This window comes from Gymnoscopelus braueri (assembly GCF_963280865.1).
Source record: "Gymnoscopelus braueri genome assembly, chromosome: 2".
In the NCBI taxonomy this organism is placed as follows: domain Eukaryota; kingdom Metazoa; phylum Chordata; class Actinopteri; order Myctophiformes; family Myctophidae; genus Gymnoscopelus; species Gymnoscopelus braueri.
In genome coordinates this window covers 32957100-33029188 of record NC_137604.1, presented here as the reverse complement: position 1 = coordinate 33029188, position 72089 = coordinate 32957100, and the positions used below count along the sequence as shown (strand labels likewise).

Below are 72089 nucleotides of genomic sequence, written 5' to 3'. Positions count from 1 at the left end.
TGACTTCATAAATGTTTTTTTAAATAAATATTGTTAGTCATAGAGTTCTAGTTACAGTCATGTGTGACATGGTAATGGGGGAAAGGTTGAGCAGGTTGACAGTTTCAGGTTCCTGGGATTGAGGGCCTGACTTGGAGCCTTAAATATTTTTTTTCTATCAATTACACACCTTGAATTCACAGAGATGTTTTAGTTTTTTGTTGCTTTCCTAAGCCAATAATTTGATGATTTTTTTTGGAGGTTTTTATGACCTCAATTACACCCAAAAAATCTGAACTTTGAACATTCAGTGGATTTTCTGTGGTCTGGGCTTTTCTGAATAATTAGGCTGAAAAGTAATCTGAGCTTGGCCCTTCGGCAGTGAGGTCACAGCCGATTAATCCCACCCACTCTCCTCCTCGCCCCTCCCCTCCCCTATCCTTTCCTTTGGGGGGGGGGGGGGGCGGAGCAGAGGCGATGATTGACAGGCAAAATCCCTCACCAGTGACACCCGCAGGCAAAGATTTATTTTTTCATTGCAGTTGAAAAGGCTTTAGAAATGTGAGAGAAAAACACGTTTGAAGGACCATGACAAAGACTTTTAATGTGTGGTAAAACTGAACGTCATGAAACCTTTAACACCTCCCACCTGGCCAAGAAGGCCCAGCAGAGCCATGTTTTCTGAGGACCCCCCGAGGCACAACAGACTTCCCCACAAACTGGTGATCAAATTCTATTGCTGCACTATTAAGAGCATCCTGGCGTAATACTAAAGTCTGTAACTGTGGTTGCACTACAGAAGTCAGGAAATAGTCAAGTAGCCAGTGGTGGAAAGTAAACACGTACATTTACTTACTGTAAGTACTGTACTTAAGTACAATGTTGTTACAATGTTACAATGTAGGTACTTTTACTTTACTGGAGTATTTCCAATTGTCTGTACTTTTACTTCTATTCCACTACATCTCATAAGCGAATATTGTACTTTTACTCCACTACAATTATTTGAAAACTTTGGTTACTAATTACTTTGTAGATTTTGATTATTATTACAAGACACATTAACCATTCAAGCCCTATATATATTTCGGCCATTTGAAAATAGCAGATCTACAAGCTCACAATGCGTCGCGAGCTTGTACTGTAGATCGACTTTTTTCAAAAGATTTTTTTATACATTTTGAACTTGTGAAATGGGACATTCTGCACAATGAGTACTTTTACTTTTGGTACTTTAAGTATATTTTTGATGCCGATACTTTTGTACTTTAACTCAAGTACATTTTGAATACGGGACTTCTACTTGTAACAAAGTATATCTACATTGCAGTATTGATACTTTTACTTAAGTAAAACACGTGAGTACTATATCCACCACTGCAAATAGCCTCAGTGGATTGTCGGCTCCCCACTCCAAAACCTGAGAGACAACCACTGAAGCTGTCAGACCACTCAACACCCCCTGGTCACCACCCTCCCCAGCCCCCCCCCCCCCCCCAGCAGGGTCAGATGAACTACTGTAGATGGACAAACAGGCTGAGAAAAAGCCTTTTTCTACAGAGCTGTAAATCTGCTGAACCCATAACCCGCCCTCCAAAATAACTACCTTGTCCCCAAGTGCAATATATAACTGCTGCTAATGCTAGTGTAATAACTGTCCATTTTTATGGTATTGTATCTACTGTGTGATGACTCATTATATCACTAGGACTATTATATTTGATACATTTTTCATAAATACATATTCTTTTACAAGGCTCCAGGCTAACTTTTTAGTTGGTTCCACAGGTTAAACTTTTTCATATAGGTGACCAGCGTATAATTTTACACACACATAGACAGACCTGCTAAATGTAGTTGCACTGGACAGGTTTTTGGGTGCATGTTCACCCAAAATGGATGCATTCTGGAGCTCTGTTTTGTGCTGCTAAATTAAGTGGACTGAGGAAATTGAAGTTCTGCCAAGTTATTTTTGCAATGACAATAATGCATCTATGCGCACGCGCGCACACACACACTTACAATACAATGTGTGTGCGTACACACACACACACACACACACACACACACACACACACACACACACACACACACACACACACACACACACACACACACACACACACACACACACACACACACACACACACACACACACACACACACACACACACACACACACACACACAGTGATTTATTGACCTTAATTATTGAAGTGATTCTGACACAGAAAGATCCATAATATCCAAGCCCTATCTTCACTCTGACGCTACAGAGGTATGGCTACTTGAACAAGTCATTAATACTCAACATAAAGAAGCAATCTGTAGTGCATCTGTTAGTTCATCTTCAACACTTTGCAGACTGCCTCTGTTACAGTGCCATCTAGTGACAAAGATTTGCAGGTACAGTTTGGATATGGCACATTAAATCAAAGCCTTGCCGATATTGAACAGTGACAGTGAGGATAGGAGCTTACATCAGCTATGTTAAATAACAGCTATATGAATATGCATGTGCAGGCTGCTGTTTACTGTGTGAACCGCAGTTGGCTGCTGTGGGTGTCGCTAAAACAATTATCTGAGGCCATATGAGGGGAATATAGCTGTAATTGATAGTGCTTGTTTAATCTTTTGGATTTTGCCTTTGGAATTGGAATGAGATTTTTCAGCATACCATGTCAAACTAGAGCATCACACAAATGCTAAAAGCCTTGAACCAAAGTGTCCCTATTCTGGGAATGCCTTAATAGGAGAACATTCTGTGAATATACGTATGCGTCACACCACTACTACACAAACAAACAAACACACACATGGTTGTGTTTGGTTTCTCAACTCTTAATCGATGAAACCGCATTACTTGCAAGCAAAGCAAATCAGGACAAGACAGGGCCATATATCAAAGTTAATGAGGTCAAATTAGCTGGGCAGCAAAATGTCCATGATCTCCCTGGAGATTGCTATAGGGTCACTGAACCACATTATCACTAGGTGGTGAAAACCACCTAGCGGGCACATAGAGTAATGGTTTAGCTGACTGATCAGAGGACGGCCTTAAAGGTAGGGTATTGATTTACTTTGGTTAAAATAAGTGTAAATTGCTTTATATTCTGATAGTACTCATTGCTATAGAGTGTTTGTTCAGTAAAAGGAGTCTCCCATGTCTCGCCAGCTCTTTATTAAACAGAAAATGCATTTTCAGTGATCTCTCCTGATTGGCTTAAAATGTGTCACCCACCTGAAAATGTACTATATTCTGTTTACTAAAGAGCTGGAGAGACCCCTGTGACCGAACACACGCTCTGTAGCAATGATTAATATCAGAATATAGTACTTTAACCTTAACAAAAACAAATATATATATATATATACAAAATATCACTTACCCTACCTTTAATCAACAAGTGAATTAAGTGATATTATTTAGTCAACTCCTTTGAGTATTTCTTGTCACCTGTTGTCTTGTCAGATATGTGACATTTGTACTCTGCATTTCCCATCCTAACCATTAGGAGCAGTGGGCACTATTTAGCCTAATACAGCGCCGGCCGGGGAGCAGTTAGGTTAAGTGTCTTGCTCAGGGACACTTAGACCGGGCGAGCAAGGGGAAGAAATCCACTCGAAAACTGTTATTAGAGCTGAAGTGAAGCTTCAGGGCTGTTCACGCTGAGCACTATAACTGTAACGATAACTATAACTATATCGTTCGCCGGTGTATTTTTTTTTATAGCTGCTGTGAACTCTGCCATCCACTTGACTTAGAACGATTTTTTTAAACTATATTTTTATAGTTATAGTAGTTATAGTGCTCAAGTGTGAAGTGAACTCTTGAGCTTGTTGAACTGTATGGTAAACCTGTGGCAGGTTGGATAGGTCGGTTTGTGTGTTGACAAATAGGTCAAATTTATTAGCAGAAACATTTCTTGAAAGTCAACTGAAAGTACCGGTACATGTTCCATGAAGCCACTGGTTACATGTAACCAGTTTCAAATATACAATTATATTTATTCAAAACCTTAATTCAAGAACGATTTATTCAGGACCTTTTGTCAGATCTGATGAAGCCTACATACTGGCTGAAGAGAGTAGAAAAAAGCAAAACTCAAAGCCATTTCTCCTTCTCTAGACTTGTCTCGACAGGGGACCCCAAAGAAACTGAAAGAATAGAAACACGGGAGGGAGAGTGGACGACGTGTGAGACTGCTCTGAGTTATGGAAAGCCATACAGGATGTTGTTGCTGTCAGGGGTGGATCCCCCAGCGGGCCTATAGTGGGCCCAGGCCCAGGCCCAGGGGCCCAATGGTCAGGGGGACCCTGTAGAATATTGGAGTGACTGATATCCACTGTTCTAGAACGGCCAAAGTATCGCAAGACTGTCCACCATTTCTAGCAGCACCTGTCTAGCAGCCAAATCTCGCAATACCGCCGAGACAGAAACGATACCTGCCGCTGTTTAGACGCCTCAATAAAATGATGTGCTTTGCGCATCGAAAAGCAAGTGATTAGAAAACAACCTGCGATACGTCTTCTTTTATATTCCTGATACCGATTATATGACAAAAGGTCGCAATCGTTCAGGAATGATGTTTGTTCGTGAGCTGGTCCAGCCGTCTCCATCCACTGCAATGCATTTCATCGAACTTCCAGAGCGAGGTTTGCCACCCATGAGTGTCATCATGTCGATATATCTAGAGAACGGACGGACTGCACGTCTTTTCCTTTCAAAAACCTTCCTTGGTCTGGGCCAGCATCGAATCAATGGATAGGACATAGAATGTGGGAGGGATGAGGGTCAGAGAGGAGAGGCAGAAAATACCAGACAATGGATTCTACACGTCTCCAGTGCATACTGGGGTCATAGAAAATAGTGTTTTTATCATATTTTTTTCTTTTCTTTGCCTTGACAGCGAAGATATAAAAATCTGTTTTACTCTTATGTGTCTGGCACACAAGATGTGACAAAAAAGAAGAACCTTTCATCGAGAAACACAGAAAGAAAGCATTGGATCGAGGTTTAGATTCTCTCTCTCTCTAGAGAAATTTCACTTCAAGTACCTAAAAGAGCATCTCTTAGCAACAACAAAGGTAGTTCAGGGCAGACAGTAATGAAGAGAATTTCAGTCATGGAGTATACAGTATGTGTGTTCATTTTACTGTGCAGACAAAACATTAATAACAAGCAAAAACTGGAAAGTGAACAAAGTTCGAGAGAAGAGAAAAAGAAAATTAAGAATGATGTGGGTCTGTGATCTCCTAACCTGCTCCGAAGCACAAATTGCCTCTCTGAGGAAATTTAACTTCTGCCAAGTTCTAACTTACTCTAGGAGAGGATCTCATGGGAGTGACGCTTTCCAAAAATGGACTGTGAACGTGTGTGTCTGTGTGTGTGAGTGAGTGTGTGTGTGCGTGTGTGTGCGTACGTGCGTTGTGAGCGAGCGTGTGTGGTGTTGCACCTGGGGAAGACAACTCTCTTCGAATGGAGGTAAGCTTCCCAACACCTCTGGATGTGGTCCCACAGAATGTAGTTGTTAGAACATATCCAAGAAACCCGTTGAGGGTGGGGGGGGGGGGAATAGCTTCTTGTGTTTGTGTGCATATCTGTGTATGTGCACTTAACTGTTATAACTGCCCATGGACACGTTTCTGACTGTTTGTCTTTACCTGCACATGTATACACATGTTCTTTTGCCTTTGATTGTCTCTCTGAATGTACATGTATCTGCCTGTCTCTGGAGGTGTGTTATCCCCTCCCTGGCTGTACAGACGTGCGTTTTTAACCACTTTAACCATATTTTATACTTTGCCTATTCTTGAAACTTGAAGATTTGTGCAAATCTTTGAATATAAATATATATTTTTATCTCAAATCTTTGCTTTTGAGGGTCCCTGGTATAAAATATTTTTGAGATGGGGGTCCGTGGCCAAATACATTATGTTGCTATATATCATTGGTTCTTAAACTTTTTCACGTCAAGGACCACCCAAAATGATATGGATTTGGCTGCAGACCCCCATCTCTAAAAAATATTTTGTTCCAGGGACCCCCCCAGAAGCAAAGATTTGAGTTAAAAAATATATACATTCAAAGATTTGCACAAATGTTCACGATTTTTCAAAAAAATTGCAGATCTACAAGATCATACATACAGTAGCGCTCGGTGCCGTGCTATGAGCTTGTATATATGCTATTTTTCATTAGCCAAAGAGATCTAAAATGACAGATGCGTTCCCAGATTTAATGGGTTAAATTAAAAACCCTCAAACAATCAATCAATAGCCCTTCCCTGGGTTGGGTGGATGTGCCATACCTCTTCCCTGGCTGGATGGCTCCTCTCTTCTTCCAGGACCCTGTCCCATTTAACTGGACATCTTGGCCTCTGCAGGAATCTGGCTCTGGATACGGGGGGCTGAGAACCATGATGCTCTCTTGGTGCGGTCAGTAATGCTGGCAAAGTCAACTAGCCTTCCTAGGAGGAGAGGGGATGGAAGGAGAGAAGCAGAGAGGAAAGTAAGCAAGAGCGGGAAGAGGGCGAGGTAAGAGAGAAAAAAGAGGGAGGCAAGGACATGAAAGGAGGACGGGGGGACAGACCTTTCACTACTTATAGTTGTATCGACACTTCATTGCTATTTAGACCAGTGGTTTTTTCATGTCAAGGACCCCCAGAATTATATGTATTTGGCTGCGGACCCCCCCCCCCCCCCCCCCCCCCCCCCCGCCCCCACCCAATTTTTCAGAAATAGCAGATCTACAGTGCTCACAAATGTCACTTTTGTACCTAGGCCTAATAGAATAGGATTGCGTATCGAGGTTATACAATGGTTGTGTTGGAATCTCGGATCGGAATGATTTAAATAATATATACAAACATTGTCCATTTAAGCAAGGGAATTGTATTTGTATAGCACATTTCAACAACAAGGCAATTCAATGTTCTTTATACAAGCAAAGGAAGGAAGCACAATTATACAATGAACATTAGGATACAATAAAACACATGGAGTAGGAATAACAAATAACAAATACAATTAGAGTGCAGAAGAAAAAGAAAAATAACTCACAAACAGAACTTTGCAAACTCAATTCAATTCAATTCAAAGGAGCTTTATTGGCATGAGAAAACATACTCAACTGCTCCACCTGGTGGTTGAATTCGGAACCAAACCACGCGCTGGCTGTGTGACGTGTGTGATGCCAACATGGTGATGCAAAGGTTTTTAAAGTGAAAAGGGTCAAAGTTACTGGCCAACCACTGTACAAGCTCATAGCGCGTCACTCGCTGGCGGTCATAATTTGATGACCAGCAGCGGTTCCGGTAGGAGACACAAAGAGTCTCCTTCGTGTCTCCTACCGGAACCATTGCCTACTGGTCATCAAATTATTGGCTTAGGAATGCGACAAAAACTAAAAAATGTCCATGAATTCAAGTCTCCATGGGGTGACTAATCCATAGAAAAATTTTTTTTTGTTGGGTGAACTATCCCTTTAATAGGTTGAGAGACTCTTTTCAAAGGGTACAGAGTGCTGGATTCATACGTCTGACTGCTAGATACTATGCAGGTGTTCTGCTTTGACAATGTGTTTGGCACAGGCACTAGGGAGAGCCAGTGTTCAACGTTTGAAGCCACGGCCGGTGAGGATCTGTATTTATCATGAGTCTCTGCACAGCAGTGTTGATACAGCACATAAATCATCAACCAGCTCATTTATAACAGAGAGGAGATTTTTTTCCCCACCTCAAAAAAAGTGCTGTGTTTATTGCAACTTCATGCTGCTTATGTGTGTGTGTGTGTGTGTGTGTGTGTGTGTGTGTGTGTGTGTGTGTGTGTGTGTGTGTGTGTGTGTGTGTGTGTGTGTGTGTGTGTGAGACACACACACAGTGTTTCTTATGTGACTGGGAGTCGTCTCACACCTTCAAACTGGCAGTGGTGGAAAAAGTACTCACATTTTTTACTTAAGTAAAAGTACCAATACTGCAGTATAGAAATACTCTGTTACAAGTAAAAGTCCGGAATTCAAAATGTACTTGAGTAAAAGTACAAAAGTGTTGGCATCAAAATGTACTTTAAGTACCAAAAGTAAAAGTACTCATTATGCATAATGTCCCATTTCAAGTTTTCACATGTATTAAAAATCTTTTGAAAATAGCAGATCTACAAGCTCACATTGTGAGCTTGTAGATCTGCTATTTTCAAATGGCCGAAATGTATCTAGGGCTGAAGTGGTTAATGTATGTTTTGTATTAATAAAAATCTACAAAGTAACTAGTAACTAAAGTTTTCAAATAATTGTAGTGAAGTAAAAGTACAATATTTGGATCAGAGATGTAGTGGTGTAGAAGTAAAAGTATTGGAAATTGGAAATACGCAAGTAAAGTACAAATACCTCAAAATTGTACAGTACTTAAGTAAATGTACTTAGTTACTTTCCACCACTGCAAACTGGGGGTCTTGCTCTACGTGTGTATTGCAACTGACCACAGATATAGAAAAGTATAGAACATACTGTGTATTTCCTTTCATGGATAACTCTGTACTTCTGTGTCAAGATCAATAAGTAATCGATCCATGTCTGAGACACACTTGTTCAATGCCGAATTTTTCATGACTTTCTACAAGTCATAATGCAGGGAGCTGTCTCCATGGCAATAAGTCACACGTATCATTGGGTCTTCCAACAAGTAACCTAGGTGGCTGTGAACACAGAAGTAGGGGGCTTATGACCTAACTGTACTATTTTACAGTATATCTATGCAACGGACTGCTGTCTCCCCCATGTTATTTTCTCCTAAGTGCCACCAGGCACGAGAAAACGTGCCAAGGTTCAAATGGCTCTCTGGCCAAAAGTACAATTCCAATGGCTTACATAATTACACTAGAGGAATTAGTGGAAAAAGCTGAACATTATGGTGTGGACTAAACTGTAGATGCTCTCAAAATGTGTGTGGAGCAGGATCTTTAAACATTATTCAAAAATTATAAATTGCATTAGCTATTCGCATGCAAGAGTTGCTGGTAAAAGCTGAATGTTTTTATGCATAATGGCATGTCCTTGCAAACTCACAAATGACCTGACGGGTTAGAAAAAAATGTTGAAAAGGGCAAAATGTTTAAGCCTGGCCCAATGTATGGGAATTGAAGGGAATATTATGGCAGTTATCAACAATAAAGGAAATATAGGGGCTATTAGACACCTGGGACCTCAAATAAAGATTTAAGGTGCGGTTCAACATGATATGTTAATCCTTTTCTATCCATTAATATGTAACAGACATTCTGTTTTGAACTGAAACATACACAATATATTCGCCCGAGTAATATAATGGAAGCTTTCCTGAAAGCCTGTAGACCCTTGGCTCAGACAGTGCAGTAGTAGATGAATTAATAGCCCTGCATTAGTGTGCAGGGGCTGAGAGTCATCTGCATATGCAGTGATAAGTTGCTATTCAAATGAATTTCCATTAAAACGTATTTTCTCCAAAAAAGCTGCAATCTGGCACTTAGTTGAATGAATAAAATAGTATTTTAACCAATCTGAATGGTAGAGTAAGTTAATATACTATGTATCTACTGTTGCACATCTGTGTGCAGTGGTGGGCAGGTTGGACACTTACTGGTTGACAAATAGTACTGCCTGGAACTCATATTCCTGCAGAGAAAATAATAGTGTATTTTCAAATTCAAAAATATCATATTTGAACGGGGGAACCCCACCCTGATAAGCACTTGGAATGTAGTAGTTGAGGCGTTACATTTAGTTTGACTCGGTTCCACAGATATTGTGAAAATAGCAGATCAACAAGTGAGCTTGTAGATCTGCTACGTTCCAAATGTTTGCCTCTTTCTTATATTGTTTGACAATTTGGCCAATGTTTGACCAGTTTTTATAGTATAGTTTGTTGATTACGTTTGATGCAGTAATGTTTTTTGTTCTTTTCTTTCTGTTTTTAGGCATTAACTCATTCACTACCATAGGACGACTTTGACGACTTTTTTCCAAAGGCCCAGACTGCGAAGGACGACTAAAACGACTTTTGGACGTTAAAAAAATATATGTATTTTTTTTTATTGTATTATTTATTTATTTATTTTTTATTGTATTATTATTATTTTTGTTTTCAAATTGGCCCACAGAACCAGGAGATAACGTGATCCAAAGATTTACTGCTCCATTCACTTCCTGGTTAAAGTATTTGGGAAACATTCTGTATCTCGGCTCTTGTGTTTTACTATGTATTTTGGGGCGAAGTATAACAAACGAACGGGAGGTCGCGATGAGATTTTTTTTTTCTTTTGCGGAAGCGCAGTGATTAGCAACCATCAGGGGATCGATCATACGAGTTAAAAGGGTCTTAAAAGTCCTTAAATTGTCACTTCACTGTCATCTGGGGACCCCCCCCCCAAATTTTTTTAAAAAAATCATGTGGGGACCCCCCTGGGGTCCCGACCCACAGGTTGAGAACCACTGGTCTACCTCCTGGTTCGGGGTCTGGTTCCCACTGGGACCACCCACACACACACACACACACACACACACACACACACACACACACAAAAATCCATACACTCACTGTACTATGACACTTCTGATAAAGGCATCAATCAAATGCCATAATTGGATGTAGTTAGTTAGAAATAAGGCATGCAAGGCTTGCATTGTGCAAATTCTGTCTTTTCACGTCCTGATTTCAAACAATAGGCCAACAAAAGGCCCAGGGGTTCCCCTCAATCGATATCACAGAGTTCCTCTTCAGCAATTTTGCAGCAGATGTTTTGCGCTAGTAAGCATTCTACTTTTTTTTTAGGTGGTGTAAGTGGGAGGGTGCTGTCCTGCCAGTATTACTGCAATATTACCAGCAGAGCTGCAGTGGTGGAAAAAGTACTCAACATTTTTACTTAAGTAAAAAGTATCAATACTGCAATATAGAAATACTCTGTTACAAGTGAAAGTCCTGAATGTACTTGAGTACAAAAGTGTTGGCATCAAAATGTACTTAAAGTACCAAAAGTAAAAGTTTGCAGAATGTCCAATTTCAAGTTTTCAAATGTATAAAAATCATTTGAAAATACTAGCCGATCTACAAGCTCACAATGCGTCGCATCGCGACGCATTGTGAGCTTGTAGATCGGCTATTTTAGATTCTAAATCTACAAAGTAACTAGTAATTAAAGTTTTCAAATAATTGTAGAGGAGTAAAAGTACAACATTTGGATCTGAGATGTAGTGGAGTAGAAGTAAAAGCATTGGAAATTGGAAAAACTCAAGTAAAGTACAAATACCTCAAAATTGTACTTAAGTACAGTACTTAAGTAAATGTACTTAGTTACTTTACACCACTGCAGAGCCACGTTTTGGTTTCTGCAGTTACCCAATGTTAGCTTGGATGAGAAAACCAGAAACCTTTATCTGTATTCTAAAAAGCTTGTATATTTGCAATTTTTTTATGGCCAATGTATAAAATATGGTTAAAGTGGTTAAAATGATTGTGACGCTAACTAATTCAGCTGGGGACCCCCTGGTACCCCCAGAAGGACCCCACTTGGAGAACCAATGGTGTGTAAGATATCAACAAGACTTGGGTGAAACAGCTCATCTCTCTCCCTATTTTCCAATTTGGGGGAAACACACATTTTAAATCTGGCCCACATGACACATACAGTAGGATTAACGTGTCAGCACTCAGCAGAGATGGACGTTAGTTAGATGTATTTAATGATGAGAAGCGTTTCACATTTGAGGAATTAAAGCCAAAGTATGATATTGCTAATACACTCTTTTTAAAACATGTCTATAAGTGAGTAGCCTGCAGAAATCATCCTGATATATTGCTACACAGTAAAATCCTCAGTGTTAACTAAAATAAATGTAACCAAATCCTCGCTGAGTTAACCCATTTAGACTGGGAATAAAACAAAATATATAATAATCTGTGTCGTTTTTAGATTTCATTTTTGAAAGTTCTTTCAAATATATATATATTTTTAAAGCGAACATTTTTAACTCAAATCTTTGCTTCTGGGGGTTCTACAAATGTCTTCTAAATCCTATTTTTTTTTAAAAACGTATGTTTCTATATCAGTGGTTCTCAAACTTTTTCATGTCAAGGACCCCCCAAATGATATGTATTTGGCCGCGGACCCCCATCTCAAAATATTTTGTAATAGGGACCCCCAGAGGCAAAGACTTGAGTCAAAAAGGTTCCCTTTAAAATATATATATTCAAATATTTGCACGAATGTTTTTTTTTTTTTTTTTTTAATAGCAGATCTACAAGGTCATATGTAGGTCACTCTGTGCCGCACTTTGAGCTTGTATATCTGCTATTTTTTAATAGCCAAAGAAATCTAAAATGACAGAGATGCGGCTCCCGGATATAATGGCTTAAATTAACGCTCAGGATTTTGCAAGGGTATGCAATACATTTATATGTTAATCCGGCTGGACCCCTCCAGGCTAAGAAGTGAGAAGCTTCATCTTCAAATCACAAAACAATTCTCTCATGAGAACCCCCCCCCCTTCCTCCCCCCCTATTCTCTCCCCTCGAAAACGTCATTACAGATCAGCTTGATGGAAGCGGCAGGCTTCCATTCTTTATCACCTACTGTTTGTGTGTGTGTGTGTGTGTGTGTGTGTGTGTTTTTGACTGGCTTTGGAGTCAGTCATCATAAATGAAGAAATAATAGAGGCAGATTGGAATGATGCATGTCTTAAAACTCAATCCCTCACCATAAATTCTAGATTGAAACTGTCACAGTACAAGTGGTTCATGAGAACCTGTGTATTACACCATCTGTTCTGCACCCATTTTGACCCATAAATCTCAGATTAGTGTTCTAAATGTGATGAAGATATGGGAACATTTCATCGTTTTACATGGGGAATGTTCATATATAAAAGGTATGTGTCTCATATTGTTTCAGTAAATCTTCCGCCACCGTCATCAAACTATGCTTACTTGGTATATTTGCTTTAGACTGCAAATTGTGGAATGATAGGATACGGTTTTGATATCTTTGTGTACTTCAAGCCAAGCATAGTAATTGTCATGCAATGGAAGACTCCTGGGTGCCCTAATGCATTGGTTCTCAAAGTGGGGTCCGGGGACCCCCAGGGATCCTTGGGGGGGGGGTTCCAGGGGGTCCCCAGCCAAATGTGTTAATATAGCATCACAATAATTTTGTGGAAAGACTTTAACCTTTTATACTTTGGCTATTCAAAAATAGCAGATATACAAGCTCATAACACGGCGCTATGAGCTGGTAGATCTGATATTTGTAACTAAAATCTTTGCTTCTGGGGGTCCCTGGAACAACATATTTGAGATGGGGGTCTGCGGCCAATTACATATCATTTTCGTGGGTCCTTGACATGAAAAAGTTTGAGAACCACTGCCCTCATGAATGTACACAAGAACTGTCTGTCTGCCTCCCTATCAGTGAAAAAAACATTACGTGTGCTATAGAAGGAAACCCCAAAGGATTTGAGGACATGTGGAGTGTATTCAGGCACCATTTGATGCATAATCCCCATGAAAATAATTCTATGACCTCATCTTAAGGACAACGATACAGCTCTACCCTGCGACACCTTTAAAAAAATATTATGTCATTTAATTGTTTTTTTTTCCTCCAATAAACTTAGGTTAAACAAGGGTATGAGGTAAAATAAGGGAATGGTGTCAACACAACCGTTTATATATAGAACACTGTGTGGCTCTGCCATCCTCCCAATTACCTCTCGTAATTTGTTTTCTAAGCTAACCTTTTGGAACTGTCTGTCTGTCTGTCTGTCTGTGTGTGTGTGTGTGTGTGTGCGTGTGTGTGTGTGTGTGTGTGTCAAATTCCACTGTGAGACTGGCCTCTAAAACAGCCTTCAGCATCTCTCCCAGTGGTTGGGGCTTGAGAAATGGGTTGGTTCAGATCTGTGATCACAGGCAGACGAGAGACGAGACACACAGGGGCAACACGTCCACAAAATATGTCCACAGTCAGACCTCATTGGATGACTGAATAACCTGTCCTTGTTTATCACAGATGTCCACATTTTGATAGATGATAGGCTGAATGGGTCATTCATCTATTCTCTCACACACTCTCTCACACACACACACACACACACACACACACACACTCCCTCATGCCCTCCACCTTGTGCATGGGGCAGGGCACCACATTGTTAGACGGCTATAGCTGGCTGGAGTACTTGTTGACCTAAACAACCGGTTTTCTCTGGTTTCAGCTACAAACAACATGCTCTGCAAACACAACGAGATGAGAGAGAAACAAGTCTTGCGGGACCAGAGACGTCATCATGTCACATGGTGACGTCGTCACGCCTGGCTCGGCCAGTGCCTTCTAACAATAGAGAGGATGATGGGGAAAATCCTGGAAAGCGAGGACATTGTAGTGGTGTAAAGTAACTACGTAAATGTACTCAAGTACTGTACTCAAGTACTTTTTTTTTTTTTTTACTGTAGTATTTCCAATTTTCTGTGTTTTTACTTCTAATACATCTCAGAGGCAAATATTGTACTTTTTTACTCCACTACAATTATATGAAAACTTTAGTAACTTTCTTTTTTAGATTTTTATTATTATTACAAAACACATTAACCACTTCAGCCCTACATATATTTCGGCCATTTTGAAAATAGCAGATCTACAAGCTCACAAGCTCGACGCATTGTGAGCTTGTAGATCGGCTATTTTCAAAGATTATTTATACATTTTGAACTTGTGAAATGGGACATTCTGCACAATGAGTACTTTTACTTTCGGAACTTTTAAGTACATTTTGATACCAATACTTTTGTACTTTTACTCAAGTACATTTTGAATTCCGGACTTTTACTTGTAACAGAGTATTTCTACATTGCAGTATTGATACTTTTACCTAAGTAAAACATGCAAGTTCTTTTACCACCACTGGCGAGGACATTGAAGTGGTCCTCACTTCCCAGGGGGCAATTTTTGGAGTTAGGCCTTAGGTTTTAGGGTTTGAATTATGGTTAGGTTAACGTCAGGGTAGAGGTTATGGTTAGGGGTGAAAGAATTAATGTGGTCAACAGAAATCAGTCAAATGCCCACACAAATGTATGTATGTATGTGTGTGTGTGTGTGTGTGTGTGTGTGTGTGTGTGTGTGTGTGTGTGTGTGTGTGTGTGTGTGTGTTTGTGAGAGGCTGCGCACATACGTATGCATTGTATTTGTGTGTGCACGCAGTGGTGTAAAGTAACTAAGTACATGTACTTAAGCACTATACTTAAGTAAAGTACCTCATCATTTTACTTGAGTATTTCCAGTTTCCAACTTTTACTTCTACTCCACTGCATCTCAGAGGCAAATATTGTACTTTTTACTCCACTACAATTGTTTGAAAACTTTAGTTACTAGTTACTTTTCAGATATGAATTATTATATTATAAAACACACATTAACCATATTTTATACCAAGGCTATTTTTCAAACATTCTAGTACTTTTACTTTTGGTACTTTAAGCATATTTTGACGCCAATACTTTTGTACTTTCACTCAAGTAACATTTCGAACACAGGCCTTTTACTTGTAACAGAGCATTTATACATTGTGGCTTTTCCTTAAGTAAAATACATAGTACTTTTCCCACCACTGGTGTGCATGATGCATGTGATAAGTTGGTGCAATCCTCAGTTTGCGTCCATCATCCATCATGGCATGGTCCCATTCCCTCCAGAGAGCCACACAGCAGCTGTTTTCAGCCTCACCTCATGCTCCTCACCTCCTCCAAAGCCTTGAACCCGGGTCCCCTCCACCTACGGTACGGAAAGTCGCACAGCTTGTTGGGTCACACAGGTAGCACAACAATAGTCTGCAGCTGGTGGGCAGCAACCGAAAAAAAAAGGAGAAAAAAAAGAAAAGCAGGCATGTTTAACATGAAGGTTGTCGGTTAGAATCCCTAGTTGGGAGAAATGTGAACAGGGAAGATGAATGAGTGAGTACTCTCTCTCCCCGACTTGGACCACTAGAGTAGAGGTGCCTTTGGTTGAGGCACTGAAACCCCCCCCAGCTAATCCAGTGGAGCAGTTTAACCCATTCAGACCTGAGGGCGATTATACAAATGTCTTCTAAATCCTAACAGTTTTTTGAAAAAAACATATGTTGCTATATCAGTGGTTCTCAAACTTTTTCATGCTATTTTTGAATAACCAAAGAAATCTAAAATGACACAGACGCGCATGTTCCCCGGTCTTAATGGGTTAAAAGTCACTTGTAGGGGAACAGCCAAAATGTGAATGGTAGAAACTATACCTCAGTCACAAAGCAAACCCTCTGGAGTCAAAGACAGAGCTGGTGCAAACTTCTGTGATGTGGTAGAAAGGGCTCCAACAGTATCAAAGGTATGCTAAAGTCATATTTTTTGGTTCAAACTAAAGGTTTTTGGGTAGAAGCTTAAAGCTCTATATTCTAATAGTAATAATTTGCTATATAGTGTTTGATCAGTAACATGGGTCTCCCCGTCTCTCCAGCACTTTAATAAACTGAAAATTCATTTTCAGGTGGGTTGCCAATTTCAGCCACTTTTTAGTGTTCCAGTTCCAATTTCCGTTTGTCATCACTTCTATTTGTACTTGTTTATCCTGTATCCTGTGCGAGTTCTCTCTCCTGATCGGATAAAACTGATATCCCGACCTGAAAATGCATTCCATTTAATAAAGCACTGGAGAGACATGGAGACCCCCGTTACTGAACAAACATACTATAGCAATGATTACTATCAGAATATAGAGCTATTTTACACTTATTTGAACAAAAGACAAATATCTCTTACCCTACCTTTAAATGGAGGGGGGAACACTATTCTGATGTGTTACATACTGTAGGAAACAATACGTTTGTTATATACATTAGGCATGTAAGGGGAAATATCTGGCCAGTTATGGCATTATTGTGCTAAACTTTTGAATTGAGTTAAAGTTATTATGACATTATGCGGTGGTCTAACAATACTGCCTAGTGTCCACTAAGAAACCTGACCATGTTACTCCTATCTTAGCTGCTCTCCACTGGTTACCTCACAATTGATTTTTACTTACTTTTAAAGCCCTACAAGGAGACTACATTTCAGATATGCCACCCACCTATGAGCCTGTACACAGCTTTAGGTTCGATCATGCAGGTGAGGTCCTCCTGGTTGCTACTAAAGCCTGCCTCACAACCCGGGGCTTTTTCAGGCTTTTGTGGCCCGGGGCGCCTAGGCTTTGGAACGCTCTTCTTTTAAATTACTTCTGAAAACATACTTTTATGTCAAGTCCTTTTATTAACACATTCCACGCCAGAGTTTAATATCATAATGTACTCACCGATGTGCCAGCGATGTATTGTTGTTTTTTTCACGTCGCCACAGACCTCGCTAAATACCTTAAGATCGCGTGTTAAACTGTTTGTAGACACACAGGGTAGCTGTGTGAGTGGCCCAGAGAAGACCGTTTCGATCGGCGATCGTCCATTTTGAAGTTGTCGCGGTTATGTTAAACAGCGATCAGCGAGGAGAAAAACAACAACCGAGAAAATGGAGGATTAGTGGGAGCTTTAGAGTGGAGGCGGGTGGGAACGAAAATCTCCGGATACGGATATTTCCGTTTCCGGTGGTGCTACAATGAAATGTGTCGTGGCGAGGGAGGCCTACAATGAAATGTGAACCTGCGAGAAAAATAAAAGACCACTTCGCGTAGATCTACGCGACTGGCACGCTGTGCAATTATTTAGGTTCGCGTAGATCTACGCGATTGGCACGCAATGTGTTAAGGCACTTGTATTAAGAACTCTTTGCCTGCCACCGACGAGATTTCTCGTCAGATTCTGCCAAGGCGCAGCCTGCCATTGACGAGTTTTCAGTGGTTTTCCACTAGATGGAGCCGTTATCAACCCTATGAATGATGCTTTCACTGCCTGATGATGACAGACCCGGAATTGACATAATAAAAAAAAAAGAAAAGCTTGTTTACTTCCCGTTTATTTCCTGAGGGGAAATGGCTATATCTCCGTTCCTCTTGCTTTACGGCAAAAACACGACACCCCTGTACGTGTAATGAGGTGATCTCCGCGAGGACGGAGGTCACGGAGAATATTCCATGATTTTTCAAAGGTACAGTAAAATCGCTCCTTTTCGCTGGCAGTAGTGGCACACTATTACTCTTGCAGTTAAAGAGTTAATAAAAACAGCTTTGATTCAATTATTATATTCTATGATTTACTTTAAAGTGTTATCTCTTCATGGTTATCTTGCTGCTCTTTTGAACCTTGTTCTGGTAAAGCACTTTGTAACCTTGTTTGGAAAAGTGCTATACAAATAAATTCATTATTATCATCTTCAAACACATGGACACCATTCAAACACAAGTAGAAGCTGATAGCAGCCTGTGTGTCTGTGTGTTTGTGTGACTGCATGTACTTGGTAGCTTCTGGTGGTGGTGGTGTGCGTGTGCCCAGCCACCATTTCCCTCGTTCCGCTCCCAGCAGTCTGTCTCTTGACCCTTTTAGTGTTGACGCAGGCTGCCAGCTCTGGTAGGAGAGGAGCGTAGTAGTCTGCTAGCCTGTGTGGCCTCTCATTCCACTAAGCGAGGACGAGGCAGGTGTCCAACCTGGAAGGACCAGGATCTCTACCCTGGCCTGCATGCAGATGAGGTTTGGAGGGAATTTGGAGGGAATTGTGTCAAGTAGTTAGACTTGACAAAGGCGTGCCTGCAGTAATGAAATGAATACACTCACACAATGCATTTAATATATGAATTAGTAAATTACTCAAAGACACAGAAGACCGCATTGTATTTACAAGTTTATTTGTTTTACACAAACATCATTAATTAAATACAGTACATCAGATCGATGCCCTTTCATTCAAAAGGCTGTCACATCATTATTTTTGGCCAATATAACAAAACGGTGGTCTAAGTGAAAAGCATTGAAGATTGACTCTTAAGCAAAATATATAATACAGTTCATTGGGGCAACTAGAACTTGCCACTTAATCAATACAGGAGTGTTGAGACAACACTTTGGCTTGGTTTTCCCTACAACACTGACCCCAAAAATTACCTAGTGCATCATCAAGGCCTGCCAAAAAAAAGAAACGAAGAAAAAAGAAAGACAGCCAATGTTATGAAAATTGCACAACGGACTTGACTTTTCCTGTAGTCAGCATGGTGACGGACGGTCACGGTCATTCAGTCTCCAGGTCCAATGTGGTAGGTGTTTTCCTTCTATGTGAAGCCATCATACTCAGCTAAAATACACAAATACATATTTATGGTTACATTGATTTGCTCAAATTTAGAACATATTCAAGGTTGGCACCACTTAAACCCGTTAAGCCAATTCTACAAATGTCTTCTAAATCCTAACAGTTTTCTGAAAAAACGTATGTTTCTGTAACCCATGTTACCATGCCTTAAAATATGATTTAAAAGCTACAAGGAATTAGCAATAAATAAAGATTTCAAAAGGCATATTTGTCATGAATATCAAAATAGAATCGAGTTGTGTGTCCAACAAAATAAGTCCCTGCTGTACAAATGTCCTCAATATAGAGAGAGGTCTCACATAAAATTCACTTAAGGTGAAGGTGTTTTATTTTGAGGTGTAAAGTTTTGGGTGACACTGGAACATAACAGACCTGAGGTCAGTGACACTTTTCACTGACCAATCAGAGCCCTGCTTAGTGCAGGAGTGGGTTAAAACAGAACATCATATTCGAGATACTCTTTGATCTTAAACCAGAGGAGAGGCACGTCGCATTTTCCGGAGATTGATTACACATTGAATAACGTTTTCAAAGATACACGTTGATTAAAGGGAGAAACTCCCATTGTGCAGTTGATTGATCTAAAACACAACGTTAGTGAGCTTTGATCCTGGAAGAAACTCACTGATGATCCATGCTGTGTGAACCATGCCCTTGCACAAAATAATATGAGAACTAAAGAAATGATCTGTTCTGGCTGGGTCTTTTAAAGAGTGGATTTCAACTGTTTCTGATCTACAACCATGGTGAAAGAGTTCTGCTGTTTGGAGAGCTAACCCATCTGAATCCAAAAGAACTGTTGCTTTGATCTGGAGAACTGGTAGGACTGACCATTGCAAAGAACACTGATATGAAGGAATATTTTCATAGACATTTCATTCTTTCCACTGAACTGAGAAAACAAAAGGAAAGCAAAAGAAAAGAAGACGCACTGTTTATTGTTTTGAAATCAATTTCATGTTGACTGATATATTTGAGCATTACACGCTGTCATTTCATTTAAGGGGTAATTTTTTGTTTAAAGGTAATCTGATGCAAGGATACAATATTTTGATAAACGGTTAAAAGTAGTGATTTCTGATTCAAGCTTAAAGGATTTTTTTTTTTTTATAAAAGAAGTGAACACGTTTTTGTTGTTGTTATAAAGATATTTTTGATAAAAAGGTCAAACTGTATTTTGATGAAAAGGTCAAACTGTATTTTGATATAAGGGTAAAACATTTCATCTAATCATTTAATTTACTAAAAGGTTAAAACCATTTCATTTCATGCTTTGGGGTTAAAATTCATTTCATTGATACACTGAGGTTAAAATACTAAATATTACTTAGGCATTAAGAACTAAAAAGTATTTACTTTTAATACTTTTTAATACTCATCCGTCCTTCAACCGAACTTATAATCTCTGATGCGCTAGTCCAAACGAATGCTAATTTGATAGAAGTAGAAATACACATCTGTACCGGCCAGTGTCTGCTAATATACGTCAGGACTGAGCCCGGGTTACATTTCTCGATCAGTGGTGCTCAAACTTTTTAATGTCAAGGACCCCCAAAATCATATGTATTTGGCCGCCGACCCCCATCTCAAAATATTTTGTTCCAGGGACCCCCAGAAGCAAAGATTTGAGTTAAAAATGTTTGCTTTAAAACAATAGGCTATATATTAAAAGATTTGCACACATTTTCACGATTTTTCAAAAATAGCAGATCTACAAGCTCGTAGTGCGGCACTCGGTGCCGCGCTATGAGCTTGTATATCTGCTATTTTTGAATAGCCAAAGTGTAAAATAATACTTTTTAGCTCAAATCAAAAAGTGACACAGATGCGTTCCAGGTCTTAATGGGTTAAGCCATATAAACTTTGTCGCAGAAATTAGCTTATCTTCAAGCTCACAGTGCGACACAGTGAGAGCTGGCAGAATGGCTATTTTAGCGTTTTTTTTGGAAAGTTCGAAAATCTTTACATATTTTTCTTCCCCAAATACGGACAGCAGGTTAAAAGAGGGTAAAGGGCTAGCTTCCTCAGGGTTTGGATAGACAGTGGCTACCACTGACAATTCAGATGAGGATCAGATGGATGTGCACAATTTGTATGATTTTTTACATATTCCCTTCCAGTTTATAGCCATTTTAAGCTCCCGGCAGCCGTCGCGGACGCCATCTTGAAAATAATGCCTTTCCACAACTCAGATTTTCCTAGATTTTTAGTATGCTTTTTAGCATGCCCAATAGTAACAGAATCCATTGAAAAATATTTTCTATCAATTATTTGGATTTTCAATCATATACTGACCAATCTAATATTGGAATCATTGCAAGCAGACCACTAGGGGGCAATCCCAACTTGCTTGCGGTGGTTTTTGAAAACCTTATGCCCATACCTAACACCATGCCAAAAATCAAAAACTTGTCACCAAGTGCACAATCTTGATGATTTTGGCCGAATTGCCTCCCAGCTAATAGACAGTGGCTACCAGTGACAATTCAGATGAGGATCAGACATCAGTGGTTAAATACATACAGTAAAGTAAAGACCTTCTGCTAATACACCATAACTGCTCAGGAAAACCTTAAATCCCATCACATGCAGTTCATTTTAAATCATTTATTTTTCAGCCACTTTTGTTGGCATTACAATTAAAATTAAATGAAAACCACACCTGTTGAGCAGCTGTGGTCGCCCTCTGCTCCGCGTGGGTCAGCCGGCGCTGAAGGCGGCTGCTCTTCTCCTGGTACTCCGCCATCTGTCTCTCGTACTGGACAGACCGACACACACAAACACTTCTATGAGACATGAACTTGGAAAACAGGTACTTCAGCCTGTGTCTAAATGAAGATATTATACTCCACGCGTTCTCTTCCACCATGTACCGGTCTCGTATTCAGGTATGTGTGTGTGTGCGTTTTTTGCACTGACCTCTGCAATAGTCTCGTGGTCACTCTCCAGCAGTATCTCCAGCTCTTGGGAGCGTTGTTTTTGTCGATTTAGCTCTGTCCTGAAAGCAAAAGATAAGCAGGCGAGAGTAAAACTGTTTAAGCATGAGAAACAGTGTTGGAAAGAGAAAAGACAGACGGCAAGGGGGGAAAAATGGATTTATAAAAAGCTCTCCCAACCTGTGAAATATCTCTTGTAGTGCTTGGCATAGCGCAAGTGGTGTTGCTAAAGGCAAAACGCCTCCAAAATGGAAAGTCGATTCTTGTTTCAACTGCTATTGAAATCTTTAAGCAGCTCCACCTTTGCCCATAGCACTTTCTTTTTGTATTTTCCAGGAGAACTCAAAATGTTCAATAGGCTGAAGAAAAAGAAAGATCCTTAAGCCATTCAATCTGGGAACGCATCTGTGTGTCGCTCTGGATTTCTTTGGGCTATTCAAAAATAGCAGATCTACAAGCTCATAGCGCGGCACCGAGTGCCGCGCTATGAGCTTGTAGATCTGCTATTTTTGAAAAATTTTGAAAATGTGTGCAAATCTTTGAATATATATCTTTTAAAGTGAACATCTTTAACTCAAATCTTTGCTTCTGGAGGTCTGTGGAAAAAAATATTTTACAAATGTTTGCCTTGAAAAAATATATGTTCAAGGATTTGCACAAATTCCTAACAGTTTTTTGAAAAAACCTATGTTGCTGTATATCAGTGGTTCTCAAACTCTTTCATGTCAATGACCCCCAAAATGATATGTATTTGGCCGCGGACCCCCATCTGAAAAATAATTGTTCCAGGGACCCCCCAGAAGCAAAGATTTGAGTTAAAAAATGTAGCTTTAAAAAAGAATATATATATATATATACAGATTTGCACAAATGTTCACAATTTCTCAAAAATAGCAGATCTACAAGCTCATAGCGCTATGAGCTTGTAGATCTGCTATTTTTGAATAGCCCAAAGTATAAAATAATCTAAAATGGCATAGTGTGTGTTCCCGGATTGAAAGGGTTAAGCAACAGAACAGGAGGGCTTTTGATGGATTGCTTTGAATCTCAGGTTGTTGACCTCATACTGGTCAGCGTGTCCACAGACAAGAGGCCGTGGCAGATTGGGGTCAAATCTAGTTTATGGTCTCATCTTCAGCCATACAGTCAAATCCTCACTGTTCATTTATCCATTTGTAAATCCAGGTTAAATCAACACTGAGGATTTCACTGTGTGTACCCTCCTGCGTTCCATTCACTAATCCAGTGGTTCTCAAACTTTTTCATGTCAAGGACACCCCAAAAATGATATGTATTTGGCCGTGGACCCCCATCTCAAAATAGCTTGTTCCAGGGACCCCCAGAAGTAAAGATTTACAAATGATTCTTAAAAAAATATATATATTCAAAGGTTTGCATCAATTTTCACGATTTTCAAAAATGGCAGATCTACAAGCTCATAGTGCGGCACTCGGTGCCGCGCTATGAGCTTGTATATGTGCTATTTTTCAATAGCCAAAGTATAAAAGGTAATGCTATATTAACACATTTTGAGGGGGACCCCCTGGAACCCCCCGGACCCCACTTTGAGAACCAATGCACTAGAATAAATGTGATGAGATTCCATTTCTTGTCTTACTCCCTGCTATGTCAATCCCCTCCTCCCCTCTCTTCTGTCCCCCCAGAGTCACTTGGGAGGAGCTCTCACCTCAGGCTTGTGGTTTTGCTCTCAAAGGCCTGGGACAGGTTCTTGGCCTCCTCCTTCCAGCGCTGCGTGCTCCTCCGCTGGGCCGTGAGGAGGCGCGTCAGGTCCGCACTGGAGTGACGGCTGCTCTCCTCCAGCTCGCGCACCCGCGCGTCCAGCCCCAGCTCTTTGACGCTGAACTCCTGCTCCATCTGGGACACCTGGACACAGGGTAAACACAAATCATGTTCTTTAAAGATCATCGCTGCAAGGCGGAATGCTTGCATGTCGGGAAATGAAAAAAAAAACGAAACAAAAAAGGTAGTTAAAGGGATATTTCTCTTAAAAAAATATATATATATTCATTTTATCAGACACTTCCTATACAAACCCATTGTAACTTCAAAACTGATTTTAATCATCATTTAATCATCAAACAAATCGGAAACACCCGTGTTCGGACCCGTCCGGAGGGCAGGATGAGTCACCAGAACCGAGGGCGGGTGTTTTCGAAGAATCTATCATCATGGTTAAAATGCAGTTTGAAGTTACAATGGGTTTGATAAAAATATATATAAATATTAAATATCTAAATATTGAATCAAGGAACTTAAAAAGTGTCTGGGGGGCTCACAAAAGCCTGAGTAGACGACAAAATTACCCCCCCCCCCAAAATGAAAGTGAAATATTCCTTTAATCACTAACTCTTTGTTAATACTTTTCATTTGTTAAATATTTATAAAACCCACTTGCATTCAATTTTTTAAATATTTTTTTATAGCGAAAATGGATGGTGGGTTAGGTTAGTTTGTGATGCGACGTGCCGTTCGCTTATAGTTCAGCTTTGTTACCTACTTTTATGCAACACTCTTGTACGACAAAGTAAGGCATTAACTTTTTTGGAAAAATCATAAAAAGTGAAATATGGAGAAACAAGGTTTCTGATCAACAGCAACGATGTGTGTGTGTGTGTGTGTGTGTGTGTGTGTGTGTGTGTGTGTGTGTGTGTGTGTGTGTGTGTGCAAACCCCGTCTTTCACCATTTATCTCTCTTTCCAGCTGCATCATTCTTTACTTCTTCCCTCCCGCTAGCTTCTTCCCAGCTCATCACAGACTGCTTTTTGGACAGTTGGCAGCTCTCACAGGGCTCATCCATCTCCCTGTACCCACCCAGCCCCTCCCTCCTGCCTTTTCCCTTTTTTCCTTTACCCCAAACCAACCCGTCCCTTAGCGGTGCCGCTATACCTGTTGTTAGGCCTGTCACAATTATTACATAATCGTCTGATCGCAATTATATCGCAATTATGTTTGCATAATCGTCATAATCGTTTCCACGTTGAAAGATTTTCACACATGATCAAATATAAAAAAAAAGCAGAAATATCAGATCTACAAGCTTACAACGCGTCGTTCGTGACGCGTTGTAAGCTTGTAGATCTGCTATTTCTGCTTTTTTTACATGTATAAAATGATTAAATATGTCAATAATTTCTTTGTATATTTCAGTTATTTGTCATATCTGCCCTGTGCAATTTTTTATTACGAAGCCTAAAAGGCTTCATATGTTCCAATAATGTTCAATGCCAAACACACAATTAAATCGTTAATCGCAATTATTTGGGTGACAATAGAGCACCGAAGTCTGAATTATTTACACATCCTACCTGGGTCGTGTTTGTTTCGCCCCGTTCTGAATTCCCATAGACGTGTTTAATATAGCGTCAAATAAGAACTGTGTTCCAAAAATAAACAAATGATCCCGGCGGTTTGACTCTTATGGATATGAAGCATCAACTGAGGGTGAGAAAATGCTAACGTTACTTCCACCGAATTAGTTAAATTCTCGCCAGAAACAGATCAAATGAGTGACTGACTATCATAAACGATACAGAGCCACCTCCCTGACAATATCGCCAAGACGGTTTGTTTATTTTTCGACCACAATTCTTATATGAGACGATTCTAAGATGACCCAATGTTATTCTCCATAGAGAAATTACTTCTACGACCCAGGGGATGAACGAGTGACGTCAGGACTTCTGTGCTCTATTAATGGTCAACTTAAATGTGTAATGGTGACAGCCCTACTATACCTGTTGTTTGGCCCTCCTCTCCGCCAGCAGACAGGTCTTCCTCAGGTCGTCCATGTCCCTGCGGTGCTGCAGGTTCTCCTGCTGCAGGTGGAGGCGCTCCTCGCTGACGCCTAGGCAGTCCTCACGCGCCGCGGACAGAGAGCCCTGCAGGCGCCGCACCTCCTCCTGGCACCGGGACAGCTCCTCGCCGTAGCTGGAGGACACGGATGAGGAGACGGAGACGCACCAATGAGCAGGACGGAAGGAGGGATGGACACACTGGGAGGCAGTGGTGGGGAAAAGTACTCAAATGTTTTACTTAACGCATTAAGACCTGAGGCGATTCTTTAAAATGTTTTCTAAATCCTAACAGTTTTTTTTTTTTTAAATGAAAAAAAATGTTTTCAAGATTTTTCTAAAATAGCAGATCTACAAGCTCATAGCGCGGCACTCGGTGCCGCGCTATGAGCTTGTATATCTGCTATTTTTGAATAGCCAAAGACATCTAAAGTGGCACAGATGCGTTCCAGGTCTTAAAGGGTTAAGTGAAAGTATCAATACTGCAATGTAGAAGTACTCCGATACAAGTAAAAGACCGGAATTCAAAATGTACTTGAGTAAAAGTACAAAAGCATTGGTATCAACATGTACTTGAAGTGAAAGTAGTACAATGTTCGAAAATAGCTGATCTACAAGCTCACAACGTGATGCGACGCGTTCTGAGCTTGTAGATCGCCTATTTTCAAATAGCCTAGGTATGAAATAGGGCTCAAGTGGTTAATGTATGTTTTATAATTTATATAATTTATAACTGCAAAGTAACTGAAGTTTTCAAATAATTGTAGTGGAGTAAAAGTACAATATTTGCCTCTGAGATGTAGTGGAGTAGAAGTAAAAGTTTTTTTTTGAGTAAATGTACTTAATTACTTTACACCACTGACTGGGAGGGAGGATGGCGAGATTGTTATTTTTCAATGCTCCATCCTCTCTGGGTAGCAGACAAAAGCCCTGTAAGTACATCCTCTCCTAGCATGAACAAAAGCTCCTTTGCTCAGGAGGGAGAGAAGAGTGAAGAGCCACAAGTAATTCAAAGAGGAACATTTTTGGAATTTGTTGGTCCTACCAATGAAATCAATCATCTGGGAATGTATAAAAATCTAGTTGACTGATTTTAAGAAAAAACTAAGAAGTGGCTGAACAATTTAATAATTGTTAGGGAAAGTTAGACACATTTTTGACCAATCTGGAAAATAAATGCTTAACAATAGCTTTCTTCATAAAGGTGTCTACTATCGCCTCTGAATTTGTTCCAACCCAACGCCCTTGGGAAACTTTGTGGGAGCCAATCAAAGTTGGGGTGATCAAATCACATTCAGAGGCGATAGTAGACACCTTTATGAACACATTTGTGAGCGGGTACAGTGCTTTAGGCAGCAAGGGGGCATTTTTCATTTTTCATTTTATTACAGATTGTTGAAGTACAGAATATAAGCTTTCATATGATGTATCATTCATTGAAATTGGAACACATTTGAAGAAGATGTGATCATTTGAATCTTGTCATCTTTAATAGTCTAAAATGAGATAATCCCTTGTAAAGAATTTCCACTTTCTAGCACCTCTCAGCTCCAGGTAATGGGCGTGAACAATGGGTAATTTATTCAACCTAGCCACTCCTCTAACCACTCCCCCATTTTCGGATTTTTACTGTGGAAAGCAACTAAGTACATTTACTCAAGTACTGTACTTAAGTACATTTTTTTAGGTATTTTATACATAGGCTATTTGAAAATAGCCGCTCTACAAGCTCACAATGCGCATTGCAACGTGTTGTGAGCTTGTAGATCAGCTATTTTCAAACATTTGAGTACTTTTACTTTAGGTACTTTAAGTATATTTTGATGCCAATACTTTTGTACTTTTACTTTGCTTGAACGTAACATTTTGAGCACAGGCCTTTTACTTTCTATATTGTGGTGTTGCTACCACCAAGTGCTTCTTCCACCACTAAATTTGACCCACTGGTAGTCGACTATAGTCGAGGTTTACCTACTAATGATAAAGACACGCACAAGCTAGGTCCATTAACTCCAACCTGGTGTTTGCACTCTCCATTTACAACCCGTACATCTACAGAAACGTTCAGATTTCAAATATAAAGTCCTTACCTCATGACAACGGATGTTACCATTCACTTCGGGTGGGTCTAAGTACCCGTATCTTCCATATTGTTCAATAAAAAGCATTTTAATCCGATCGGCGGCCATTTTCTCATAGAGTTATAACGTATCAGGAGTGCAATACCCCCCCCAACCGATACGGCCGCGTAGTTGAAAAAAAAACCGGAGATGGCCATCAATCGGATCAAAATGCTTTTTATTTAACAATACGGAAGATACGGGTACTTATGAGGGCCCGTACATAATTATAACACCCGTGGTCATGAGATAAGAACTTTATATTTGAAATCTGAACGTTTATGTAGATGTACGAGTTGTAAATGGAGAAATGCAAACACCACCAGGTGTACGTTCTGCCATGACGCTTGGCGACGAGCTAACAATGCTAAAGCTCCTAGCCTCGTTACTCCACTGTTGTTTTGGCCACATCTTCAGTGAAATACTTCCATACGAACGTCGAGCGGCCTTGTTTAGCTGGGGCTGACCTCACCTAGCTGCTGTGTTCGCTACAATCTTATATTGTTTATACAACTAGATTCTGTCCCGAAAAAGACTAACGCAATACTGGTCCTTCCTAGCCCCTGGTCCAGAGCGTTAGTGAGATTATTTTTATTTACTCCACTGCGCCCTCTACAGATCTGGACAATTTGAACTTACCATTAACCAAATCTGTAGAGGGCACTGTGGAGTAAATAAAAATAATTTCCGTCTTGCGGACATTTTCTGCCCAAAAAGTGTATTTTACAGAGTAGCTGGGGTGCTGAGAGGCTTCCCACCTCCGACAATAGACTTTCAACAACACAAAACAGCCTTTGTTTCAGTGAGTAGCGAAATGGTTTTGTTTATTTTCACTACTCTTGAGTCTTCCAGGGCGTTAGAGGGAACTCACTAACGCTCTGGACCAGGGTCCACCGTGGTGAAGTTAGTTTCAGCCTCAGGTTGAATATTCACCCAGTGGATATTACTCCAGTAAAGTAAAATACCTCAAAATTTTACTTAAGTACAGTACTTGAGTAAATGTACTTAGTAACTTTACACCACCACAGAGAGGAGCGAAACTGATGGGCGGGGATTAGGCCTAGCTATGACCAATCGAAACCTCTCGGGTTAGCAACTCTCTACCAAACTCTCCGCCCACAGGACTCACAAACAGGCACACAGACTAGCAGAATAGGAGCCTACTTTACTATACAAATTTAACCATTTAATGACGTTAAAACGGATATCTGTTGGGATTGAAAGCTTGCTCGACATTCGAACTGTGTTAATATGGAAAAAAACGAAAATCAGCCAAAAAAAAAAAGAAGTTATTTTGCTTAGTTTCTACCGTTTCTCATCTCGCGAGTTGATGCCCGAAACACCAGGCCTGCTCACATTTGTGAAGAAAGCTAGATTGGTTAAAGATTGGGCTAACTTTACCTAACTAGTTCAGTGATTATATATATATATGTCACAGGTAAATTGGCATTCCAGGTAAATTGGAAGGGGAGCGCTTGTTTTTAGGCGCGGGGCTTTGATGCGAGGACGACAACAACAACATAGCAACCAGGAAAAGCAAGCACCGGCCTCAGTGGCGCACTTCGATAATCATTGGACTCCCCATCCACTACCACTGGGAGTCTGGGTTTGACTCCCGCCTGGGACATTACTTTTTCAAACAACCGCGGACTACTTTTTTTCGCCGATAAAGTATAGTTTTGGACCATGACGGAGGTGCGCCGACTCAGCAGACCTTGAGGCTGAGGAGTCGCGCCCGGGCGCCTCCAGGCGTGAGTGCCCGCGACGACCGGCCGAGGGTCTGCTAGTCGACTAAGCGCCGTCCGAGTTATGTACCGATAGGCACAGAATCGTAAATGATGTTGTGGGGACTGCGTTTGCCCCAACTGCCACTCACTGCACTAACATAGCCTGCCAGCAGCGCCCCCTTGTGCTTCAACTGCATGGAATAAGGCTGTTCGCGGGTGTGTGTGTGCGCGCATGCGTGTGTGCGCGTGTGCATGCGTGCGTGTGTGGTGTGGGGCTCATGTCTGGCTTGCATTGCCCTCTAGCGTTGATTCTACAGAATTGCCTGGGGGGAGGTGAAAACAAGCGCTTCTTTTCCAATTTACCTGGAATGCCAATTTACCTGTAACATATATACTAGGCCGGTGCCAAGCGGCCTACTCGGAACGATGAAAGTCAGGAGCGATGCAAGTTAGATAGAACATTTGCGGTTCTATCGATATTTTTTGGAGATCCGCTGATCCAACCAACTTCCCACTTGGTGCATCACTCCCTAGGGTCCACGCCGAGTTTGAAGTCGGTCGGTCCCATATGGGCATAGCGGTCGGCTCTGCGGTTCTGGACAACTGGATCTCCATACAGTATATGCCTGTATATGGGCGACTTGGGCGTATCATTCGGATCGCGGATCTGGACAACCGCCTATCCAACTGACTTGACACGGGTACTATATGCCAGAGAATATTACATCCAGAATCAGCAGTCAGGTAGAACGTAGAGCTAGTATTTTAGTGCCTTGCTGCTAACAATAGAGACCTGATTTAAGTTGATTTTTGAAATGGTAAAAATAGGGGTAGGACCAGATTAAGCATAGGCTTCATTCCTACTCCCTTTTGAACAATTACTGTTATTGTATTGGAATTATGAATATTTTGATTGCGCATTATTTGTTTTTAATGCATTATTATTGTGTATTATTTTTGTATTTTATTTCGCACAGAAATACACATTCAAATAAAAAAAATCTAATTCTAAACAAGCATTTCAGACAGGGCATTTCAAAATACCTACAAAAGTAATGTGTAGGCTCCACAGGGGGTTTGGGGGGTAAAAGTACATAAATTATATCTAGAAAGATTGCACTCAGTAAGTAACACTAAGAAATTGTCAAGATACAGTATGTAATTTCCAACTGAGATACGATTCATTATGTAATGTATTTCCTTGCCCTTGACTATGACCTTGTCATTCACACTTAGCTTCATGAAAATCCACCCATCCGTTCTCTTGATAGTGACCATGACAACTCCATTGGCAGAGAGTAATTAGCTCTGATTTCATGACACATTTCTGCCATCATGCAGTAAACAGGGAATAACAGAAACATTCTTCTCTGGCTCTCAGCAGACCGCTGTGGATTGAAAGCATTGTGGAAACGGGCCACTGGAGAAGTCGGGTCAGATTGTAAACATTAGCACATTGATCCCGGTAGAGCTTGGGATAAGACAGATAAGAAAGTGGAAAATGGTGCCATGCTGCGGATTCCCAGGCTGTGAAGGGAAACACAGTTGTTGGCACCATAATGCTTTCACAGACTGGCATCCATAATGCTTTCACAGACTGGCACAATTATAATGCTTTCACAGACTGGCTTAATACAGTTATTTTGAACGCTAAACCCTGTTACAGCCAATTTTCTACTACAGTATATACAGTAGGTTCAAGTATGTAAGAGACTGTTGAGAGAAATGAAGAAAACCTTATATTTTTAAAACAAAGCAATACTGCCTCATAAAAGTTGGTATAGTGACTTTATATATTGTCAGATACTTGCATGTGTCATTATATTATCAACACTTTACCCAAATCACAGGAAAATCAACACTTTACCCAGCGCAAGTGGAGTTAGTAGTTTCAGACGAGCAGAAATCAAGCTGAAATGGAGTTAGGTGTCCAAACAACAATAGCTCCACTTGCTGCTGAGGGAGAGGTTTCAAAAGGGTACAAATTCCCAAAAGCTAACAATGGATCTCCAAGCTCACAATGCATCACAACAACGTGTGAATTAATGCCCTGATGCTTCATGACACTTATTATAGGCCTACAATAATAAACAGGACTTTAAATATTACAATAACTTCTGCAAAGAGGTAGCAGAACTAGCGCGACAGAAATGCTATGAACACCTTTCTTCTTGTCACATTGCTCTCCTCATTAAACACTTCATAGATTTTAGAAATATAATTACTTGTTTTCATAACATTAGCGTCAGTGCTAAGTTTGATAAACAGGTACACTGCATAGTTTTAACAGACTACGGGGAGTTTGTTTACGTGTCCCTCCTCCTGGTTCACTGCGCACCGCGCTCTACTCATGCTGTGAAAGGCAGCACTGGAGAGGAGAGGGGGGAGTTGTTTGTTTTTGACGGACAGTTTGAGGATCCAATGGAGTTGGGAGTTTTCGTCAGAGGCGCTTTTTAATACTTTTCATTGGTTCAAATGTTTTGATTTTTTACACAGACGTAAAGGGTGTTCAATAGCGTTGATTTATGAAAAAAAAAAAAAAAGATGAAAATGGAGTTAGCTGGTTCGTCCTGGACACCGACGATATATATATATATATATATATATTATATTAAAAGTTTGGAAGTCTAGCCAATTGGAATGGAATAAAAACAAATCTGACATACACAGCTTGATCCCATGACTACAGCGATAAGTTGTACCAATTTGAGTGAGTAGTAGCAAAAAGTGTGTTTTGAAGAAGACACAAAATGGCAGAAATGGGTTGTGGCATGATCCAACAAGAAAGACTGTATGGCCTACGTTTCAAGAGTTATAGGCTAAAACTTGAAGGAGTCTATTTCAGTGGTTCTCAAACTTTTTTTTCACGTCAAGGATAAATATTTGGTCGTGGACCCCCATCTGAAAATATGTTGTGCCAGGACCCCTGGGGGTCCCCGAACCCCAGTTTGAGAACCAATGTGTTATACCTCTACCATGAGGTCAATTTGACATTTCGGGGAGAGGTTATTCCTTGGCCTACTGGGAGTGTGCGTGCAAAGTTTGACATTGATCAGTCCAGTGGTGACAGAGATTAATCACAGCTAATCAAAGCTGACTGACGCATACACACACACAAACAAACAGCAACACACCCACGGACGGACAGACAGGGGCGAAAACATACTCTCCGTCCTGGTGGAGATAATAATGATCGTTTCCCCTACTTACTCCATCTCTATCTTCTTGAGTTTGTTCTGGGTGCTCTGCAGGGTGATGCTCATGTCGTCCTTCATCCTCTCTGCATCCAGACATCTCTGGTGGAGGGCTTCTATCTTCCTGAACTCCGGCACCGCCCTGCCCTCCTTGTATACCTGACACGAGATCCACGGGATGAGCGTTACCACTAATCAGTTATAAACGCAATCAGCGCGAGCCAAGTCTTTATCCCTGATTTATACTTAGCTGTGCACTGGTGTTGCACACCAAAGTATAACTCAGGCCACAGTGCATGCTATTTTCAGTGGTGGAAAAAGTACTACATTTTTTTACTTGAGTAAAAGTATCAATACTGCAATGTAGAAGTACTCTGTTACAAGTAAAAGTCCGGAATTCAAAATGTACTTGTGTAAAAGTACAAAAGTATTACGGTAGTATCAAAATGTACTTAAAGTACCAAAAGTAGAAAGTACTCATTATGCAGAATGTCCAATTTCACAAGTTTTCAAATGTATGAAATGTACCAAAATCATTTGAAAATAGCAGATCTACAAGCTCACAATATGTCGCATCGCGTCGCATTGTGAGAGATCGGCTATTTTCAAATGGACGAAATGTATACAGATTTGAAGTGAAGTGGGCTGAAGTGGGTAATGTATGTTTTGTAATAATAATCAAAATCTACAAAGTAACTAAAGTTTTCAAATAATTGTAGTGGAGTTAAAGTACAATGTTTGCCTCTGAGATGTAGTGGAGTAAAAGTAAAAGTGTTGGAAATACTCCAGTAAAGTACAAACACCTCAAAATTGTACTTAAGTAAATGTACTTAGTTACTTTCCACCACTGGTTATTTTTTTTTACCTTCTCCAATTCCTCCTCCACGGCTTTCCTCTCTCTCCGGGACCTCTCAATCTGAGACTCCTTATCTGCACACTCCTAGACAGAAAGCAGACGGAGAGGGCTGGGGGGTTAGAGAGGGATCAGGGCAGAAGAGGGGAAATCAGATGTGGGCGACCGGTGGAGAATCAAAAGGGATTTGGTGTGATGGTGGAGGGTATTTGTTCTCAGTGGGGAAGGTCCTTACCAGCTGCAGGGCAGACAGCTCCTCAGCCATTCGGAGGATTTGAACGTTGCACTGCTTACGCACGCTCTCCACCTGACACACACACACACACACACACACACACAAGCGTATTATTCAGATATGCACTGTGACGCACACAATGGCTACCCTGTGATACAGAGATTTGAATCCCTTTGCATTCATCTCTTATTCAGGGGGTCACTTGTTTCATCCCTGTCGAGTGGTTCACTTTATATGCGTCCCAACATTACACTAAGTCCCATGCTGTATTTTTTTGATCAGTTATGAGAGAGAGGAGGGTGAGGAAACTATATCTGGAGCCGCAGCCTTTTAATATTTACCACATTAACCCTGCCATCGCTATTTTGGGAAACTTTTCAATGATTTTCACAAGCTCAAAATGTGTTGCGATGCGTTGTTGTGAGCTTGTAAATTGGCTAGCTTTGCAATTTGTCGTATATAGGGCATAAGTGGTTAAAGGGACAGTTCACCCCCAAAATTACTTTTTTTCCCACCCCATGGAGACTTGAATTCATGGATATTTTTTTTGTTTTCGTCGCATTCCTAAGACAATAATATGATGACCGGCAGAGGTTCCGGTAGGAGACACAAAGAGACTCGCTGCCTACCAAAGAAAAAGAAAAAATCCATGGGGTGACTAATCGATAGGAAAAAAAGTATTTTTTGGGGTGAACTATCCCTTTAACCTCATGACAGACATCTACCCATCAAAATAAATATATAACGCTACAGGAGAGGACACAAGAGCTTACATTTTGTACCACGCTATTGATATTGTACCTAACTATAACATCCTGTTGTTACAGAGTGCAACGGTCCAAATGATTGTCCCTCGCAGTCAGAGACTACGCCCAAAGACACTTAGCGAGGCAACAGTCAGCGCCACAGCCGTACACTACGGCACCTTAATGGGATTAAACGATTGGGAGTCTTGATGGAGAAGGGCCATTAGTAGAGCATTAATCACTTCAGTGTCTTCCTGAAGGAGGCACAGCAGGGAAGCGAGGCACATCTTTTACTTCTCGATAACGCCATGTGTTGAGAAACATGGCGTGAACCTACCGTAGCAGCTGGTTGCAAATTCTAATTTCGGCTTCCAGGTTTCACAGTTACATGTTAAGATATTTAAACCCGACACTCCAACCTCACACTGCACATTCTGCAGTTTCGTGTTTAAACAACATGAACCCTGGCATCCCTATTCTGGGGCAAACATTCAGCAAAAACAGCAGATCTAACTGTACAAGCTCACAACGTGTTGCACCGCGACACCTTGTGAGCTTCTAGATCTTCTATTTTTGCCAAAGACATTTGGTGTAGTAGATCCTAGTAGATCCCTGGGGGAACCCCGGTCAATGAAGTATATATATATATATAGGGTTTAAGTGGTTAAATAGCAATAGGGTAGACGGTAGAGGGATTGTAATTTAGGAAACCCTCACCTCTTTCCTGGTGTGGACAGCAGCATCCTGGATCAGCTGCTTGATGGTCTCCTTGGTCTTCTCAAACTCATCAGACTTTTGCTTCTCCCTCAGAAGGGCCTACAAGGGTGTCAAGATTTACAGCCATTAAGTGATGGGAGGAGACAGCTTCTATCACATAGACCAGTGGTCCTGTGGTTCTCAACCAGTGGTCCGGGGAGTGGGACCAGTAGTCCTTAAGGGGGTTCCCCAGCTAAATTATAGATATTTAGGAACCAAACAGACCCTTATCATAAAGGGTCTTATGTGTCTGTAACTCTGAGAGTGTACTCTCTATGGCATTGGTTCTCAAAGTGGGGTTTGGGGGACCCCCAAGGGTCCTTGAGGGAGTTCCAGGGGGTCCCCAGCTAAATGATGGATAGTAAGGAACGAAATGGACCCTTGTGGGTCTGTAACTCTGAGAGTGTACAAGGGTCCATTTGGTTCCATTTGTACACTCTCAGAGTTACATTAACATTGATTTTATTATATAAATTAGGGTCCCAGAGATAGAAATGCCATTACATGGGGGTCCGTAGCCTAATGCATATCAAACTGGGGGGGTCCTTGAAATTAAAATGTTTGAGAATCACTGCAAGAGCCATAAAAATCTTCTCTTACGGGGGTCCGCGGGCTAATAAGTGTCAATTTGGGGGTCCTTGACATGAAAACGGTTGAAAACCACTGACATAGAGAGGTATAGAGAGAGGTGGGGGGGGAGATTCAGATTTGGTCAGAGAAAAACTGCTCAGAGTGCCAAAAAAAAAGGGAAATAAAAAGACAAACGCACCTGATCTTTCTGTAACACAGCCTCTTCGGTCAGCTGGACGCTGTCGCGGACTTTAGCCAGGGCCTCGTAGCGCTCCTCCTCCAGGGAGGCGCATCGCCCCTGGAGCTCGCCCACCTGTCGCTCCCACACCGCCTGCTCCCGGCGCACCGCCTCTGCCTCCTGAGACGCTGCTTTCAGCCTGAGGATGGAGGGGAGAAAAGTAGACGCAATAGTTGCCTGTGGTAAGCCTTCTATGAGAGAGAGAGAGAGATGAATGCATTTTGAGGATTGGGGCCATTAGAGACTAGGTATAGATGCAGTGTCTGTGTGAAATCATCAGTGTTAAGGCCCCCAGTCGAATATGTTTTGCATGAAAATAATAACACATGCTTCTCTGTGACCTCTTGCACACCTAGTGGCTGCGATGGTGTGTCATTTGTTCAATCGAACACCTTTTTTTCCTGAGGCATTAAAAACCGATTGGCCAATATAGATAGAAATTGCATCCGACTCTTGTGTGCGAGGGCCTTTTACACTTTCAGAGGAAACGATGGATAAATGAACACTGAGGATGTTTGCTGTGAGTTCACCTGGCTTCTAGCTGACTCAAGGCTGACTGAAGCTGCTGTAGTCTCCGGTCTGAGGCCTCCTCGCGACCCTGAGCCTCCGCTGTGTCTTCCTCCTGAGAGAGAACACGCAGATGCACTGATGAGATGAGATAAGCCCCAGGCCATTCCTCTCACAACTTGGCTTCAACAAGTTTTTCTAAGCTAAACTTTGGAATAGTTTCTCTCTCTTTTTTTCTCCACCAAAAGACACTTTTTTTCAAATGGTAGTTATGTTCTTTTTCTTTTCATAAATTAACCCATTAAGACCGGGAACGCAAGCATGTGTCATTTTCAGATTTCTTTGGCTATTAAAAAATGGCAGATATACAAGCTCATAGTGCGGCACCAAGTGCCACGCTATGAGCTTGTAGATCTGCTATTTTTGAAAAATAGTGAACATTTTAGCTAATCTTGGAATATATATTACTTAAAGCGAACACAGAAGCAAAGATTTGAGTTACAAATGTTCTCTTAAAAAATATATATATTCAAAAATTTTCCCCAAAAATCTGGATTTTTCAAAAATAGCAGATCTACAAGCTCATAAAGCGGCACTCTCTATGAGCTTGTATATCTGCTATTTTTGAATAGCCAAAGAAATCTAAAATGACAGAGATGCGTTCCCAGATTGATTGGGTTAAAAAGTTATAACGTTCATAATTAGAGAGAATCCAGGCCAGAATTGTTATTTCTAAATCTCACCCGTCTCTGCATCTGATCCTGTACTGTCTGCAGCAGCTTGGTCATCTCCTCCACTTTGGCCGTGGCTGTCCTCAGCTCCGTCTTGGCCTGCCTGCAAGCACGGAAGACATGGCAACAAACAGCCAGGCAGGTTAATATACTAAAGGAACCAACATTTATAACATGATAGTTAACCTTAATTGATCATCATCGCCAGCGTCATGACTCTTGTCCTACAACAGTATGGCAACACCTAGAGAAAACAATTCTCTAGGTAATGGTTATTTAACACCTGAGATGACCTTGTAGTGTTTGACTAAATCTTCTAGATTCAAGAGAAGTATTTGTCACACAAGTGTGTGAAATGTTGGTGTGACATACCAACTCTATATAAAAAAAAATATATATATATATATATATATATATATATATATATATATATATATATATATATATATATATATATATATATATATATATATATATATATATATATATAGTTACAAAAAACTATGTATCGAGTGCTCGGATCATATCTTTCGTTTGTTTTTATAACTTAAAACTTGTTTTGTTTTTTGTATTATCCCTGTGAAATAAACATTAAAATAAAGTTTATATATATTCGAATATTAATTTTCATATTTGAATATACATATTTTCCCCATATTCGAGGAATATTCGATATTCGAATATTAATTCACCAGCCCTAATATATAGACACACATTTGGGCTGTTTACAGAATATACAGTATAGTACATGTACAGCAGAAGGCTGGCCAGTATATACATAGTTCAAAAGCATTAAATATGTACTGAACTGTAGCAATTCTGAGCAGAATACAGTCCTAGACAAGTGGGTTTAGTGCGGGATAATATATTTAGCAGTAGATATGTTGGATATGCACACAGCAGCAGCGTAGCAGGTACCTGAGCTGGCCACGTAGCTCCTCCATCTCCGTGCTCTGCCCCGTCACCGTCTTGAGGAACTGCTGGTTGGTCTGCGTGTGGCATGACAGACATGAATGCAGTAAGTGAGGCATATCACTCTGAACAAGCAACCCTTAACTCTCAACATGTAGAAGCTTCTTCTCCATAAACTTTCTCTACTCCACAAACTTTATGATGCTGTCCCTTGGCACAAACCCTTGTTTTTCAACACACTGGTGCAACTAAGGTCGCTTGCTCTCTCTCTCACACGCAAACACACACACAAACACGGACGGAAAGAGGCTGCTAGTATGAAAAGTCAGAGAGAGAGAGAATGTAAGCCCAAGGCTTGCCCTCTCATTAAAATTGCATCAGAAGGATATAGTATTACTTTTTTCCCCTCACATACGCTGTATGGTGCTATGTGTAGGTGGAAAGCATTATGCGTGGTGTTTGTCACAGGTATAGGTGCAACAGGCTCTAATCCTATAGCTCAGCGGTCCTCAACCAGTGGTCCGTGGACCACCAGTGGTCCTTGAAGGGGTTCCAGGGGGTCCCCAGCTAAAGGTGTTAATACGTGTTCGTCCCTTCATCCATATTGTAGACGTTGGCTATTCAAAAATAGCAGATATACAAGCACACATATACAATATACAACTTGTAGATCTGCTATTTTTGAACGTTTTCAGAAAATCTTGAAAGTGTTGAATTTTATATTTTTTTAACACAAATCTTCTCTTCTGGGGGTCCCTGGAACATAACATTTTCAGATGGGGGTCCGCGGCCAAATGTATATCAATTTAGGAGTCGGTTGAAAACCCCTGCTTTAGCTTACAGGTCCATTTGTATACTCTCTGAGTTAAATCAACACTGAGGATTTGACTGTGTGTATGTTGTGTGCATATGACCTACACAGAGACACACAGACAGAGACAGAGAGAGAGAGAGGGAGCTCCTGCAGACCATTGCACAATAAAGACAGTTCTCTCTGGCTAGCAGTGATATTAGAAACAGCGGTTCACAGACAGAGATCCATATGAAATATTAGAAGAGGATTAATCTCAGAGCGACATGCAGAGGACGGTGATCCCACACGGCTAATCGTAGGGCAATCATTTAACCAGCTTCTAAGTGGCCATCACACGTACTGATTCCACTTTCTGATTAGCCACTTGCAGTTTCTGGGTGTGCTGCTGCAATTGAACAAGTTGATCCTGTGGAGAGGGAACAGAGAGACACTCAATAAAACAGACTGCTCCTAATTACGCTGCTCTTCTTCTAATGTGAATTAACTGCGTTCAATATCTTGTATTACGTTTAATAATGAATCAATCGCAATCATGATCTTCCTGCCCTGCAAAATTGTGTCAAAAAGAATGTCTAACGATTATTTTTTTTGTTCAGTGTTAAACAAAGATTTTTACCATTTTATGTACTAGCTTTTCATCTGCAGCCTAGTTGGCAGGTCACCATTAAAACAGCACAACAAACATAAGCAAAAGAAACTACAGAGGACACATAGTACAAAGTTACACCACACACATACACACACACACACAATGTCATCTGGAAATAACAAAGGTGAAGGCATTGTCAAATTAAGAGCAGAATTATGTGCGAAGACCATGAAATAAAATGTAGTCGGTGGTATCTAGAGCAGAGGTGTGTGCATGTCATACAGTCATTCAGTGGTGCAAAGCAACTAAGTACATTTACTCTAGTACTGTACCGTACTTATGAACAATTTTTTGGTATTTTTACTTTACTGGAGTATTTTCAATTTTCAATACTTTTACTTCTACTCCACTACATCTCAGAGGCAAATATTGTACTTTTACTCCACTACAATTATTTGAACACTTTAGTTACTAGTTACTTTGCAGATATAAATTGTTATATTACAAAACATGCATTAACCGCTTCAGCCCTATTTCATACATAGGCTATTTTCAAACATTTTAGTACTTTTACTTTTGGTACTTTAAGTATAATTTGATGCCAACGCTTTTGTACTTTTACTCTAGTATATTCTTTTCACTTGTAACAGAGTATTTCTATATCATGGAATTGCTACTTTTACTTCTTAAGTAAGATATCTGAGTACTTCTTCCACCACTGCAGTCATTATATATCTATATATATATACATACCTTGAGCTGCTGACCCTGAGCAGCGTGGACGTGTCCGTTAGAGGCCGTCTTCTGGCAGAGCTGCTGGAGTCGGTCCACCTCCTGGGTTGCGGTGTGCCACAGCTCTACGGCCCGCTCCCGCTCCTAAGCCCACACACAACATAACCTTGTGTCAGGTTATCAGATTGATAGAGGTAACATGAGGTAACATAAGTAGCATGCTGGTAAAGAAGAAGTATACTGTTGGAAGCTTGTGTTTTCTTAATCCATCGATTCTACAAATGTCTAAATCCTAACCGTTTTTTGAAAAAACTTGTGTTGCTATAACTTCAGTGGTTCTCAAACTTTTTCATGTCAACGACCCCCAAAATAATATGTATTTGGCCGCGGAACCCCATCTCAAAATGTTTTGTTCCAGGGACCGCTCAGAAGCAAAGATTTGAGTTACAAATGTTGGCTTTAAAAATATATATTAGGGATGTCCGATATCATCGGCCTCCCGTTATCATCGGCCGATATTAGCATAAAATCAATATTGTTTTTTTGTTATTCTTTATTTTTTATGTTTTAATAAGTTACAGGAGTTCTTACTGTATGGTGTGTGTGATATGAAATGTGAGCTTACCATAATCACAGTAATCCCCGCATATATCGGTATCGGTTGATATCGGTATCGGAAATTAGGAGTTGGACAATATCGGTATATCGGTTATTGGTAAAAAAGTCAATATCGGACATCCCTAATATATATATATTCAAAGATTTGCACACCTTTTCAAGATTAAAAAAGCTATGCGCTTGTATATCGGCTATTTTTTAATAGCCAAATAAATCTAAAATGACACAATGCATCCACGGTCTTAATGGGTTAATGTGTAGTTACAATTACAATAATCTAAAAGATGCCCATGCTATGTTATGTTTATTCGTGTTTGTTTACTTTTTTCTCTCTCCCCAATTTAGTCGTTATGCCAATCGTGCCCATGCTTTGTATAGACCCCGTCATTGCCAACCTCTACTGTTTGTTCTGGGGAGGATGTAGACAACAATATAAAAAAAAAAAATCACAATTATCCAAAAATACTTTTTTTACACCATCGACAGCTTGAATCCTAGTCATTTCTTCTCAAATACAAAATGCACCCTATTTTCAGCTCACTTCAGAGATAAGATCATAGCAATCAGAACAAATTTAAGCCAAACTAGGTCACTAAACATTGCTGAACAGACTCCTGCACACAGCGAACGCAATTTAAACCACTTAACTTCGGTGAATTTAGAAATGATTAGAAAAGTGGTGACTGGTTTAAAAATCCTCTACCTGCTGTCTTGATCCTATCCCCACCAATCTTCTTTTTTTAACTGTCTATCCCAGTGGTTCTCAACCAGTGGTCCGGGGACCACCAGTGTGGTCCTTGGGGGGTTACCAGGGGGTCCCCAGCGAAATTAGTTAACATTGCGTCACAACCATTTTAACCAATTAGCTTTGGCTATTCAAAAATAGCAGATATACAAGCTCATAGCACGGCACCGAGTGCCGTGCTATGAGCTTGTAGATCTGCTATTTTTGAAAAATCTTGAAAATGTGTGCACATCTTTGAATATATATATTTTTAAAGCAAAACATTTTTAACTGAAATCTTTACTTCTGGGGGTCCCTGGCACAAAGCATTTTCAGATGAGGGTCCGCGGCCAAATGTTCATCAATTTAGGGGTCCTTGGCATGAAAAAAGGTTGAAAACCACTGGTCTGAAGAACTATTAGATTTAGTCGATCAGTCTCTGTTTACAGGCACGTTCCCGGAACCACTCAAAACTGCCATTGTCAAAACAATCATCAAAAAAGTAACCTGGACTGTTTGTCTCTTAGCAACTATCGGGCCATATCCAAGCTTCCTTTATTAAGAACAGTTTTTTAATCAACTACACAAATTGTTAAGCAACAACAAAGTACTTGAGCCATTTCTGTCTGGTTTTAGAGCAAGCCACAGCACAGAGGCTGCCCTAGTAAAGGTAGTGGTCTTAGAGTGAACTCTGATGCCAAGAAATCAGTTGTATGAATTTTGCTATCTAAATCACTGGTTCTCAAACTTTTTCATGTCTAGGACCCCCAAAATGATACGTATTTGACCGCAGACCCCCATCTCAGATTTTGTTCCAGGGACCCCCAGAAGCAAAGATTTGAGTGAACAAATGTTCGCTTTAAAACATATATATTCAAACATTTGCACAAATTTTCTAAAAATTGCAGATATACAAGCTCATAGCACGGCACTCTGTGCCGCACTATGAGCTTGTAATATATCTGCTATTTTTTGAATAGCCAAAGTATAAAAGGTTTAAGTCGTTCAAACTATTGTGATGCTATATTAAACACATTTAGCTGGGGACCCCCTGGAACCCCCCCCCTCCCCCAAGGACCCCACTTTGAGAACCAATGATCTAAATAAAGTTTGATTGATTGATTTATGTAACCACAGATCAGGTACCTAATAAGGGACGTTCTTAACTCAGGCACCAAGGTGAAAGAATGTATTCTTCCAAATGAGACGGGACATTTAACATGACTGCACATCAATAATATTATGCAGATTCTGAGACATTGACACAATATTATTATTCAAGTTGTGTGTGTGTGTTCATTATGATTTGTGTGACCTGTCCAGAGAGCTGGATCTGTTCCTGGAGGTTCCTGATAACTCCATCCTCCTCCATTGCACTTCCCTCCACTCCTCCTGATGCCACTGGCAGAGCCTGCAGCTGCCTCTCCACAGACTCCCTCAGCTCTGCATGCAGCCTGAGGGAGGAGAGGAATACATACAGATGTGACCGGGCACAAAGACAGCAGTGGTGGAAAAAAAGTATACTCACATTTATATACTCACAAGTAAAAGCATCAATACTGCAATATAAAAAAAATACTCCGTTACAAGTAAAGGTCTGGCATTCAAAATGTAATTGAGTAAAGGTCTGGCATTCAAAATGTACTTGAGTAAAAGTACAAAGGTATTGGTATCAACATGTGCTTAAAGTACCAAAAGTAGAAAGTACTCATTATGCAAAATGTCCCAGTTTTCATGTGTAAAATCTTTCGAAAATAGCAGATCTACAAGCTCACAATGCGCATTGTGAGCTTGTAGATCTGCCATTTTCAAATGGCCGAAATGAGTAATGTATGTTTAGTAATAATAATCAAAATCTACGAAGTAACTACAATTTTCATATAATTGTAGTGGAGTAAAAGTACAATATTTGCCTCTGAGATGTAGCGGAGTAAAAGTAAAAAGTACAGAAATTTGTAAATTCTCCAGTAAAGTTAAAAATACCTCAACATTGTACTTGAATTACTTTACACCACTGGAAAACATGAACCAAAACATGACAAGGATTTTTCAAGGTTACATGCACAGTATGTTGTGATCCAAAAATAAACCAATCATAATCCTCAAGTCCCCCAGCACACAAAAGCTACAGTAACAGGCATTACTTTGATGTTGGCCAATAAGGCCACATAATTCAGTGACTTTGGTCAAATAATCCACACATAAAAAACCCACAAGAGTGAAACATGTGAAAGGATATCTTATGGCAGCCTGACTTACCGCTGTAAATAATTGATCCATACCACCTCTGTTACTCATACTTCTGAGACACTTCATACACACACATGCACGCACAGACTCTCACACTTATTATTTATTCATTATGTGAGCTGGGAAAAACTAATGAATTAACCCATTAAGACCGGGAACGCATCTGCGATTCATTTTTAGATTTCTTTGGGCTATTCAAAAATAGCAGATCTACAAGCTCATAGCGCGGCACCGAGTGCCTTGCTACGAGCTTGTAGATCTGCTATTTATTTATTTTTATCGTGAAAATGTGTGCAAATCTTTGAATATATGTTTTTTAAAGCGAACATTATTAACTGTCTTCTAAATCCTAACAGTTTAAAACAATATATATGTTTCTATTATATCAGTGGTTCTCAACTTTGTTCATGTCAAGGACCCCCAAAATGATATGTATTTGGCCACGGACCCCCATCTCAAAATATGTTGTTCCAGGGACCCCCAGAAGCAAAAAAATATATATATATATATATATATATATATATATATATATATATATATATATATATATATATATATATATATATTCAATGATTTGCACACATTTTCACGATTTTCAAAAATAGCAGATCTGCTATTTTTGAATAGCCCAAAGAAATCTTAAAATGACACACAGATGCGTTCCCGGTCTTAAAGGGTTAATGTATCCGGTGTAGCCTTTGGAAAGAAAAAGCTCAATCCATGGTGACAGACACGTAGTCGCGGGCCTCCGTCTGTTATCTAGCGGCTCTACCAGACACTGTTTGTGTGCCACACATGAATGTGCCTACCTTTCATTCTCCTTGACAACCCTCTCCAGTTTCACTTTGACATCTGTCATCTGCACCTGTGAATTCACATGGGAGGGGGGGGGGGGGGGGAGATTCAAACATTAATCCACTTCAACCGGGAACGCATCCGTGTCATTTATTTTTTAGATTTCTTTGGCTATTCAAAAATAGCAGATACACAAGCTCATAGCGCTATGAGCTTGTAGATCTGCTATTTTCGAATAGCCCAAAGAAATGTAAAATGACACTTTCCCGGTTTGAATGGGTTAATTAGGATGAGGGAAGGCCCTGACAAGTTGATGCTTTTTAATGCCACTCTTAAGAAAAGTTTTGAAGCAAATACTCGAAATGCCTGAAGGTAAATAAAAATGCTTCTTTGGTTTTTACTTTAATAAAACATTGGCTTCAGGTCGATAATTGTGTGAAATAGAAAATGTCACGTTATTTTGTAAAGAGTGTTTAAAGGGAGCACCATATCTTCACATAACTGGTCCTCACTAATGCTTATTACAAGATGGCGCAAATTCTGTCTAGTCACTCTGCATCTCTATGCAACATGGACAGTTCAGAGGCCTGCCTTCCAAAGATATAATTGATGGCGTTTCCAAGCTAATGAAAACTACAGCCTTTCTCTTCCTGGAAAGTTAGCATGCTGAAATAGAATCCTTTACTGTTGAATTAATCAACCAATCAATAAATTTGATTTAAACTATTTGAAATCATGTTTGTACTGTAATTACCAAACCTGCCTGGATGCCACTGGTAGGTTTTTGAAATGTCCACAGACCTCCTCTGTGACACCGTGAGTACACAGAAATTGTGCGATCTTATAATGAGCATTAGTGGGGGCCAGTTATTATTATGAAGATAGATAGATTGAACATGAGTGAAGTGGCCCTTTAAGTAGTCTTCTTTCACCTGGTATGTGTTCAGTTGTTCAGTCATGCCGTCCATGTGTCGGTCATACTCGGCTATCAGAGGAGCCATGATGCTGAAATTCAGAGCAGAGTGACATGCTGAACCTGATAAGACATGATGCTATGCTGAGATAGCAAGAGTAGCATTGCAACAGCATACCTGAAACGAGCCTAAAATATGAACCAAAATTGGCAACTGAGACACTGTTAACATTCTATTAGTCATTAGAAGCCGGGCACTTTGTAATGCCAATTTTGACTATTGCTTTTCTACAAGAGCAGAAAGTGAACAAAATATAACTTTATACTACTAGACATTGCATGCATGCATGCATGTACACACACACACACACACACACACACACACACACACACACACACACACACACACACACACACACACACACACACACACACACACACACACACACACACACACACACACACACACACACACACACACACACACACACACACACACACACACACACACAATGATGTACCTTCTATCTGAGATCCAGGGGGCAGGGGACTGTGCATGCCTCATCTCCTCAACCTGACAGAGAGGAATAGAGTGGAGTAAACACTAGCCCTAGAAGGGCCGCTGATATTCCATACTGCATGTGTTCTATAACACGTAATGCATTTTAATGGAGGGATTCATCTCGGCAGCACTCTAATTTGTGTACTCAGCCAATAATTAATTGCTGCGGCGACTTGGGGTTCATCTACTTTCATAATCCATTTGAAAGTTGTGGCAGAAAACTTTTTCTTTTCCAGAAAAATATCTCCACGAGATTCACAAAGAACCACATTCTCTGGACTATAGTAGACGTGGACGCATTGGTAGCATTAAACAATAAGAATAGAAATAATGGCAGTGGGAGCATGTAAACCACCATTAGCACATCACATAGATCACCTAAGTCTGACATAATTTACGCATCCTACCTGGGTCACGGCATATAGGAACTGTGTTCCAAAAACAAACAAATGAGCTGGCCGGTTTGACTCAGATTGATATATGAAGCATCAACTGACGGCGAGAAAAGGCTAATGTGACCACCGGCGAAGTGACTGACTATGTGACTGACTATCGTAAACGATACAGAGCCACCTCCCCGAGAATATCACCGGGACAGTTTGTTTATTTTTGGACCACAATTCTTAACCCATTAAGACCTGGAACGCATCTGTGTCACTTTTTGATTTGAGCTAAAATAGCATTATTTTACACTTTGGCTATTAAAAAATAGCAGATATACAAGCTCATAGCGCGGCACCGAGTGCCGCGCTACGAGCTTGTAGATCTGCTATTTTTGAAAAATCTTGAAAATGTGTGCAAATCTTTTAATATATATTGTTTAAAGCTAACATTTTTAACTCTATTCTTTGCTTCTGGGGGTCCCTCGAACGAAATATACATTTTGGGGTCCTTGACATGAAAAAGATTGAGAACCAATGACATAGTAACATAAGTTACTATGTCATTGGTTCTCAATCCAAGTTAGCATATCTAATTACACCTATCAATTTGTGTGTCCGATACCTGTGTGCTCTTTGAGGAATGTTTACATGTTTAACGCGGCTGTGAATATGATCCCGTCACGTACAGAGAATGTGGTCCTTGTGGATCTTGTGGAAACGTGAAATATATTACTCAACTTTCAAATGGATATGAAACTAGATGACTGGACCCCAAGTCGCAGCAATTAATTATTGGGGCGAGTACACAGAGTGCTACAAATCAGAATTCTGCCGGGATTAATCCCTCCACGAAAATACATTGCCTGTAATGAAACGCATGCAATGTATGGAGGGGGAACATAGGTATGACCCCGTATGGGAGGACTATAGATCAGCCATGCTAGGGCTGGGTAAACACTTAGCCATGGTTCACATGACGCTTATGACAGTCATGTTTCAGGGCTAGGTAAACACTGTAAGGTCTCCACTATAGTGTCTTTATCCATGTATGATTATTTCTTGCATTTGTATTTACATAGCGTAGGGCACAAATGTATTTCTGTGGATATTCATTGAAACATGTTGTTAACCATACTATCGTAAGACAACCTGCCATGGTTTCGGGGGAAAATGATGACTGCATTGACAAGATTATAGGTATGATTGGTAGCCGTGTAAACCTAAATGATACATTTTAAAGGTGGTTGATGATGATCATAATACCTGAGAATGTTGTCCATCTTGATATTGGCTGAGGACTGAGTTCAATCTTTGGACTAAACACACACACACACACACACACACACACACACACACACACACACACACACACACACACACACACACACACACACACACACACACACACACACACACACACAGAGAGAGAGACTGGGATTGTGGTTTTATAGTGTACACTGTAATGAATGAGATTGTGGTTTTATAGTGTAATGACTTGAGTTCAATGTTAACTAGAATCAGCCCCCTTACCTTGATCACGCAGAAACTCAACGTCTGACTCTGCTTGCATTGTACCTGGACAGACAGGCTGTAAAAACACATTCATTCAGTCATGCTAAGAGCTTGTTAACAAACTGCCAAGCTAAAAATAGTCACTGACAGCAGCCAGAATCCCAGGATAACACAGCAGGTATGTATGGACAATCTCAATTCTCAAAGTTATTGAAACGGACAATTATCATCACCTGGGATAGTTCCGATCAGCCTGTATGTTGTTTTAACGTTAGCAGTGAATAATACACTGTCAGTACATCACTAGTGTTGTTAGGATTAGAGAAGGATCACTGTAACCTAGCAGGCTAACGACGCTTAGCTTATCTCTGCTAACTGCCTGCTGACTAACTTGTGACACTATCGCATGCCAGGTTGGCAGGAGCCTTAATAAACATGCGCGTCCATTTAAACTGCTATAAAAGACACTAAAGCCGTATATAATAAAACCTTTATCAAGTCTCCGCCGTCTGTTTTGAAACAAATCACAACCTATCACAGACAAGAGTTCCGCTTCCGTGCGGTGTCCCCCTGGAAACAGGACTAGAGGACGACACGTTCCACCCTGCTGTGGGCAGCGGCGTTGCCATGTCCGCTTATTATAAGCGACTTTGGGTTTATTCTTCTGTAAAGTTGCCTGTAAATATTGGTGGTCGCGTTTTTTGGGGTTTGTTTCTAAACTGTAGTTTGTTTATTTGGGCTTGCTTCATAATTTTTTACATTATTTTAATTTAACCAGTGGTTTTCAAATATTTTCATGTCATGGACGGCGGTGGACCCCCACATTAATATGTATTTGTCCCTATTAACCCCCATCTGAAAAGGATTTGTGCCAGGGAGCCCCTTACCAGATTTTTGTTGTTAGAATGTTTAAAAAATCTTCCAAATATTCCACATTTTATTTCAATATTATTTTGAAAATAGCAGATCTACAAGCTCACAAAGCGTTGTGAGAGTGAGACTATTTGAAATCTAAACGTTTATGTAGGTGTACGGGCTGTAAATGGAGAAAGTGCAAACACCAGGTTGAAGTTCATGAAGGATGGATAATGGCCTAGAAAAGACGTGACGTGAGGTTTCTTTTGTTTTCCTAGACTCGGTTGCTTATTTCTCTCACAAAATTTGGCAACGCGGGCTCTGGGCAGAAGTAGCTCTACGATAGGATCTGCTTTCTTTGAGACGCTGTAGGTTTTCATTTACGCTACATCTTTTTAACTTTTTAATTTATTTTCTCAATGAGTGTATGTTCAAACTCAAGTCAGGGGCATAGGTTAGGGGTTTTAATAAATAACCCTCTTCTTCACGTGACCAGGCTTCTGTTTTGTTTTTCCACTTTCGCTTAGGCTCTGACGTCATCACAGTGACAGTCACTGTACTGTAGTACTGTCAGATTACTGTCCCATTCATTTTAGAAACTTTGTTGGAATTATTAATCTATTATTGATACAACTTCTCCATTAAGGTTGAAAATAGCAGATCTACAAGCTCTCAATGCCTTGTGATGCAACATTGTGAGCTTGTAGATCTGCTATTTTCAAAAGATTTTAAAACTTATGAAATGGTGGGACATTCTGCATATAAGGAGTACTGTCTACTTTGTACTAGAAGTACATTTTGATACCAATACTTTTGTACTTTAACTCAAGTAAATTTAGAAGATTCGGGTCTTTTACTTGTAACAGAGTATTTCTACATTGCGGTATCAATACTTTTACTTAAGTAAAACATTTGAATACTTTTTCCACCACTGAGTATAATTATGTACTAGCATGCTGTGTTGTCATCATGTGGAAAGTGCTGATGAGAGGTTGTTGTCACTCAGTCATGTGACAAAGTAGTAAATGTGGTTCTGCTGCCTCTCTTGGCCAGGTGTCCCTCCTTGAAAGAGATTGTATTTCAACTGGCTTTTCCCCCCTGGTTAAATAAAGGTTACACATGTTGCTTGCACATTAATGTCAGCATTATTATTTATCAGGCTATCATACGAAAAACAACTATTGACTTTGTTCGACCTGCCCTTGAACGAGAGTTAAAGTGGCTGACGTGCCCTGACATATTGACATTATGAGCTGCATGTGCTTTGATGTTTGTTTGTGTTTTCCCCTCAACACTTTTATGTAGATTCAAGTGATTTATTTGACACGCTCATACAAGTATGTGTGTGAAATGTTGATGTGACATGCTCCACGAGAGTTGAGTTTTAAAATATATTAAACCAAACATTAGTACATGTGTTTCAAGTGTAACATACAAAGAATGTGAGTAACCATACAAATGTGCAACAATCTGTGCAATGTATGTGCAACATCATCGGTTTAAAGTCCGCTTTCCAGGCACCGCTGGGTTGGACTGGATTCTCGCTATGCCTTTCTTCCACCCGGAACGGTCCATGGTCCTCATGGTTAATGCCGAGTGCTTGGTCGATGTCTAGACCGAGTGCTTCGACACTAACAACAACAACAACAACAACAATATCAATATACAGACACTTTCAGTTAACAAAGCAGTGGGATGCACAAACTTGGACACATCATCAGTGTTGTTTCCTGGAGTCACTGGGTGTTTCGGGTCTTGCAACAGACACCCTCCTCCAGACGACCCGACCGAGCCTGATCAGACCCCAATCACATTGGACAAAGTATAGTGTAATTTGTTCAATTTTAAATATGTGCTTAACTGTAGCAATTAGAGAAAGATACCGTCCAAAAACACACAATAAGTGCAGGAGATTTGCAAGAGAAGTGTCCAAAAATAACAAATATAAATGCTGTGTGTGCATGTCTTGCAAGACATTTGACCCTGGAAGTTTGGTGCACAGCCTGAGGAAAAACTAAAACAAAACAAAACAAAACAGAACAAATGATTTCTGGTGACTCTGGAGGCGGTTGCCTGACCACAGCAGCACAAACAGTGCATTGCTGGGATGGTGGTTGCATGAAGAGTGTGGGCACCAAAACATTGTGGGCACTTTGTAAATCTGGGCACAGCCAGCCTGGGAACAAACCAGCTCTCTTGCATTGAAGAGGAGTGCACTCAGTGTGCATGTACAACTTATAATGAGTATAAGACAAAGATGAGGACAAATATGTTTTTTATTTTATTTCATCAGATTATACATTTTACTCACTAGTCATTAACTATATCATATTTCATATGGTACATCACTTCCCTAATTAGCAGGCTACTAGCAAGCTAGCTACAGTGCATGATGTAAACAGACTGGCTGCAAGTGGTGTCACTTCCATGGGAGAAAAGCATAGCCACTGAAAATGAGTGGAGGGGCGTGGTTTGCAAAATGTTATATTTTCCATGCTTTTATCTCCTTGTGAGATGGAGATAAACAACTTGAACAAGCTTACACAATGACCAACTGTTGACCTTTCTATCTCCTCCCTTGTTGACGTACTGCCCAAGAGGGCCATGTTTGAGTATAAAAGCACAAAGAAGGGTCCGTTTCATCAGCAAACGTTCCACAGCTATTGACAACATGGGGGTCGCCTATGGACTACGATGCATTTCGTTAATGTACATCCTACTGTACTGCAATTGTCAGTAAGTTGACTGTCTTTTGCAATACTTTGCGAACGAGACAAGATCCTGTCTAAATGATTGATTCTCATTGTCTTTACGTTTCTGTTCTTAGTGAGATGGAGTATGAGATCACGACGACCTGGGACAGTCTCCCTGTGAACCACGATCCTGTGACGTTCAAGATGTCTCCTGGGGATGGAGGGTTAAAGCTGGAAGTGTTCGCTCCTTTCTGGGATTCCCCCGGAAACCCTGGTGGTACCCCGAGCCAGCCTTTCCCCCACCTCTGGAACTATGAAGGTGAGAAGGGTGGTGGAAAAAGTACTCACATTTATTTACTGAAGTAAAAGTATCAATACTGCAATATAGAAATACTATAGAAATGTTAAGTAAAAGTCCGGAATTCAAAATGTACTTGAGTAAAAGTACAAAAGTATTGGTATTTAAATGTACTTTAAAATACCAAAAGTAAAAGTACAAAAATGTTTGAAAATAGCAGATCTACAAGCTCACAACGTGTCGCGATGCGACGCGTTGTGAGCTTGTACGGCTATTTTCAAATATCCCAGGTATGAAATAGGGCTAAAGTCGTTAATGTATGTTTTATAATGTAATAATTTATATCTGCAAAGTAACTAGTAACTAAAGTTTTCAAATAATTGTAGTGGAGTAAAAGCACAATATTTGCCTCTGAGATGTAGTGGAGTAGAAGTAAAGGTATAGAAAATTGGAAATACTCCAGTAAAGTAAAAGTACCTCAAAATTGCACTTAAGTACAGTACTTGAGTAAATGTACTTAGTTACTTTACACCACTGTTAGCTACACAGTTAAGTCCTCAGTGTTCATTTAACTCAGAGAGTGAACACATTGAATAACACTTGTAAAGACACAGAACAACGTTTGTACAATCTTGGAGTTACAAATGGATAAATGAATGAACACAGAGGACTTTTAGAATGCTGCACGGCATGGTACATGGCCTCTCTAGGGATGGAGAAGTTTATTGATTTGGAACTGCTTTTTATTCTCAGAATACAGCCAATGTACATCTACATAATGGAGCCAGGCACAGGCAAATGCATGCACACTGCGCCGCCCGCACACACACACACACACACGCACGCACGCACGCACGCACGCACGCACGCACGCACGCACGCACGCACGCACGCACGCACGCACACACACACACACACACACACACACACACACACACACACACACACACACACACACACACACACACACACACACACACACACACACACACAAACAAACGCACACACACACACTAAAAAAAAAAATACTGTACATAAATACAGCTGCTAAACTGTAATACTTTCTCATAAGAATTAAGTGCAGTGTTGACATTTTTGAATTAGATTAAAAAGAGATTATGAAACATTGCCAATGCTAAGTGGTTTCCGTATGATGTGAGTTCAACCCATTAAGACCGGGAACGCATCTGTGTGTCATTTTTAGATTTCTTTGGCTATTCAAAAATAGCAGATACAGTATACAAGCTCATAGCGAGCTTGTATACTGTATCTGCTATTTTTATTTTATCATGAAAATGTGTGCAAATCTTTGAATATATATATTTTTTAAAGCGAACATTTGTAACTCAAATCTTTGTGTTACAAATTAAACTTATTTTGCTATAAACTTATGTTGCTATATTATCAGTAGTTCTCAAACATTTTCCTGTCAAGGACCCCCAAAATGATATGTATTTGGCCGCAGACCCCCATCTCAAAATGTTTTGTTCCAGGGGCCCCCAGAAGCAAAAATTTGAGTTACAAATGTTGACTTTAAAAAATATATACAGTATTCAAAGATTTGCACACATTTTCAAGGTTTTTGCAAAAATAGCAGATCTACAAGTTCATAGCACGGCACTCTGTGCCGCGCTATGAACTTGTATATCTAGTTTTTAATAGCCAAAGAAATAAAAAATTACACAGATGCGTTCCCGGTCTTAAAGGGTTAAAGAAGTCTTCATAATGGTATTAGGTTAAGAAGCTAAGACAAACAGGATGGGGAGACTAAGGACTCCATCTGCTTATGAGGTTATAAAGGTAACGTCATTAACATTAAAATAGTGGCACAGCAATTACGCCTCATAATGAAGTTGAGTAACAGCCTCGTCCAATTGACCTCAAGTTCGATTTCTGGTTAATGAGCCCCACCTGTTTGCCCTCATTAATGTTACTTATCATTATATTGGAAATCAACCCCACCATAATCCAGGATGATAATGAGCATGCCCCCATGCTATCGACCGCTCTGCTTTGGATGACTTTCATTCTGTTCAGTTTATGGGAATTATTGTTTTCCCTAAAAAGAGAGTTCCTTATGCCGAGTTCATACTAAAAGACTTTAGTGCCTATTATACAATGGTGGAAAAAGTACTCCAATGTTTTACTTAAGTAAAAGTATCAATACTGCAATGTAGACATACAGCTGTTACAAGTAAAAGTCCGGAAATCAAAATTCACTTGAGTAAAAGTACAAAAGTATTGGTATCCAAATGTACTTAAAGTACCAAAAGTAAAAGTAGTAAAATGTTTGAAAATAGCAGATCTACAAGCTCACAATGCGTCGCGATGCGACGCGTTGTGAGCTTGTAGATCTGCTAGGTATGAAATAGGGCTAAAGTGGTTAATGTATGTTTTATAATGTGATCATTTATATCTACAAAGTAACTAGTAACCAAAGTTTCAAATAATTGTAGTGGAGTAAAAGTACAATATTTGCTTCTGAGATGTAGTGGAGTAGAAGTAAAAGTATAGACAATTGGAAATACTCCAGTAAAGTAAAAGTACCTCAAAATTGTACTTAAGTACAGTACTTGAGTAAATATACTTAAGTTACTTTACACCTCTGCTATTATATAACATTTCTTTGGGCACTCGCCGACAAAGTACCAGATCAGATGCAAATCTGGGTTCGCTCGCAGAAGGTTTGCTCGCTGTGTCATGAACATGGTTCAAAGAACCCGGAGAGTGATCTCAGCGCTAGCACATATACCTCCCCGGGCACTCCCAGATATCTGACACGTTTGATATCTGGAGAGGTCTGCGATTGAAAATCATGCTGTATTGAAATGTATTGTGACCAGCGCTGAGAGCACTGAGACGTGCCACAGCCAATGAGAGCACAGGACATAGGTGGATGTGGTGCTTGTTTGATTGTGTAAGATAGATAGGCGTACAGACAGACAGACAGAGTAAGAAAGAAAGAAAGAAAACAAACAAACAAACAAACTTTATTGATCCTCGAGGGGAGATTCAGGTGCGCTCCATGGAGTGTGTGTGTGTGTTTGGAAATGTCTGTCCTGCACTTGTGCTGCAAGGTTTGCCAGTATGGTTTGAAGGTTCCGTGAGGTTATAATTCCTTAAATTGTTACCCTCACTTAGCCTGGCTCCAGCCCCTGAAATCGCTAGCCTCGCATTCAGGGTCTGGTGACGCTGTAAAAGGCGGAGTTTTCTCGGTTGAAAATCTAACCCCCCACCCATTCGGGATTGGGTTAATCCAGTATGAATCAATCGCTAAAGAGTCCCACTTTGGCCACGCCCCCATCTCAGCAAACGGCTGCACTGAGAGGGTTTTCAGACTGAATAATGGAGTGAAACGAAATGAAAATTCAGGCTGAGTGTCAGGCTAATCCTCACTAGTAGCCTTCATAATGTAGGCGTGAGGTTATAATTCCTTAAAGTGTTACCCTCACTAGTATAGCCTTCATAATGTAGGCGTGAGGTTATAATTCCTTAAAGTGTTACCCTCACTAGTATAGCCTACATAATGTAGGCTACCATGATTGGAATACTTATTGTCTCCGCCAGGCCGTAAGGCATGGCGAGAGAGTATGTTTTACCCCCTGTCCGTGTGTCCGTGTGTCCGTCCGTCCGTCCGTCCGTCCGTCCGTCCGTCCGTCCGTCCGTCCGTCCGTCTGTCACCAGCTAATCTCTGGCACCGTTGGCCCGGTCGCTGCGAAACTGTGCACACACACTCCCTGGATGCCAATTCAGAACATTTGCCCCACATTTTTCACATGGGCCTGTTATAGCGCCACCAGGAGGCCGATTTGTGCAAAACCAATTTCTTTATATTACTCCTACAGATTTTATCCAAAGGTCATGCAAATCGGTATACAGTATCTCTATAGTCATGTGATCAACACGGATGTGTCCGATTTCCCATATTCCATCCTCATTGGCTAAGGCTGGCTTCCAAAGTTTGCAGGATTGCTCCATTTTGAACTAAATGCCTCAAATTATGCACTCAGCTTGCGATTTCCGTGAAATTTTACACGCACATTCCCACTAGGCTGAGGAAGAAATGCCACCCCTTTCACATTGGCCTGTTATAGCGCCACCAGCAGGTCTAATTTAGCTAAACACATTTTTGGAACAAAATGCCTCAAATCATGAATGCAGTGTCCGATTGTCGTGAAAGGCCTAAGAACAAACGGGCACCCTTTTCACAATGGCCTATTATAGCGCCACCAGGAGGCCACAATAACCTGCCTGACCTGGCGGAGACCTGTGCTCCAGTAAAGTAAAAGTACCTCAAAATTGCACTTAAGTACAGTACTTGAGTAAATGTACTTAGTTACTTTACACCACTGTTAGCTACACAGTTAAGTCCTCAGTGTTCATTTAACTCAGAGAGTGAACACATTGAATAACACTTGTAAAGACACAGAACAACGTTTGTACAATCTTGGAGTTACAAATGGATAAATGAATGAACACAGAGGACTTTTAGAATGCTGCACGGCATGGTACATGGCCTCTCTAGGGATGGAGAAGTTTATTGATTTGGAACTGCTTTTTATTCTCAGAATACAGCCAATGTACATCTACATAATGGAGCCAGGCACAGGCAAATGCATGCACACTGCGCCGCCCGCACACACACACACACGCACGCACGCACGCACGCACGCACGCACGCACGCACGCACGCACGCACGCACACACACACACACACACACACACACACACACACACACACACACACACACACACACACACACACACACACACACACACACACACACACACACACACACACACACACAAACAAACGCACACACACACACTAAAAAAAAAAATACTGTACATAAATACAGCTGCTAAACTGTAATACTTTCTCATAAGAATTAAGTGCAGTGTTGACATTTTTGAATTAGATTAAAAAGAGATTATGAAACATTGCCAATGCTAAGTGGTTTCCGTATGATGTGAGTTCAACCCATTAAGACCGGGAACGCATCTGTGTGTCATTTTTAGATTTCTTTGGCTATTCAAAAATAGCAGATACAGTATACAAGCTCATAGCGAGCTTGTATACTGTATCTGCTATTTTTATTTTATCATGAAAATGTGTGCAAATCTTTGAATATATATATTTTTTAAAGCGAACATTTGTAACTCAAATCTTTGTGTTACAAATTAAACTTATTTTGCTATAAACTTATGTTGCTATATTATCAGTAGTTCTCAAACATTTTCCTGTCAAGGACCCCCAAAATGATATGTATTTGGCCGCAGACCCCCATCTCAAAATGCTTGCGATTTCCGTGAAATTTTACACGCACATTCCCACTAGGCTGAGGAAGAAATGCCACCCCTTTCACATTGGCCTGTTATAGCGCCACCAGCAGGTCTAATTTAGCTAAACACATTTTTGGAACAAAATGCCTCAAATCATGAATGCAGTGTCCGATTGTCGTGAAAGGCCTAAGAACAAACGGGCACCCTTTTCACAATGGCCTATTATAGCGCCACCAGGAGGCCACAATAACCTGCCTGACCTGGCGGAGACCTGTGCTCCGAGGAGCACTTTTTCTAGTTGACCTTGTAAATGACTCAAATGACCAAAAATAAACAAACCACCCTGGTGATTTTACTCATATGGATATGAAGCATCAACTGACGGTGAAAAAGTACTAATTTATCCAAACACAGATGTTATTGAATGTAACTCAATATCATAAACGACACAGAGTCATATACCTGACAAAATCGCCAGAGTGGTTTGTTTAGTTTTGGAACACAATTCTTATATGATGCGATCTAAGATTTGCCTCTGGGAATTGAGAGGCTCATTTGTTGGTTCATTCTTTTAATTTCCTTTTTTCTTCTTCAGTGGTGGAGGCCATGTTTCTTGCCGACGATAGTAGTTACCTAGAGGATAATTACCTGGAGGTGGAGCTCTGTCCGTAAGTATAGCAGTCACATGCATACAGTATATACTGTATAAATAATGGAAACAAAAACAAAATATATATAAATACACAAATTCTCACAATGAGACATAATATTCCATGTTTGTATTCCAGGCATGGACAACAGCTGGTGTTGTTGCTGCATGGGGAAAGCAAATCATTCAAGGTAGGCCAGCGCACAGTACAGCAGAAATAGAGGGCTAGTGAACAGGAATAGTACAATTTGTAGACACAGATCTGAGGCAGACAGACGTGTCCAAGAACTGAAACGTTTGACATATAGGGTGCGTTCGGAAATACAGCACTGAGCGCACTGGCCAATACAAACTAATAGGCGAGTGCGCTCCGGTGCGCAATTTCCGAACGCACCCATACTGTAGTTTTTTTTTGACCCGGGACTCCATATTTGGGCACAGATGACTCATCGTGACCTCATTATGATGATAAGAGCAAACACCGGTGAACGGTATAAAAGCTAGAGTGCTATTTTAAAAGTAGGCTAACTCTCATATCCTCTCATAGGGAATGCATTGGCAGCTGCAGTTCGAGTAGCGGCGCTGTCTCAAAAGTGGGCGTGCAATTTGTAGTTACCGTGTTGGTCTATATCAGTGGTTCTCAAACTTTACCATAATTGTTAAGGACCCCCAAAATTATGTGTTTGGCCGCGGACCCCCCATTTCAAAATATTTAGTTCCAGGGACCCCTCAGAAGCAAATAATTGAGTTTAAAATGCTTGCTTAAAAAAACTAATATACCTATATATATATATATATATATATATATATATATATATATATATATATATATATATATATATATATATATATATATATATATACACACACAGTATGTGGTTTAACCCAATCAATCCGGGAACGCATCTGTGTCATTTTTAGATTTCTTTGGCTATTTTTTGGAAAAATCATGGACATTTTGTGCAAATCTTTGAACATATATTTTTAAAGCGAACATTTGTAACTCAAATCTTTGCTTCTGGGGATTCTACAAATGTCTTCTAAATCCTAACAGTTTTTTGAAAAAACCTTTGTTGCTGTAAGTGGTTCTCAAACTTTTTCATGTCAAGGACCACCCAAAATTATATGTAATGTATTTGGCTGTGGACCCCCATCTCAAAATATTTTGTTCCAGGGACCCCCAGTAGTTGTAACATCATGAGTTAAAAATGTTCACTTAAAAACAGATATATTCAAAGATTTGCACAAATGTTCACGATTTTTCAAAAATAGCAGATCTACAAGCTCATAGCGAGGCATTCGGTGCCGCGCTATGAGCTTGTACATCTGCTATTGAATAGCCCAAAGAAATCTTTAAATGACGCCGATGCGTTCCCGGTCTTAATGGGTTAATAGAGTATTTATTTAATTAAGTATTGATGTATTCATATAAGCATGTCATTGCCAAGAACATCAATCCGCTTTAATCCCTCATGTCACCTTTGTCCTTTGGTCTCTATAGCAACAACTGCCCCTGTCATTCAACGCCACCATCACGGGGAACAAGTGGTACGGCGTGGCCCTCCTGCCCTGGTCGTACTTCCCGCCCAACATCAACAAAGTCAACCTCTACGCCATCCACGGCGAGGGGGAGAACCGCGTCTACGAGTCCCTGTACCCCGTCCCCCGAAAGGACCTGGCGCCAGGACAGAAAGCCAACTTGTGAGTGTGCTGAGTATGAGTGGAATTATTTAAGAGTAAATATTGTTTGAGGTCACATTGCTATTTTGCACTTTGTCAGAGTCAAAGCCCTTGAAAACCCCTGATCGCGTTGCTCTCCAAGACACACATTATTCACAGCAAAAGTCTTACTCGGGCAGTTTTTTAGCAGTCAGACACAGAAATGTCAACACTGGCTCTGGAAAAACCAGTTGGATGACAGAGATAAAGTATTGACAGGCCCGCCTCCGAGTAACTATTCATTGCTTAGATGTGTTTGCTGTCAGCGGACACCTAGACCAGCGTGAGGCAGTGTTTTATTCCACCGAGAAAATGAAATGCAAATAAATAGAGAGAGATGCTGAGTGTCAGTGTGTGTGTGTGACTGTGTGTGTGATTGTGTGTGTGACTGTGTGTGTGTGTGTGTGTGTGTGTGTGTGTGTGTGTGTGTGTGTGTGTGTGTGTGTGTGTGTGTGTGTGTGCGTGCGTGCGTGCGTGCGTGCGTGCGTGCGTGCGTGCGTGCGTGCGTGCGTGCGTGCGTGACTGTGTGCGTGACTGTGTGTGCGTGCGTGTCCGTGTGAGTCCTTTCTTTTGTGAATGTGTGTGTTTGCTAAATAACAGATTACACCTCTCTCTCTCTCTCTTTCTCTCTCTCTCTTTCTCTCTCTCTCTCTCCCCCCCTTTCTCTCTCTTTCTCAGCCACCTCCTGCAGTATTTCCAAGACTTCTGCCTGCAAAGCATTATGGGAGAAGGGTGGGTCCAGCCAGAGTGTTCTGATCTCTGGGCAGGAAAGTGCTGAGCGCGACAAAAAAACAGCCAATCACACGCTCACTCAGACACACACACGCACACACACACACACACACACACACACACACACACACACACACACACACACACACACAAACAACGTGCCGACGGCTGCAGCAGGGTGACAGTGCGACCAAAGTCATCGAGGGGGAACAAAGTGCAATCGATCTTTATTAGTTAATGATGTCAAACGGCTTGACATGAAATATGTTATCAGGTTGTCAGAGTGAATTAGGTGACATACACACCCTCTCTCCCACACACACGCTCACGCACACACACGATCGCACACTTACAGACACATACACGGCTTGTCACAAGGAATTGGACGTCACCTTAAATTGCCTCAGCAGAGTGTGACCTACAGCGGTGTGTGGCTTTGACATTCAGCTACTGTGCAGCTGGTACACTCCGTTTCAGCGAGATAAACCACGGCCAACTTTTTTATTCACTGCTCTGTGTAATAAATGTGACACCCACTCACACACACAACCACACGCACATAAACATTTTCCTGAAGTGAGGAGAAATTACACCAGAAATGTTGTTTCAGTTTGGTATTGTACTTTAAATACTTTCAACTCCCATTCGATCCGCAAACGCATCTGTGTAACCAGATCTACAAGCTCATAGCGCGGCACTCGGTGCCGCACTATGAGCTTGTAGATCTGCTATTTAAGAAAAGCCAACGTATAAAAGAATGGCTAATTGGCTATAGCTGAAATCTAAAATGACACAGATGTAGAGGAATGTGTTTAGTCCTATATACTTCATCGTACAAACAAACAAAAAGCACAGCCGAAATAGCCGATCTACAAGCTCACAAATGCGTCACGCCGTGATGTGTTGTGAGCTTGTAGGTCGCTATAAGAAAAAAGTGCCCAAAATAGCTACACCAGGGGTTAATGTAAGTTACAGTAAACCTTATGCTATAATTTCAACACCTTTATTGCTAATTGACTGCTGCTATTACCGTAATCATGTTTTTATTCAAGTGTTTCTCACTGGTGATGATTCCATATTAATAGTGATTGCTGTAGTTGTATGTGAAGAAGAATTGCTGATTTGTGATTTATAATGCTTCAATGCCATTTTTACTTGACTCAGCTTGGACGTCTAATATGTCACGTCACTTGCTTGTTGATTATGGATGTCAGTCCATCCTAATAAAAAGAAAAGTAGACTGAAAGCAGCATCATGATGTGTGACACATTGATAACACCCTGATACTCTGTAACCCCTCCCCCTCTCCCCCCCTTCAATAATTTAAAAGTCATTTTACTAACTTTTTCACCTACTTTTTGGGAAGTTGAGAAGATCACAGCGACTCTGATCCTTGTGGCACACATAAAAATGAGCTCTCCTCCTCCTTGCGCACGCAAAGATCACTGGAGACCCACACACATTTTCCAGTCTTTCTTTCTATACGCCTGTTGAGTCTCTCTCTCTCTCTCTCTCTCTCTCTCTCTTTCTGTTAGCCCTGCTGTGGCCCCGCGGAGACCTTGTATATTTATCAGAGGCTTTTCTTGGATCACTGGGCTGGCATACCCCTTGCTCCTGACCAGGAGACGGGGGTTGGGGGGGGGGGCTGATTGATTTTCATGTTGGGCGCATTGCTCTTCAGCGTGGCAGACCCTAAGCCCGTATTGAGCCCTATCAGTTTTAATTGGCACGCTTGCCTTTGAAATGCGGCGCAGTGATTAGGCCGAGAGAGCCCACTGCTTAAGCCCCCTCTTTATCATCGCCTGTGTCTCGCCACCGCACCGCTGCACATGCGCACACATCCACACGTATATATAACACACACTGAGCTATGCGCACACATCCGCACGTATATATATAACACACACTGAGCTGCCAGCTGGTGTTCAAACAGCTTGCTTACAGATACACTGTAACATCCTGAGTGTTGTTAATTTAACCCCCGTAGTGTACAAATCTTCACTGTTGTCCATATTTAATTTTTGGTGTTTTCTATAAATTAATAACCAATGTTATACGTTCTCATATGACCGCCTCTAGCAGATCGACAAGTCCCCGTGTATGTGACACAGCTGATTTTTGAAAGACTTTAAAACCTATGTCCAAAGTAAGGACAGCAGGTTGAAAGTGGTTACGTCTATATTGTGTGGGTTTTATAAATATTAAAATTAAATATGAACTAGTTTTTGTCGCATTCCTAAGCCAATAATTTGATGACCGGCGGACCGGTAGGAGACACAAAGGAGACTCTTTGTGTCTCCTACCGGAACCGCTGCCGGTCATCAAATTATTGGCTTAGGAATGCGGCAAAAACTAAAAAATATCCATGAATTCAAGTCTCCATGGGGTGACTAATCCATAGGAAAAAAAGTCATTTTGGTGGTGAACTATCCCTTTAACAAGAGCTTTGGACTAAATAATGACTACATTGGAACACAGTTGTTTATTTATTTATTTTCATCTCTGGAAAGGAACGGCTTTGCACATACAAAGTTTCCGCCCCAACAGGGAGGGAAACGTTACAACATTTTACAAATGGATAAATTGGATAAACGAACACTGAGGATTTTTTACTGTGCACTATCACACGTCAACATGCATATGTCATCATGAATACACATGAACACGCTCACTGAACTACTGTGAAAAAAAAAGGGGGGGGGGGGGACGTGTCCCTGCTAAGACTCAAACCCTGTTCTCTCTAATTAGTGTGATGACGAGAGGAGAGAGCAGAGCCGGTACGGTTCCCTCGCCTCATCCTCCACAGACATGACACCATGTAGCCTTATCGCACCCTGCAAAGAGAGCAGCCTCCTCCTCTGAAACATTCAGCAGCAGCTTAACTCTTTAAGACCTGAGAACGCATCTGTGTGTCATTTTTAGATTTCGTTGGGCTATTCAAAAATAGCAGATATACAAGCTCATAGCGCGGCACCGAGTGCCGCGCTATGAGCTTGTAGATCTGCTATTTTTGAAAAATCGTGAAAAATGTTGTGCAAATCTTTGAATATATATATATTTAAAGCGAGCATTTCTAGCTAAAATGTTATTGCTTCTGGGGATTCTACAAATGTCTTCTAAATCAGTTTAAAACAGTTTTCTGAAACACTTATGTTGCTATAATATTAATGTCAGTGTCAAGGAGCCCCACAACGATATGTATTTGGCTGCGGACCCCCATCTCAAATTTCTTTTTCCAGGGACCCCCAGAAGCAAAGATTTGAGTAAAAAATAATTGCTTTATAGCTATATATTCAAAGATTTGCACAAAAAAAAACACGATTTAAAAAAAAATAGCAGATCTACAAGCTCATAGCGCGGCACTCGGTGCCGCGCTATGAGCTTGTATATCTGCTATTTTTGAATAGCCAAAAGTATAAAATATGGATAAAGTGGTTACACAGATGCGTCCCCCGGTCTTAAAGGGTTAAGGGGTGACTCCACATGTCAGAAACTTTCCGGTGATCATCTCAGCCTTTATTTATTTACTTATTTATGCGCCAACTTCCAAGTGGGTCTCATTTAAGTTCCAAAAAACTGTCTTGGAACTTAAAGGGTATGAATGGGTATGAAGCTGTGATCTTTATCACTTTTTGTAGTTTGAGGGGTTGTGTTGCAGAGAATCAAATGAAAGATTTAAACCAGAGCCAATAAGGTGCTGTGGCACTACCTAAACATTACTCCGAGAAAACGTCATGTTCCACAAATTGACTTTTTGTTCCTTTCTTGTAACTGTCACCACAGTAGTGTGGGCAATGTTTAATGAGACAAAAATGCCATTTAAACCTTTACTTGTTTCACCTTTCAACATCAACTAAGGACAAAGTCATGAAACAGTCATCAGCACCTATGTCTGTCTCACACTGAGGTTGAGATATAAGGCTTATAAGCAGTGGTGTAAAAAGTACTCAAATGTTTTACTTGAGTAAAAGTATACTGCAATGTAGAAGTACCCTGTTACAAGTAAAAGTCCGGAATAAAAAAAAATTACTTGAGTAAAAGTACAAAAGTATTGGTATCAAAATGTACTTAAAGTACCAAAAGTAAAAGTACTAAAATGTTTGAAAATATATATATATATAATATTTTCAAATAGCCTAGGTATAAAATAGGGCTTAAGTGTATGTTTTATAATGTAATAATTTATATCTGCAAAGTAACTAGTAACTAAAGTTTTTGTAGCGGAGTAAATACAATATTTGCCTCTGAGACTTAGTGGAGTAGAAGTAAAAGTATAGACAATTGGAAATACTGCAGTAAAGTGAAAGTACCTACATTGTACTAAAGTACATTACTTGAGTAAATTTACGTAGTTACTTTACACCACTGCTTATAAGAAAGATTTAATGGAAGAGAACTCACTGTGCCAGTCTTTCCCTTGACCTGACTGAATGCTTATGAAGTCTGTCTAATTATTGTCCCAACAAGTCCTTCATTACTAGGACTGCAGGGGTAAGAGTAGAGTGGTGCTGAGCGCAAAGTAGCACTGAAGCTAAACACACGTGCGTGTGTCTATGTGTGATAACATGTGTCACTGCCAACTAGGTGAAGGCCGAGTGTTTTATGCACAAAGATGCCAGATAATGTGGAATGCCAGATGAACCTGTGTGAGGCTGAAGACAAGGCGAGAGTTACATGAAAGACACATGCAGAGCCAAATGAATCCCGTGGACATTAATGAGGGCCAGCCAGACATGTTCGTCTATCTCAAACAACACCGCAGAGATCAATTCGGCCAAGAGGAGGAATAGAGAAAAGTTTTGAGAGTGAGAGGTTCCTTTAAAGAAGAATGTCTGACAACTTCAACTCAACTTTACTTTGTTTCACATCACAAGTTTACAGGTGCAAAGCTACAAACGAATCGCTGTTACGTTTTGAAAATAACAAGAATAGGAGGCAAAACAAAATATCAACTCGAAAAAGTGCTCCTCAGAGCACAGGTCTCCGCCAGGTCAGGTAGGTTATTGTGGGTCAGCAATGTTCGGGATTCGCTAACCAGGATGGAATATGAAAAATCGGACAGAACCATCTTGATCCCTTGACTATAGAGATAATGTGTACCGATTTGCATGAGGTTTGGACAACATTTGTATGAGTAATATAAAAAATCACACCCAGTGTGAAGTGGGCGGTGTGGTCACAGTGGTCATCACAGTGATGGAAGTTCACTTAAAGAAAAGTAATATTGTGGACCAACCATTGTACACCCCTAACTTAAAAAAAAAACATAAATGTGTTTTTTTTACAGTATAAATGTGTTTTTTTAAAGTGCATAGTCCTATTTATAGGGCTATGCACATGTGTCATGTTTCACTAGCCAATCACAGTCCTGAATAGACTGTGGTTGGCCAATCACGGTGCAGGGTTAGGGGGGTACACTGGTGGCCAATCACAGCGCAGGGTTGGGGGGGTGCAATGTCAAACCTCACATATAGGGGCGGTTTCACCGCCCAAAAAGAAAAGTGTTGCAAAAATGTGCTTCCTGGTGGCACTATAATAGGGCGATGTTAAAAGGGTGGCATTTGTTCCTCACTGTAGTGCAAATGTGCGTGCGAAGTTTCACCCAATCGAACGCTGCGTGCATCATTTGCGGCATTTTGTTCAAAACGGGCCACTCCTGCAAACTTTAGATGTCAATCTTAGCCAATCAAGATGGAATATGAAAAATGTAACAGATCCGTCTTGATCACATGATTATAGATATCATGTGTACCGATTTGCGTGAAATTTGCATTAAATCTGAAGGCTTAATATCAAAAAGATTGTTTTACATAAGTCTCCTGGTGGCGCTATAACAGGCAAATGTGAAAAATGCAGGGCAAATGTTTTTTCTTGGCCTCTAGAGAGTGTGCATACAAAGTTTTACACAGATCGGTGCAGTTATAGGTAAAAACACGAATCGGCCTGTTATAGCGCCACCATGAGGCTGATTTGAAACATTTCAAGAGGCATTTCTTCCTCAGCCTAGTGGGAATGTGTGTGTGGAAAATTTCACAGAAATTGCAAGCTGTGTTCATAATTTGAGGCATTTTGTTCAAAACGGAGCACTCCTGCAAACTTTGGAAGCCAATTCTAGCCAATCAGGATGAAATCTGAAAGATGTATTTGGTTTAATGACTATAGAGATACTGTGTACCGATTTGCGGGATGTTTGGACAAAATCTGTAGGAGTACTGTCAAAAAAAATGTTTTGCACAAATCGGCCTCCTGGTGGCGCTATAAAAGGCCCATGTGAAAAATGTGGGGCAGAAGTTCTGCTCTGGCATCCAGGGAGTGTGTGTGTGCACAGTTTTGCTGCGATCAAGCCAACGGTGCCAGAGATTAGCTGTACACAGACAGAATGACACACACACGGACACACAGACACACGGACGGACAGGGGGCAAAACATACTCTCCCCATGTCTTCCGGCCTGGCGGAGACAATTATAGTTGATATAGCGTTACCATCATTTTAACCACTTTATATACCTCTCAGGTCATCCCTGTAAATGACCTTTTCATCCACGGCACCCCTGAATAACATTGATACTTTATAGCACCTTACATTTATGTCAAATTACGCTACGCATACAAGATACAGCCCTAAGATACAGCATGTCACAGGGAAAACTTGAGAGAATAATTCCTTTTGGAGTTAGGACAGATTGACGTTATACTTGACGTTTAACCACTTGAACCCTAGCATCCCTATTCTGGGGGGAATATTAGTCAAACATAACCGATCTACAAGCTCACAACGTGTCGCAAGGTCCGTTTTACTAATTAAATCTAGAGGGTCTAAGTGGTTAAACTGAATAGATATTGATGAATTCCAAATATTAGTATCCTGCTGTGGCACCCCTGGACTTGTGTCACGGCACCCTAGGGTGCCACCGTCTGCCACGGGGCACCCACTTTGAGAAACCTTGCCCTGGAAGGTAGTTAGTTATTGCTCCACACTCCCTAGGAGCAGGGAGGGAGGGGCAGGCTTTTTAAGTCCTCCAATTGTCAAGCTCCGCCCCCCCCCCCCCCTCACACACAGTCTCTGCAATGTTTTGGAAGTAAAAGATCAAAATAAACTACTCATAATACAACGTTACTCCAGATGAACGTTGAGTAGAGTTGTCAGTGTTTACCAGAGTGGTGAAAGCTGCTAAAACACAAACAGAAGTGCATTTTCTCCATCTGACCGAACTGAGGTGAGTTTCTGCAGGTGACTTAGCTTAGCTAATTAGCTGCTTAGCATTAAAGGAATTGATGGAATTGCGTGTAATTTCACTTTTATTTTACTTGGTAAAGCAACAACTAGTGAAGTGAATATGTTGTATTGTTGAGCCATGTTTGATTGTGATGCTAAGACGGGTCCGCGTCAAAATGCCGACGGCTCATTATTCCGACGGTTACAAACCCTATACCAAACCCTAACCTAACCTTAACCGCACGCGGAAGCCACGTAGTCGGAATAATGGGCCGTCGGACTTATGAGCAGTCCCCGCTAAGACAGGCTATAGTATGCAGGCCTAGTCAGACAGTGGTGTAAACTAAAGTAATAAGTACATGTACTCAAGTACCATAACAATTTGAGGAGCTTTTACTTTACTGGAGTATTTTTATATTCAATACTTTTGCTTCTCCACTACATTCCAGAGACAAATATTTTACTTCTACTCCACTACAATTATTTGAAAACTTTAGTTACTTTTTAGATTTGGATTATTATTACAAAACATACCACTTCAGCCCTATAGCCTATATAGTTTGGCTATTTGAAAATAGCCAATCTACAAGCTCACAACGCATAACACGTTGTGCATAATGGGTACTTTTACTCTTGGCACTTTAAGTATATTTTGATGCCAATACTTTTGTACTTTTACTCAAGTAAAATTTGAATACCAGACTTGTAATAAGTATTTCTAAACTGTTGTATTGGTACTTTTACTCAAGTAAAAATATTTGAGTATTTTTTACACCACTGGGCCCAGTAAATCACTTTACACATTCACCAGGATTCTGGATGGCTTGGTTCCAGGCTTAACATAATTTATAAAACATATTTCGGAAATCAATAATTAATGGGTTTGACACCACAAAATGGCCACCACTGCTATGCCCTTTAAGTGTACACAGGGTATATGCACATTTATAAAGTTACAATTTATTGACTTTAATACAAAATTGGCCAAATGGTCAAATATTAAGTAAGAAAGAGGCAAACATTGTGATATTGGCCGATCTACAAGCTCATGTACAGTATATATACTAGGCTGTTTATGCTGTGACAGGATACAGTATACATATACTAGGCTGTATGTTGTGACAGGATACAGTATATGTTTACTAGGCTGTGTATGTTGTGACAGGATACAGTATACGTATTCTAGGCTCTATGTTGTGACAGGATACAGTATACGGCTGTATGTAGCCAATTGCACAAGGATAACGGCTTTTAGTATAGACTAGGTTCGGTGGAGAGCTCAATGTGTGTAAAACCCAAGGAATGAGACAGAGACAAAGGTTCAACTTAAAGATTGTATTAGAACAGAATAATAGTTCAGACATTGCATTTATAAGGAAAATAAAAAATGGGGGCCCTTTAAAGTCTTAAGTGTCAGTGGATCTTTCAGGGGGGGGTTTTCTCCTTTGGGGAGAGAATACAAGGGGCATGGAACCTTTCCTTTGTTCCTACCACACAGAGTGGAGGTGGGGAATTAGGCTCCAGAATCCAGGTCCAGTTGGGTCAGTTTGGGAGGCTCGCCATCAACATTGGATCGGATCTCCAGCCGAATCACAAAAACCTGACCTAAAAGGCCAGGTGAAATAAAGTAATCAGTAATCTATCGTTGTACAACAGGGTCAAGTTTCAACAAATTATTATTTCATGTCTTTCATTAAATAATAAATTAGTGTCATTATTTCATGATTGTCATTATTTCATGATTTTCATTAAATAATTAGTCATTTTATCATGATTCATTAAATAATAAATCATGGAAAATAATCCAAAAAAATACTCAAAACATGAAGTCATAACACACTTCATCAAAATTAAACTCAAAATATTCTCAAGGCAAGTTCAGCCTTGTTGATCTGCCATTTTTGTAACTGCTAGCTCCACTAGCCCAAGGCAGAAGCAGTTCAAATGGCAGACAACATTTTACCACACAACATTGTACCATGACCAAGCAACCAAACCATTGACACTGAACCAATGTACTTTAACTCACCGTTGAGTATGAAGCATAAGAGTAAACAGCACAGCAGCAGCAGGCACACCATGCTGCAAACAAACACTCAGGAGGGAGTGGAGGGAGTGGCAGGAAATGACACCAGGTAACCAGACATTTATACTGATTTGACTGATAGGCTGATTGTCTGGTTACCATGGTTACCATGGTTACCTGGGTTAGTTACCTGGGTTACACTTCCCCCCCCTGTTCTCAAGTACGTCCCGTGACATGTAACTGGTTTGGTGTCAACTGATTTTGGTCGATTGGTTACTTTGGCATGGTACAATGAGGGACACCTGGGCCTGCCAGGGCATACGTAAATGCAGTAGTTAAACCATGAAACAATGATTGAACTGCATCTAATACTGGTTGCCCAGGTTTTGAATAACCAAATCGGTCTGGTGGTCTCCGGGTCCTAGTTGAACGCCTTACGGGAGCAAGGTCGTCACTATTTTCTGAGCCGGAGGAATCCGAGGTAAGTGGTAAATTGGGGGAATCGGTTACATCCATGGGTTCATCAGCCGGTTCAGAACTGGGTTCTGCACTTCCAGGTAAGTTTAAACCTCCAGGGCTGTCAGCGTTATCAGGTAAGTATGAATTTCTCAGGGTCGTCAGTGACATCAGGTAAGTATGAACTTTCAGGGTCAGTGACATCAGGTAAGTTGGATAGGTTTAGAGGAAGATCCTCTACTACTGCATCAAAGGATGTGTTCTGTGGTCTCCATGGGTGTTGGATCCATAGCAGAAGGGTTTGGTATATCAATTACTTTTGTGAATCTAGAAAGTTCAGAGTTGGAAGATCCAGTGTACCAGTGAGATGGAATGATTATCATCTGATAGATCATCCGTATCGATATGATTGTCTGCATTTGGGCGAGGTTTTGGTTTGAGTAGCCGTTTCTTGGGAGGAAATCTTTCAGGTGCAGGCAAATAACCACAAGGAAGCAGAAGATCTCGGTGTAGTGTTCGAGAAGGCTTGTCCTTATTCTCCGGTCTGACTGTGTAAACAGGAAGAGTACCAGCTCTTTTAACAACAATGTACACATCAGATTCCCATTTGTGTTTTCCTCTCAAGCGTACATTTCTAAAACGCGATCTCCCACAGATAAGTCAGAAGCTTTGACATGCTTGTCGAATATGGTTTTGTTTCTTTCCATGACTTTTCCTGCATTTCCAGTTGCTATTTTATAGCTTTCCTCCAGGTGAGATTTAAGGTTTTGGACATACTGAGAATGGGATGCATGTTGGTTGTCTGTAACAGGTAGTCCAAGGCTAAATCAATTGGGAGTCTTGGTTGACGTCCGAACATGAGTTCGTATGGTGTAAATCCAGTGACATCATTCTTAGTGCAGTTGTATGCATGTACTAGTGGTTTGACAAAATCCTTCCAATGAGTTGTCTCCTGTTTTGTCAGAGTTCCAAGCATGTTCAACAGTGTACGATTGAAACGTTCCACTGGGTTTCCTCTGGGGTGATATGGTGTAGTCCGTATTTTGTGAATTCCAGTCACCTTGCAGAGTTCCTTTATTGTCCGGGATTCAAAATCTGGTCCTTGATCACTATGAAGTTTTCGGAATACCATAATGGATTAGGAAGTTATCCCATAAACATTTGGCAACTGTTTTGGCTTTTTGATTGGGTGTGGGAATGGCAACGGCATATTTTGTGAAATGGTCTGTCATTACCAGAATGTCCTTGATCCTTCCATCTGGTTCCAATGATAAGAAATCCATGCAAACGAGTTCCAACGGTCTGGTTGTTTTTATATTGACAAGAGGTGCCGCTTTCTCAGGCAAAGATTTCCTTTTCACACACACCTTTCACAGGTTGATCTTGGTGTATACATCAGCAGACATTCTTGGCCAATAAAATCTGTTTCGGACAGGGTCAAGTGTCCTTTCTATTCCCATGTGGCCCATATGATCATGCAGACTGGTGAGAACTTACGGAGGAGCTACTGGGAATGCATGATGCTGAGATCCAACGTCTCAAACAGCATTATGAAGACCACAAATTGCTGTTTGAAGGTGTTCACCAGTGGCAGGACAACTGGAGACTTTGAGCTGGAGGAGCTGGAGAAAAAAGCCACTGATCCAGCGAGATTTAACAACAGAAGAGGGAAT

The 72089-nt window shown here is 40.6% G+C and overlaps 2 protein-coding genes across 3 annotated transcripts; one reads left to right on the top strand and one right to left on the bottom strand.

Moving 5' to 3' along the window:
• Positions 1–18818: 18818 nt before the first annotated feature.
• sclt1 (sodium channel and clathrin linker 1) lies at positions 18819–49009 on the bottom strand. The gene is made up of 22 exons (XM_080448947.1): positions 48721–49009; positions 48506–48563; positions 48239–48291; positions 46552–46604; positions 46050–46122; positions 45132–45187; positions 43388–43526; positions 40752–40874; positions 39750–39815; positions 38602–38672; positions 37696–37786; positions 36976–37067; positions 36407–36584; positions 35599–35697; positions 34136–34207; positions 33913–33987; positions 33064–33206; positions 25950–26142; positions 23882–24078; positions 22178–22256; positions 21921–22016; positions 18819–19240 (listed from the first exon to the last, which is right to left on the bottom strand). The coding sequence occupies exons 2-22, from the start codon at positions 48543–48545 to the stop codon at positions 19178–19180; spliced, it is 2052 nt and encodes a 683-aa protein (XP_080305073.1). The 5' UTR covers positions 48546–48563; positions 48721–49009; the 3' UTR covers positions 18819–19177.
• Positions 49010–49661: 652 nt separating this feature from the next.
• Positions 49662–61945, top strand: cUnh4orf33 (chromosome Un C4orf33 homolog). 2 transcript variants are annotated; one of them, XM_080450811.1, is made up of 6 exons: positions 49662–49710; positions 52170–52354; positions 58212–58284; positions 58405–58456; positions 59767–59966; positions 60663–61945. In XM_080450811.1, the coding sequence occupies exons 2-6, from the start codon at positions 52174–52176 to the stop codon at positions 60760–60762; spliced, it is 606 nt and encodes a 201-aa protein (XP_080306937.1). In that variant the 5' UTR covers positions 49662–49710; positions 52170–52173; the 3' UTR covers positions 60763–61945. The 2 variants fall into 2 exon arrangements, with proteins under 2 accessions (XP_080306937.1, XP_080306936.1); XM_080450810.1 differs by lacking the exon at positions 49662–49710 and adding an exon at positions 52004–52078.
• The last annotated feature ends 10144 nt before the right edge of the window (positions 61946–72089 follow it).

What these genes read in the sequence shown, in the direction of transcription:
- sclt1 (XM_080448947.1), bottom strand. Translation starts at nt 48,545, where the DNA reads ATGCAAGCAGAGTCAGACGTTGAGTTTCTGCGTGATCAAG. An exon ending in AAGATGGACAACATTCTCAG is followed by an intron (nt 46,605 to 48,238) that starts GTATTATGATCA and finishes CCTCTCTGTCAG; the next exon opens with GTTGAGGAGATGAGGCATGC. An exon ending in AACAACTGAACACATACCAG is followed by an intron (nt 45,188 to 46,049) that starts GTGAAAGAAGAC and finishes GTGAATTCACAG; the next exon opens with GTGCAGATGACAGATGTCAA.
- cUnh4orf33 (XM_080450810.1), top strand. Translation starts at nt 52,014, where the DNA reads ATGGGGGTCGCCTATGGACTACGATGCATTTCGTTAATGTACATCCTA. An exon ending in CTACTGTACTGCAATTGTCA is followed by an intron (nt 52,079 to 52,169) that starts GTAAGTTGACTG and finishes TTCTGTTCTTAG; the next exon opens with TGAGATGGAGTATGAGATCA. An exon ending in CCACCTCTGGAACTATGAAG is followed by an intron (nt 52,355 to 58,211) that starts GTGAGAAGGGTG and finishes TTTCTTCTTCAG; the next exon opens with TGGTGGAGGCCATGTTTCTT.